The 58,295-nt window shown below is 35.0% G+C and overlaps 1 long non-coding RNA gene across 1 annotated transcript; it reads right to left on the reverse strand.

Moving 5' to 3' along the window:
• Positions 1 to 20,684: 20,684 nt before the first annotated feature.
• On the reverse strand, positions 20,685 to 26,942 carry LOC148943424 (uncharacterized). The gene is made up of 3 exons (XR_016142964.1): positions 26,835 to 26,942; positions 24,192 to 24,324; positions 20,685 to 20,784 (listed from the first exon to the last, which is right to left on the reverse strand). It is a non-coding gene; the product is annotated as an uncharacterized LOC148943424 (long non-coding RNA).
• Positions 26,943 to 58,295: the final 31,353 nt, after the last annotated feature.

Raw genomic sequence — 58,295 nt, forward strand, 5'->3', positions numbered from 1 at the left:
TATTTTGACATTTTAAGATGCGTACAAAAAGAAAAAAAATATAAATAAAGTTTAAAATTTCGAAGTTTTAAAAAAAGTTTGTTTTTATGAAAAAAATATTGAATTATTAGTTCAGATTTTACGGATATAGTTTTATTTTTCTTTCCAAAAATAGACTTAAGTTTCACACCTGAACCAGAGAATTGTATTTTCCATAATTTTCTTATTCCCATTTTCCATGGAAAATTCCCCCCTCAAGACAATTCCATTCCTGTCGACTTTTGGAGGGTGTTACCCCATTTTCCGATAATCAGTCAATTTTCTCAAGCTTATAGCTTTTGGTTGGTAATACTATAGCTAATGAATCCTAAATCTTTGGAAACAGCCTGTATTTCTGCCTGTTTAAGTTTTGATGTTGCTCCTTACTTTCAGTTGAAGAAACTTTTTTATAATTCAATTTCTGGTCGCGGGGAGCGGGCCATGGTTGAAGTTGTTTTCACGTAAAAGTACCCTCCCCCTCTTCCATGGAAAATTCCCCCCTTAAGACCATACCGTTTCTGTTGACTTTTGGAGGGTGTTTCTCCATTTTTAGATAATCAGGCAATTTTCTCAAACTCATAGCTTTTGACTGGCAACACTAAAGTTAATGAATCCTAAATCTTTTGAAACAGCCTCTATTTCTGCCCGTTTAAGTTTTGATGTTGCTCCTTACTTTCAGTTGTATAAACTTTTTTTTATAATTTAATTTATGATCTCAGGGAGCGGGGCACGGTTGAAGTTGTTTTCACGTAAAAATACCCTTCCCCTTTTCCATGGAAAATTCCCCCTTCAAGACAATTCCATTCCTGTCGACTTTTGGAGGGTGTTTCCCCATTTTCCGATAATCAGTCAATTTTCTCAAGCTTATAGCTTTTGATTGGTAACACTATAGCTAATGAATCCTAAATCTTTGGAAACAGCCTCTATTTCTGCCTGTTTAAGTTTTGATGTTGCTCCTTACTTTCAGTTGAAGAAACTTTTTTATAATTTAATTTCTGGTCGCGGGGGGCGGGCCACGGTTGAAGTTGTTTTCATGTAAAAATACCCTCCCCCTCTTCCATGGAAAATTCCCCCCTCAAGACCATTCCATTCCTGTCGACTTTTGGAGGGTGTTGCCCAATTTTTCAATAATCAGGCAATTTTCTCAAACTCATAGCTTTTGACTGGCAACATGAAAGTTAATGAATCCTAAATCTTTTGAAACAGCCTCTATTTCTGCCCGTTTAAGTTTTGATGTTGCTCCTTACTTTCAGCTGAAGAAACTTTTTTAAAATTTAATTTATGATCTCGGGGAGCGGGCCAAGGTTGAAGTTGTTTTCATGTAAAAATACCCTTCCCCTCTTCCATGGAAAATTTCCCCCTTAAGACAATTCCGTTCCTGTCGACTTTTGGAGGGTGTTTCCCTATTTTTCGATAATCAGGCAATTTTCTCAAGCTCATAGCTTTTGATGATGCTGCACCTTACTGTCAGTTAAAGAAACCTTCGGATAATTTGATTTATGGTCGCAGGGGGTTGGCTATGGTTGAAGTAGTTTTCGTATAAAGACACCTGTTCCCTCTTAAACGGAAATGTCCCCCTTAAAGACAAGCTCATTCATGTCGACGGTTTGAGGTTGCTTCAACATTATTCGATAATCAGGCAATTTTATCAAGCTCATAGCTTTTGATGATGCTGCTCCTTACTTTCAGTTGAAGAAACTTTTTTATAATTTAATTTCTGATCACGGGGAGCGGGCCACGGTTGCTCTACTCTGTCAAAACTACAAAATTCCACATTTTTGATGATAAAAGCTTGAATGATTGTCTTTACTAATAGAACATCACACTCATTTTTTAATTTAAAATTTGAGGAGCAAACCCCTAAGACAAAAGACCTAAAATTTAATTTAAAAGTTAGCTCACGTTTCCGAAAAAAAATTCGGTAAGATCTCCCCCTGAATATTTGACCTCTGGAAACCCCCCTCCTCAGGGAAAATTAACCCCCGTAAGAAATTCTTGTATTCTGTCAAAACTAAAAAATTCCACAATTTTGATGATAAAATATTGAAAGATTCTCTTTACTAATAGAACAGCATACTCATTTTTCAATTTAAAAATTTGAGGAGCAAATCTCTAAGACAAAAGACCTAAAATTTTATTCAAACGTTAGCTTACGTCTCCGGAAAAAATCGGTAAAATTTCCCCCTGAAAATTTCACCCCTGGAAACCACCCCCTCCTCATGTAAAATTAATCCCCGTGCAAAATCCTTCTACTCTGTCAAAACTGCAAAATTCCACATTTTTGATGATAAAAGCTTGAAATATTCTCTTTACTAATAGAACAGCACACTCATTTTTCAATTTAAAAATTTGAGGAGCAAATACCTAAGACAAAAGACCTTCAAATTTAATTTAAACGTTAGCTTACGTCTCCGGAAAAAATTAGTAAAATTTCCCCCTGAAAATTTCACCCCTGGAAACCACCCCCTCCTCATGTAAAATTAATCCCCGTACAAAATCCTTCCGAAGAAGTGAAGCTATCCGTTATTAAAATTCTTTTCTTGTCATCTACATCTGTCATAGTGTAAAATTTTAGTAATCTATAACGTTAAACTCTATTTTAAATTGATAACACTGCTCAAACACCACTTGTGTATTATACAGTACACATCGAAGAAGTAAAGCTATCCGTTATTAAAATTCTTTTCTTGTCATCTACATCTGTCTTAGTGTCAAATTTTAGTAAACTATAACGTTAAACTCTATTTTAAATTGACAACACTGATCAAACACCACTTGTGTATTATACACATCGAAGAAGTAAAGCTATCCGTTATTAAAATTTGTTTCTTGTCATCTACATCTGTCTTAGTGTCAAATTTTAGTAATCTATAACGTTAAACTCTATTTTAAATTGACAACACTGCTCAAACACCACTTGTGTATTATACAGTACACATCGAAGAAGTAAAGCTATCCCTTATTAAAATTCTTTTCTTGTCATCTACATCTGTCTTAGTGTCAAATTTTAGTAATCTATAACGTTAAACTCTATTTTAAATTGACAACACTGCTCAAACACCACTTTTGTATTATACAGTACACATCGAAGAAGTAAAGCTAGGTCAATTCATATTTTTTTCCGACCTTCCATCATCAGATATGCTGGTTCAATTACACATGCACTGGACCAGCCAATGATCACTTAGATTGCACCACTTGTGTATTATACAGTACACATCGAAGAAGTAAAGCTAGGTCAAGTCATATTTTTTTCCGGGCTTCCATCATCAGACATGCTGGTTCAATTAGACATGCACTGGACCGGCCAATGATCACTTAGATTGCTATGTTCCATGGCAAGGGGCTATCTTAACTGAGAAAATCCCTTAACCCCTTTTTTGCAAATATCAACTAAACAATTCTGATTGTAGTGTCCAATTTTTTAATAACAAACTACTCTCGAGTTACACTCCAATCCGCAAATCCCTTACCCTTTTCTGCAAATGTCAATCAAACAATTCTGATTGCAACATCCAATTTCTTAATAACAAACTACTCTCGAGTTAAGGCAATCTTCCAAATAACATGCGTGCCCGCTCTATACCTACAATCCTGTGCAATTCTTATCAATAACAAAAAACCAGTTTCTTGTACGCTTCATATCTATTACACTTTTGACCATATTCTTGTAGGCGTGAATGTACGGTTGAATCTAGGGTTCATATTGTATACACTTTTGACCATATTCTTGTAGGCGTGAATGTAGGGTTGAATGTAGGGTTCATATTGTATACACTTTTGACCATATTCTTGTAGGCGTGAATGTAGGGTTGAATGTAGGGTTGAAATCAGCATATACATTACTACTAACGTTTTTATTAGTAATATTTATACGTAACTTACGAATTAACTTATGTAACGAACTCCTATAGTCGTATACTTTTTATTACGTGTATTAGGGGGTTCACCCGCTGGTCAATACCTCGCTCTTTACGCTTAAGTTCGGATTTTTTTCCGATTGTGAAAGAATGACCTCTTAATCACAAAGGCCGTTAATTAGAATAAATAGCTCTTATGAAAGTACTACAAAAAACTTTAACGTAAAGAGCGAGGTATAATCATATTATACCTTGCTTATATATGTAATATTACATTACGTAATGGTTTCTGTTCGTTTTAAGTTTCGATGTTGAAAAGTTTTCAGTTGAAAACTGTTTCAGTTGAAAACTTGTTTTTTTATATTTAATTTCTGGTCGTTTTTTTAAATAATGCTGGGAAATCCAGCGTCCCCTTTATAGCAATGTCTCTTCCCCTATGAAAACTTCCACCATGGAAAGATCCTTCCGCGTAACCTCCGATCCCCCACTACCAGAAAAAATCCCCCTGAAAACGTCTGTATACTTCCCAGTAACCAATAATATATGTAAACATTGGGCATAGTTCATAATTTGCAGCCCTTGCCCTGGGGAATGCGGAAAATTAAGTTATCCTCAAATACATAGTTATTATATTTTTTTACCATGCTGAACAAAATGGTTATCTCAAAGTTTTGATCGGGTAACTTCGGGAAAAAAATGAGCGTGGGAGGGGCCTAGTGGCCCTCCATTTGTTTGGTCACTTAAAAAAGGTACTAGAACTTATAAATTTTTTTTTGAATGAGCCCTCCCGCGATATTCTAAGACCACTGGTCTAAGACCTAAGTTCGATACGATCACCCCTGGGAAAAAAAACAAACAAAACAAATCAACACGCTTCCGTGATCTTTCTTCTGGCAAAAAATACAAAATTCCGCATTTTTGCAGATAGGAGCTTGAAACCTCTATAGTAGGGTTCTCCGGTACACTGAAACTGATGGTTTGATTTTCATCAAAGTTCTATGACGTTTAGGGGGTCGTTTCTCCCTTTTTTCAAAAATAAGGCAAATTTTCTCAGGCACGTAAATTTTGATGGGTGAAACTAAACTTGATGAAACTTATATATTTGAAATCAGCATAAAAATTTGATTCTTTTGATGTATCTATTGGTATCAATATTCTGTTTTTTAGAGTTTGGGTTACTATTGAGCCGGGTCGCTCCTTACTTACAGTTCGTTACCACGAACTGTTTGATGATTTCTCTATATACATTACAAATAGTTTTTTCCCGTGTATTAAAAAGTAAAAACAAGTAAATGAAGTGAATGAGTACAAACAATCATAAGCCATCCGTCTTTGAAGATACAACTTTGAGTGGTTCCAGAACCATGTGCCTACACTTCTCAAACCCCCAAGTGGAAAGGGGTTGGGTCCGGGGCGTAACTTCTTCCAAAAATAGTTTATGGAACATTTCAATTCACAGAAAAATTAACAAAAATAGTGAATTAGCTGAAAAATAATCATATATATGGCACAAAACCATGATTGAAATAAAAATGCCTGATTAAGGAACTGAACCCTTGCCATTCTGATCGAAAGTCTAACGCGCTAGTAACTGAGCTACGGTAGCTGATGATCAAATTCAATGTATTTGCTCTTGTAGGACCAAGTTGTGTAACTTACAGCCCTTTTCCCAAAGACTATGGAGGGTAATGTTATCACCAAAAGCATAGTTATTGAACCTTATTAAGCGAATGCATTTGTAATTGGCTGTTAACAAACCACTGAGTTAATAAAAGCCTCTATTATAAAGAGTGAGAGCATTATACTATATTTGGCGAAGGTTAACTTTTGCAAAGAGGAAGAGGGAAGGGGGTACGTCAAGGAATAGTAATTTAGAATTTCGAGATTCAATTATTTTTTCTTCTATGAATTTCTTGCTCTTAAGAACATTTGATATTCTAAAAATCATTTTGCGAGCCTCAACGGAATAATCAGACATATTAAGGGGGCTTGGAGGGGGAGTATACGGGAGAGGTTATTATAATTCTCCAGTGAGGAGTTTAGGACCATAACTATTATAATGGTACCGTTTTATGCTTCCAAGCTTTACTTAAGAAGTGGCACCAAAAGTGCCGTTTTTAGTACTATATGGCACTTATAGATGGTAGAACTGATTAAAAGCACGTAGATATGATCAATAGCTTTTAAATTAGCCATTAAACATCACTCTAAAACGTTCTGGGCGCCCCTAGCCCCAGCTTTTCCACTTGAGAGATGGCACTAGTAGTACCATATGGCACTTGCAGATAGTGGATTTTATAAGTAAAACGAAGATATGAGAAACAGCTTTTATGTGAGCTATTAAACATCTGTCTGCGATGTTTTGGTAGCCTGCTAGTCCCACCCCTTTGGAAATGGCACACAAAGTGCCATTTTAGTGCCATATGGCCCTTGCAGATGGCAGAATTTATGAAAATCACGTAGATATAGAGAAATAGCTTTTGAATGAGCCATTAAGCATCTCTCTATGATGTTCTGGCAGCCCGCTAGGGCTGCTGAGTCAGTCCGCTAGATCAGTGCTATCGATGCAAAAAAGTGATTTTCTTTGTTGTTCAAGGAGGGGGACTGTAATGCCCAAGGAGGGGGACCATGCTGATTCCAATGGTACACTTTTCATTTTAATCTGACGCCATTTTTGAGGGGTTTGAGGTTTTTTTCGAAATCACCATAAATTTCTTTTCGCAATAAACTTTTGCTTTTAAGACGAACCGAAATAATAGTTACCATTCCCAAGTCAACGCCAGATGACAATTTTTTTCTCTAGACAGTTTCTTTCAAAACAAGTTTTTTAAATTTTGGGTACTATGGGCTGTGGTACACTCTTTACTAGGTTGCAGCTGCCGCTGCAACCATGATAAATCTTCCTACAGCTCCAGTGTCCAAAACTTGTTTATTCTTTTCCACATCTTATATTTTAACTGTCACGATTTAGCACATTATCAGAATGCTCTGAAAATATCTTCTTAGCATTTTCCTTGTCATTAATTGTAGCCCCGTTCCTATCTTTAACTGGGACAAGTCCAGATTGACTGTTCCTTCCCAATTTTAGATTATACAGTGCAGTATTTTACTATTATGCAGTCTCATTACATCTTCCAGAAATTCAGCAATTTTATCAATGGCATTCATTTCACACCTCCTTAATTCACATTTTAATGCTTTCTGCTTTCTTCCTTTACATTCCTTTTATTTTCATACAAATTTACTACTTAAATAATTCTTGTAAAAATCTCTCTTCTTCACTAAACATAAGCTATTCTCGCTAACGTTCCTAAATACGTTTCTAACTTTCCTCCCTAAGGCACCATCAACGACTTCATAAACTGTTTTCCTAGAATTATTCCAATCATCTTCTATATTGTCAAATTTTAGACTATCCAATTTGGTAGTTTACGGTTCCTATTCTCTCAAATTCTCATTCTAGAGTCTACCAACGTCATAGCTTCTACCCTTCCTAAATTTTAGCTATAAATTAACCCAAGGCACTACTAGATGCTGATCTTTACTTTAAACATCAATAAAAGCATTCCTTTACACCCCAATATCTTGTATAGAGTCTGCCATTCTTCGGTTGAAAAATATTTTAAAGATTAAAAAAAAAATTGCACCTGCTATAAGCATACCCAAGAATCGATTCTAGATGCGGTATATACTGTCAAAATGGCAGAAAAAAGACAAATTAAGAAAATATATTTTTGGTCTCTGACAAGTAACCGGCTGATAGTTTAGCATCAACAAAGATCTGTGTTACACCAACAGTGACGAATCAAATTTCTTTCAGGGAAATAAGGAGGGCCCAAAGATCTTTCTCTACGTAAGTACCTGGTATCTGACTAATGCTGAACCTTTCTTTTGCTTATAGGTATCCTCTAGATGTCTTTTACAGGAAGGTGATATAAAGGCTACTACTTTTCTCGGAGCTGTCTTTTAAAAGGTCAAACTGTTATATATAGCATAAATAATGCTTCAACTAGGTAGGTCTACTAAATAGTTGCTAGAAGAATTGGTGTTTTTTATGCGGGATGTTGTGGCATGTGGCCAAGATGTAGAGATGGCCAAGAGTCCAAAGATGCAGGGTGAGCTATAAGGACATCAGGATTTTCAGGCGGAAAACCATGAGTTGCTAGAAACCGCAAGTAGCCTACGAGATGGGTTACCCTAGAATTATCAGTCGGAGGAGTCCTGGAAGAGTGGAACCCACTCCTCCAGTGTTGAACCAAAAACAGGTAAAAGCCCAACTTGAACCCACTCCTGAACTGTCCCAATTTTGTTCGTAGATCTATGCTCAAAAATTAGCAAGAAGATAGATCACAACGATCTGACGTTGAAAAATCTTCAATACTTAAGCCCTAATGCTGCCTTATCAGGATATGTGGGGACCTTTGTGCTTCTGTTTCAACAGTTTCCAAATATACTGGCTCTACAGGTTTCATGTTCCACCTCAGTAGAGGTGGAATATAAAAAATGTGCAATTCAATTGAAAAGTCGTCCAAGCTCCCAGAAAAGAAACAAGGTATTGTGGTGATGGCTGGGGGGAGATATTTAGAGGGATTAATCTATTTTTTGGTAGTCCATAAATAAAAATCCTGTAAAATCTAGAAATAGTGTTTAAAGGGCTGTCTAACTGACGGCTTAATTTGTGTGCTTTGCCCCGCTCAAGCGTATTTGCCGAACGAAAATTTTCAAAGTTCAAAAACCAGAAAACCAAACTCAGAAACAAACTGCTGAATGAAAGAGAGCAGGACTTGTATACTCCAAGCAGAGCCGCTCCTAGGGTTGGTGATGCCCGGGGCAAGTTTAGTTAAAGCAACCCCCTTCCCGACTCAAATATGAGTGAAATAAGCTGAATCAAAGAGAACAATTTGAGTAAAGTGGGCAACCTCCCAGCTGCCGTTGCAGTATTTGTTGCAGCATGTGGCATCAGCAGAAGCAGTTGCCCCATTCTCTTTTAAACGACTCTGACTCCAAGCACTGAATTCATCAGCCAAGCAGCTCAAGCAGCTATTCACTTTAATATTTGTTCTAGGCCGGTCGAAAAACAAATAAAAAGTTACTCTTCTTATTTGTTTTTTTTTTCCAGATCATGCGAAATGAACTACCGCAGGAACCTGAGAATTTGTTCAAACCCTGAATTACGGTAGTTGACTTACTACTGTAAAGCCAACAATAAAAAAGTTCGGTTAAAGTTCTGAACGATAGAACGACCAAAGTTAATAATAAATTATAATAAGCGGAAAGCGCATCATTTTTCTGTAGCGTTACCCATTTGGTGAAAATTTTTAAAGCTTACGGTTGCAAATAATTGAAATGCAGACATGTTTTGAAATAAATATATGACCGACAATGACCTAGATGGTTCTGAAATCGAGCATATTGAGAATAAGGTAAAAGTCAAGAATAGCGGCTCTTTAGATGGAGACACGCTAGAGCAAAAAGGAAGAGGTTTTTTGTTCACGTTTTTGACAATTCGTCCCCAGTCCCTCTCCCTGAAAAAATACACAAAAACATATAACAATGGGAAAAAAGGAAATACGTTTCACTGATATTTATTATAAAATAGTGTTAATTAATGATAATTAGGAATCATATATGCAGCACATTATAAAGTGAGAATTTAATAAGTTGTTTTGTTTAGTATTTATATAGCCTAGTGCTATATGAGACCACTAAAGGGGGGCTAGGGATCAATTGTCAAACACACGAACATAACCATAACACGAACGAACACGAACGAACATAACATAATATAAAATCAACAATATCAATTTTTTTTTTCTAGCATGTATCCTTGTGGCCAGCCACGTCTACCAACAATATTGTTTAATCCGTATGGAAAAACTTGTGATCGCCTCTGCAAGGAAAAGGACATTGTGTTCATGGAATTTTCCTTAATGCTAGGAACAGACTCACAAGATTTTAACACGATCCTTAAAGGGCGAGCGAAAATCATTAGAGGCTGAAGGGAAGTCTGTTCAGATGTAAAGAAATGTTTTTATTGGAACATTATAGTGAATCCTTCAGCAATAAGTATGAACAATTTGAATATGTCCTTAGGCAACCCTGCTTTTGGACCAAAATAAGGAAATCCATTTAGGTTGTCATTTTTAGGTCTGTTCTAGTTGTCTGGATTTTCTCAGTAATTTCCATAATCTTAATAATCTAATATTTCCATAGTATCTCTTTATAATCTGATTGCTATTGAAAAAGCCATTAAGTTTTTTCTTTCGCAATATTAGAAATCCTATCAATCTTATAAGATCAAATCGACAAAATCGAAAATTCTCTCGCCCTTTAAGCAAAATCCTGCTCAAGAATTTCTTTTCTTAAACTGTTCTTGAAGATCATTCAAACGTATGCGCTAGTTTCTTCCACAAGATACTGAACATTTCTCGTCCAATCAAACCAATCAACTTTAGTCGTTGTTTCTTCTGTCCAACAATTTACATAGTGATGACATCCCATAACTCCTTTGCCGAAATGATGGTTACAATTTTTTTATTAATACTTGGCAATCATGGAGCTCGATAAAGGCTCCGGTAAACACGATTGAGATGAGGTGATAGGAACGTCGTCTGGCTGACGCCACAAGGACCATATGTGATTAAATAAGAAACATTGAAATCGGGCTTGTATTTGAAATTGAATACTAGACGAGTACACCTATTTAGGTAGAACAACAGAACATTAGTTCGAAACAGATATACTGTATGATTATACTGTGCAGTTTCTGTCACTATTTTTGTTCATTATGTCTTGCCCAAGTGTGGTTCAATCCTGCTTTCTAGATAATGAAAGAAAAGTTGAGATGGCTAGGGCACGTTCTACGGATGAAGAATGACATATTGCCAAATATTTTCTTTTCGGCCAACTGTCTTGGGCTAAACGGAAAGCAAGTGGTCTGCGGTTGGGGTGGGAGAATGTCATAAAGAAAGATGTAGGAGAAAACGGAAACTTCCTGGGAGGTTGTAAAGAGGGAGGCATTGAATACAGTGAGATAGAGGAGGAGCGTGCGTAGCTGTGTTGGCACTCAGCCGGCTTGGTGCGGCTGTGAGTTGTTAGTACTAGTAGTATGAGAGCATTTGTCGGGAGCATTGAAACTGAAGTGGCTGACTATCCTTGAGCTACCGAATTACCCTCCCAATCCCTCTATTCTAATATTAACCACATCATGATCTGAGAGCGATATTATCTTATTGCTCTAAAACCCATTACAAAAAAAAACGCGTTCAAATTTTTTAGCATTCCGTGATCCATTAAATGAAATTATATAAAATTAATTTTTTGTTTTGATGTAAATGATGCTGAAAACGAATTAACATACTAGGATAATTTTCACCTCAGGAAGACTGCTCCAGTGTCTATCATGCTAAAATTGAATTTTCCGCTGCTAGACAACAGAAGGCCAAACTGAGGCCCCATACAGACCGTTAGAAAGAATGGAAAAAATCATGCTGATTGGTTGAAGATCTTCAAAATTTTTGTTCACGAAATAAGATGATTTTGATCACAGGTCGCGATTTCTGGATTAAGATTCATGATCAAGTGTACTTTTCTTTCTAGAATATCAAAGACTTTAACACATAAATAGCTATACTCGACTGTTAGAAAATCGAACCATAAGAGCGACAGCTCCTAGAAAACATGCTGATGAGGGTTGCCACCCTATGAAAAAAGTCACTAGATTTTATTGATTTTGTGGTTGATTTAGTGATTTTCTTCAATATCTAGTGATTTATGCGCTGATTTAAAGATTTCTTACTTCAGGCAATATAAAAAAGTCGCTAGAAATAGTGATGAATCATTAAGGGGGGAGGGGGGGGCAACCCTGCTGTTCACACTACCGTGGGAAACTCATTGTAGATTAAAATTATCATAGGCCGACACAGCAGTACGAAGTAATGCTAATTTCTTGACTACATTTATCTTAAGGCCTTCCACCTCTCGAGGGAGAGGGTCTTCCGTCAGATAAGTTAGAATGACAATCCCCAGTATTCCTGCAGAACTTGCTTCAGAAATGTTTTGATCCGGGAGACATATCGGTCTTTTACGAGAATATGCTTTTCTATCATTCTAAAGCACTAATCCCCGTAACAGTTGAGGTAACGAGAGTCCCTACTTTAACCTTATTGGTACTGGTGACGGTACTTGTAAACAGTGTCGGATCCTGGGGGCGAGCCCCCCCCCCCGTAATATAATCTAAAGTAGTGTAATTTACTTAATTAACGCAAGTTTTCGTTGATTAAACTTGCTCCTAACGCAAGTTTATTGGATCAACCTATCCCCCCCCCCCTTAAAAAATCCTGGATATGCCACTGCTTGTAAGACAAGCCCACTACCGCTCAAGTTGTTCATTCATTGACGCATTATAGAACCGTTTTTTTTCGTTAGTTTCTTTCAGCTTAGCGTGAGACAAGACGAAGAGAAGTGACAGAATAGATGGAAAATATATAATTTGGGCTATATATTTGCACATTAGTGGGTGGGGGTAAAGTATTTGGACAGTGTGAAGTTATATATATATATATATATATATATATATATATATATATATATATATATATATATATATATATATATATATATATATATATATATATATATATATATATATATATATATATATATATATATATATATATATATATATATATATATATATATATATATATATATATATATATATATATATATATATATATGGTTATCTGATTATGTAGAAGGAATGTATGATTAAGGGTATAGTATGAAGTCTGAGGAACAGAAGCTCTTTTTAAACTGAGGAATTGACTGTTTAATTCGGAGAATTATGCTTAATTTTAAAAAGCAAACGCACTAAATGAGCTCTATTTCTCAACGAATTGCTGTACAAAAGTAAAACTTTGATTCAAAGAATCAGTTTTGAGGGACAGTAGCCCTTCTCACACTTAATGTAACCCTACGAAATGTCCTAGGTATACTCTGAAAAGTCAACAGAGGTTAAACATAAAAAAAAATATTTCTGAAATAAAAGTAAAGAGTGACATTAAAACTGAAAACAAATAGGAATTATGCCACACATAAGCTTGTATGCCCCTTCCTCAGCCCCTCGCTCTTTACAAAGTTTGACTTTTGGTCCCAATTTTTGAAAACGACTGCTCAAACACGAGGGTCATTGAATTGGAATAAGAAGTATTTTGAAGCACTATTAATCCTTAGCGAATAGCTCACGAATAAAAGGGTATATATTCATTTTAAGTTTTATTGCAGTTCGTAACTTACATTTGAGAAAACTTGTTTCTTCTTTGATATTATGAAAAGCTTGTTTTTACTACTAATATATATTTTCTATATAAGGACTGATAGCTATGTCAGAAAAAAAGACAAACCCTAATTGGCTTTAATATCCCCTTCGGGCAAGGACAAACAATATGTCATTTAGACTTTCATCAGTCCTATCTGATCCCAGTCGAGGGTAGGTGGGCCGACTATCTGACACTATCTCTGCAATTACAACTTCGCGGCAGACCTTTGTCACAGCTACAAAACATGATATGTTTGAAAATTTAACGATCTAGCTACATGTTACGCTTTGGTTTATTATTTTCCTTAGCCTCGGGCTCTCATAGCTCGTTAACTATTTACACTGATGACAATATACTGAACCTTCTTTTTTTGCTTCGACGAGGATTTTATTTAGTGATAAAAGGTGGTTAGTGAAGGTGATTTCTACCCTTGTCGCCGGTGCTATTTCGAACAATGCCCCAGCCACATTATTGTCGTATTTGTGGAAAAAATTATTTTCCTTACCCTAGAGTTCTAATAGCTCAATAACTATCTACGTGAAGAACTTAAAAAAAAAATTCCCTGTTATCACTCACAGCACCAGTTAGAGCAATAAATTAAGTCCTTGCACATGAGTTGTGCCCCCAAAACCTCCCACGAGAATGACCGAAACCTAACAAAGTATGTAGTTACACTGATGACACAAGACTCAACCCTTTTTGATCATGGTTCTGATGATAATTTTGCTTAGCAATAAAAGATGGTTACCGAGGGTGATTACCAAGCTTGTTGCTTGAGTTACTCAGAGTAATGCCCAAGACATACTTATGGGCAGGGGCGTAGCTTCAGAATTTTCATTGGGTGGGAGAGGGGCCCACATCCGAAGAGTCAAGGAGCATGGGCTATATATAATTTGGTGATTTGGGCTGTATTCAGTTTTAAAGCCTAATTTTTAAGATTGACAGATTAAATGGCTAAGACATACATTTTTTTTAATTTAGAAGGTAAAAGATTAATGATTGGAAGGTTAATTAGATATTGAATTAGCATTTTCTCTATGATTTTGATTAACTTGAGAAAAGATAAGAAGACAGAGAATTAGCTGATAACACTTGGTGACAAATTGGTTTTGAGATAAGATTTTCAGGCCAAGTTTTTTGCCATTTTAATCTGCCGGTATTGCCGCACAGTTATGACGCTGAATTAAGGAAGGATGTATATTATTTATAAATCTTCTTCTTTTAATCAGCAGGTGTAACCCGGGGTTGCCACCCGATGAGGAAAAAAATCACTAGATTTTAGTGATTTTCTGGTTGATTTAGTTATTTTCTTCAATAATCTAGTGATTTATGTACTACTTAGTGACTTTTTACTTACGCAATATAAAAAATCACTAGAAATAGTGATAATTCACTAAGAATGACAACCCTGGTGTAACCATAATGCGGCTTGGGTGCCAATGTTTAGTGCCCAAAAGTTTAAAATCAACTTGGGAGTTAAAAGTTTCAAGAAGTTTCAATTAGTAACTTTAGTTACTAATTGAGTAAACTTTTACGAACCCTTCTATTTCAGTCAGTAATAGTAAATGTAAAAACCATCTTTTCCGGGGGGGGGGTTGAATAATAAACAAACGATTCATCTGAAAATTTGAATCAAAATAGCGAGATATTCGGGGAACTGTAAATTTTAGTGGGCCAAAGCCCACTGTATTTCTTATCCTACCACGGCATTTTTTTCAGAAGAAACTTTTTTTCAGCAGAGGTGGATTTATTTTGAAACAGTGACAATTTGAACAAAATCTTTCAATTCTAACACTCTGTCTTTTTTTTTCTTAAATGCACAAAAAAAAAGGCTGTTTTCGGCTATTTTGTTTTACAAAATAATTATTGTTGTCCTAATAGCCCTCAGATTCTGAGATTCTCAACCAGTTTAAAACTATTGTATCAAATACCAACGTGTAAAACCTCCATATAAGTCCGTAGAGTGGGACATTCACTCCAAAGCAGATTAAAGATTTCACAGACAGTAATTTGAAAGCTTCATTTGAATTAGTTCAATTAAACAAATATGAGAGGAATAGGTAAAAACTTAAGAAACTGTAAATAAAATACGCTAAAGAACTTGAATTTTTTGCTTCAAATACGAAGAGCGTTATCAATAAACAAACCACCAAAATTTATTCATAGAAGGAAACAACATAAAAAAGATGGAAAATTCTACATTTATTTCTAAAGATACTATTACACAATTAAATAAAATTCATTTAGGCAATTGATCTTGGTTACAATTGTCCACAACTGTGGAGAGGAAATCTAGTCGAGAATCAACCAATTCTTAACAACTTGATTTTTCTAAATGTTATTGCAGTGGCAGTAACTGCAACCGGTGCAGTCACTGCTAATTTGCAAAAAAAGATGTTCCCATAAGCTGATGTCGGCAAAACTGAAACATAACTTCAAACTTTACTTCAAGAGCAGTAGAATCCTGGTTTGGGAAAAACGAAGTTACTAGTTCAATATCTATAACTGAAATCCTTTTCTTGAAAGGAGGCCGAGGTAAGGAGCAAAATGACTGAAAGTGGATAAGGAAAGCTCTGAGGTTATCTCCTATAAATGTATTCAACTTATCAATCAGGATTCTTAAGTGCCATCTATAGAACTGATACACTGACATCTTGGCTTGACATTCTGCCAAAGCAAAAATGATTGAAGACGCCGATAAATGATGCCTGATGAAATCTACCTCCGGATCGACTTCCATCTTTTGGCAAACTGTGAATTAAATTGTTCATTTGATATTTTTTTCAAAAAGTTTCTTTGTAGCTTTAACCATCGCAAGTGTGTCGATGATATTTACCTCCTTTTCTTCAAGTTTCCCTGCTGCAATCGTGGCCTTGTATATGAAATTTTTCATGAACATGAGGCAGGCAACAGAATCAAAGTTTCGAAGACTAAATCTGTTTTTAATCGAATAGAGTTTCGTTTGGAGCAGCAAGACGTTTTGTAAAAGAAAACAAGAACACGTATATTTAATTAAGGACATTGAAAAGCCCAACTATCAAAAGAGATGAACTACAACTATACTCTATGACGGTGTTCAGTTTGAGCGCCTGGCAGCAGGGGCGGCGTTGGGGGGGGGGGGGCAAGAGGGGCAGTTGCCCCCTAATAATTTGGAAAAAAAATATTATACAGCCCACACCCCTTGACTATCCGGATATGAACCCCTCTTGCCCCTCCCCCCCATAAAAATGCTGGAGATTCGCCCCTACCTGGCAGGGAACACAAGGCACACAGCTATCCAGAAGTTCAGATACTATCTGCCGGGCTCCATTAGGGTGATCAGACATTGCACTTGCATGGTGTAGAGGAGTTTATCTAGAGGAGTTCCTCTCTTTGAAAACGTTCCTGTTATACTTACTGTCATACTCTGATCAGTTTTACGATTAGTCTCGCTATGAGTGTCCTTTTTGAACTGATAGAGCGGGTTATGATCGCAAGCTTATCAGAATGTGGGGTGTTGTATCCGCCATCACGGAATAAAATTTTACACCCATGACTCCGTCGACGACCTTCTTCCTGATTTGTGCTCAAAGCAAGTCAATGAACTTGTTCTTGAAAATGTTGTATAAACAGGTAACTTTGTATGGCCTGTATCGGGAATTAAGCTTCAAGAGTAGACACATATCTTGCTAGAAATTTAACGATTTGAACAGTTAACGTTTTGTTTGTCAGTCCTTCAAAACTCTTTTCTTGTATCTTTCACATGCAAATCGAACAGGAAATTTTCAATTGATATCATTTTGACCCTCTTTGGCCCAAAAATATTATATTTCTATATGTGGGCTTGAAACCCCCGGGTTCTCTTGACATGTTAAACCTGATCGTGCAATATTCATCAAGATCACTCCGGTTTTTAGCAGTACGCTTTTTTGAAATTTCGGCAAATTCTATCAGGCTCGTAGTTTTTAATAGATAGCTTTAAATTTAACAAGTTTTACATAACAGTAGCCGTAAAAAGTTTATTCTTTTGGTGTTTGCATTTTCTTTTTTTTTAGTTTCCGTTGCTATTAGCAGGAGTCACTCGCGCGACGACCAGTTCATGATGAACCGTTTTTGTAATTGATTTATTGTTTCTCACTCGTGACAACTGATATAAAATTTGAGTGAATAAACTTTTTTTATAATAAGTAAAGAACCATTCGACAAAAAAAAACCAAGAAACTTAATGCTTGGTCTTGTATTGGACACCCTAAATATATAATAAAAAACAAAGAAAAACAACAAAAACCAATCAATTATTTCGCCCGTATACAACAAGCCGTCTTCAGCGTAGAAAAACAAACAAACTAGAAACTAAAAAAATATAACAAAAAATATAAGTAAAACTAAAATAGACTAACATATACAATTATTTTTACAATTGGCAGCCACCTTCATGAAACCACAAAAGTGACTGGATTAAAATTTTAAAATAACAAACGAACTAGAAATATATTGTTGCGACATAATTTTATGCAAAGCCTTTGATACTGCAAGTCTTTTAGGTTTGTTACTTGAACTAAGCCTTTAGACATTTGCGTGAGGATCTCTTAATGACAATAATAACTGAAACCAACAAAATAATTATTAGAGCAGAGCTTGATTAGAACAGAGCTATATTTTATTGAATTGAATTTATTTATGACCCATTTTAATCACAACAACAAACAGAGTATGAGAGAAGAAGAAAAGAGAAAGACAGAAAATGACAAATAAAACAAAATCAAAATTCATAAAGTAAGCACAAAAGCACAATAGTTAAGCAAATAAGAGTTAAGCAATTGCCAATGTGTTTATTTTTGAATATGGGTTCATTTTTAAAACAATATCATAAATAGGACTAACTGCCACTACCTGTTGGGGCAAGGCGACAAATAAAAAAAGATCGAGCGGAAACTAGACCTGAAAAGGAAATTCCCACCTAAAAATGTATATTACATAGTTCAGACACATAACTTAGTAGCAATGAGTAGGTAAACCTTACCTTTGCCTAACTAGAGTTCATCTCGTCCTCATAGCTAAATAATAAGAAAAATCAAAGAATAAAAAAGCCCTTAAAAGGGGATGACCATTATTTTGCACCCAGGACGCATTGCGCCATCTATCTTGTAATAGAGGGCACGATTTCAGATGACCGCAGAACTCTTTTAGATCACCACCACGCACTATGGATTTCAACAAAAACTCTAGGCTGAGAAAGGGAACAAAAAGACACACAGCAAGGATTTCAACAGAGTATTTAATGTCTAGTGAGATTTTTATTTTTTATTCGAGAAATTTTCATTGTTTTTACAATTTCAGCTAATGATATTATTCTCCTAATTGATACTTGTATTTTAAAATGTGCACTTTCTTCGAACCAATACAATTTATACATGAGTTACTTTTTTCTTACAGATATAACTTGCAATTTTTCAGGAAGAAATATTTACTGGTTAGACTTCAATTTTCACCATTTTTTTAAAACTAGGATAAGAGTTTCTCAGCTACTTGTATCTGTTATCATGATAACTGGAGCCTTACTAACCTGTGACATGAGAATTACACGTAAATTCAAGAGAAAGTATGCCAGAAATAGAATAGGGCTACCTGACAGATTATCTCATAAGAAAAGTGAATTATCTGCTAACATACTCATTTAATCTCTTTCCGTTTTTTCTTTCTTCCCAACAGAAATAAAATATTAAACCAGCAAGAAATTGAAAATAGATTCTCCTGGTACCCCCCCCCCCCACTTCCCGGGAAAATGTCTGTCAATACTTTTTAATATAGTGTATGGTATGCTTTCCAAACGAAACTCTTCAGAAGAAAAGAGTTCATTACTGAAGGAAAAAATGACCATACAAAAATGAATGAATCATAGGCAGCGCAATAGCGCTGCCTAAATAAACAACGATGATGGCACAATGTATTATTATTTATTATTATAATTATTTTTTTTTTTGGTTTTAGACCAAGGCACTTCGTATCGAAGGAGTTGTTGTAGAAACTTCAAAAAGGGCTCATCGGATTGGAAATTGGAATGGCTTGTACCACTGGGGGCATATACGGTTTTTATGGAAAGCTTTGTCGTAGAAACTTCAAAAAGGGCTCATTCGATTGGAAACTCAAAGGGCTAGTCCGCTCTTTAATAGTCGAAAATTATTGGATGGCAACTAACCCCCCTCTCACGCCTTCCTTTTCCCCAAACACATCTGATCAAAATTTTGAGATAGCAATTTTATTCAACGTAGTTGAAAGTTCTCGAAATTAGGTCTTTGAGGATAACAACCCCCCTATTCTACTCAAAATGGGCTAAATATCATATAACAAGGACTTTGGGGCTGAAACAATCCCCAGAGATTAAGGGCAAGGGTTGTAGGCTATGCCCAGGGGCATTTAAGATTTTCATGAAAGGGATGGTTGTTTAACTTTAGAAGAGGCTCAGTCTTTCTCCCTGAAAAAGACTATATGAATATAAAACGAACATAAATTAATTTAAGAAACTTTTTCAACAACAAGAGTTTCTAAAAAATAGTGAGGAAATCCATTGAACCATAATAGATAAAAATAGAACCAAATAATGTACCGAGGATACAACAACAATAAACTAATGACCATAAATAAGTAAAAAACAAAACAAATAGAAATTAAAATAAATAAGAGTCAATTTCAAAACGAACAGAAATTAGATAATTTCGGAGACCACACTGCCTTTCCATGACGATAAATTAAAAGTTCAAGTTCAAATCCTTTTTAATAGACAGTGTATAGAAATTCACAAAAATACCAGATATTTCGGTCACATATACAGTGACCGAAATATCTAGTATTTTTGTCAATTTCTATACACTGTCTATTAAAAAGGATTTTATCCCTATTTTGAAATTTTATTTTATCGGAACAGAAATTAATGAGTAGGGTTCTAAACCCCAAGCTTTCTGAAAGCCAAAATATAATTTGTACTTTACTGAAAAAAATGCAAATGAACTTACTGAAAAAAAGGCCTAATTTATTATAAGTTGCTTCATTTAGGAAAAAAAAAATTCCAATTTCAAAATTAAAAGAAAGATACACGATTATGGCTTTTTAAGTGAATCCCCATCCCTCTAAAAGGACATAATAGAAAGAAAACTCTGGTTCTAAATTTTCATAAAATTCATGAAATACTTTCTCCAATTCTTGTAAAATTACACCTTGAAAATTTAGCACATCACGTCCGTCTTTTTAAAAACACTTCGAACCTTAAAATTTTGTTTCGATAGGTAACTTAAAACTCTGAGAAAGTAGGTGCAGACAGAAAGTAGTAGAATAGAAAGTGATAGAAAGTAGGTGCAGGAGTAACGGCGTTTATTTTCTGTTCCTCTTTCTAGTTACTCTTATTACAAAAAAAACTACATTCTGATATATAATGTCAAACCATTCACGCAATAAGCATATAATTACAAAACTCTAAATTGTAAAGCACAAAACACAAAATTTTTAGTTACTATTTTCAAGGTCATACGTTCATAACGACATAATGAAACAAATTGACGTTCTTTTTCTTGGGACTAGAACGAGAACGGCAAAGTGAGCTGAATAAAGAACTGAAAAAGGAAAAAAAAGTTAAGAATACGCAGAAAGGTACTTCCAGAATTATATACATTTATTTTTTCGAATTAACAGTAAAGACCGACACCCAATAAATATTAAATATGGTGAACCATTTTATTTGATAGCTGCAAATATCTCTTAAGCAATTATTAAAAAAAATATAGCAACGCATAAACTGTTTATATTGTTTGCATTTTGTATCAAAGAGTTCACCTGTAGCCCAGTTGTATCGGGAAACTTAGCAAATAAGCTACCTTATTGATGAGGAGTCTCTGGTAATCCACTTTGGTTAGTCCCTGCCGAAGCAGGAGCGACGTCAATATGAAAAGATGTGGAGTTCAGTTATATTTGATCAAGTTCTTTTGTGCTTCTCTGCTCGGAAATAAATTCCTGGAGAAGTGAGCAGATGGACTGAGGGCCGACTTTCTGTCTACAAGTCTCATTTTTTTCATAAATTGCAGGGTAAAAAACAGCTTTTATGAAAAGCATCATATCAAAATTAGGGCTGGCCGAAGAATGTCTCCTGAGCTCAACAGCTAATAGTTCCTTCTGGTAATTGATTGACTCAGCCATATTACTAGTTTTTGGGAGTCTGGCAAAACCACTGTCATCTCTTGATCATCAGCAAAAATTCGCTTGCCGAAACACAATTATACCCACTAGCTGTTACAGTTGCCTGTTTGAAGGGGCGAAGAACCCCAATGTCAGCTTTCACGATGGACTTGTCATTGCTGTGAAGTTCAAGCTTTCTGATTTTAGGGTTATGAAGCTTTCAGTAGAAGAAGTTGTGCAGTGACTCTTTTAGTGCCCAATACATTTCTATCATAAGACTGATGTTCCATCGAACACTCATGTTCTTTGTGATAAATGGACAAAGACTATATGTCTTGCAGATAAATTGAAAAAGATCATATGATTTGGAAGATATTTTCATGATTTTAACCCGCATTCGTATTAATACCAGTACTGCATATTACATCCGTACTTCACAAGAGACGCCTCTTTGTCTAGGTGCGGAGTTCTCATGTAGATGTCAAGCTCTCAGTCATTTTATTTCGAACTACTATTATCATCTTTGCTGTAGTCAGTGAACCCAAAGAAATTCGATTAGATTGCTTTAGTTACTTTACAGGTAAGACTGCAATATTGGATTAATTTTCACAGTAGCAGTTATTTTATGTAGATCGGGTAAAGACAGCGCTACTCGCTATATTGCAAGTACCGCAAATTCAGTATCATAAGTCGTTAAACTGCGCTACAATGTTATTCACAATCAAAACACGGAAGATGAAGAAAAACCAGTTTGATAAAAACAGAAACGGCAAACGGAAAAAACAAAAAACAAAAACAAAACGGTACTGAAAAAACGGCTACCCGCTTTGTGTCTTCTCAGTTTTCTATGAAAAAAAAGAAAAAAAAAAAAAAAAAAAGACAGAACCCAAATCGGTAGGAAAAAACAAAAACTAAAACTATGCAGACCCCTACTTTATCCTATTGTATTATAGTATTACTCCAAATACCAGAATCATACTCTGGAAATCCCTTCGTCAAAATAATTGTAGATAGAATACGTCAGAATCGTACACCATCCAATATTACTAAAAAAAATTTTGGCAATTATTCAAATTTTGGCAATATCCCAAGCTATATACAACAATTAGGGTTGCAGTTTATAAAAGGAACTTTCAAATTTCCTTTTTGGGAATCAACAAGATTTATTCGTCTCTTTCTCTTTTAAACACCAACAGAAAGACCGACAATATATCTGAAGTATTTATCGATAGCAAACTAAAAATGTTTAGCATGAAGAGATAGTAAATTCATTCGGACAGGCGTGTCCCCTTAAGACATGAATATTATCATATTCAGAACCTCAGTTTAACTATAACGTCATTTGCAGCTTTACGAACCAAACACTGCATAGAATTTTTTTTTCTCGTTATAATAATAAATTTTATAGTTAGCAATTTATCAGCATTGTTTTCAGTTTAACTGTTACCCACAACACCCACTGCCTTGATATAGATTTGGAGTATTTGTTGTAATTTCTTTTCGTTTTGAGTTTCATTTATAGACTAATATTTATGATAGCTATACGCCTGGGAAATTATTTGACTGTATTTTGTACTATTTTTTGACTGTAATTATATATTTTTTTACTGTAATTATTTAACTGTATTTTTTGTACTATTCTAACCTTATTTCGCACATTTATCTTTCTATTCTTCCAAAAAAATGTAAGCTATGAAAAAACACCCTGGGCCTAGGATATTCTACTTTTAAGATCTTCACTACAACGACTGTCTTTACTAATAATACTACCTATTTAAGTGGAACTGTCCACTATATCGATCTTCTTGTTACCCCACATTACTTCTTAATCCACACATATTCTGAGTCTTACCGACTTAGCCTTCTTGATATTAATTTTCAAAAAACCTATTATTGCACCTTGAACTCGCAAAATCACCAAAAGTTTATTTATTTTATTTACATTTTCATCTAGAATGCTTAAATCATTAACATAATCTAAGTCTAGAAGTTTTACTTCCCTGTTTGATTCCGGCTTCTCCCTTTGCGTTTGCTGTAGTCCTTATGATGAAGTCCGTCAAAATGATTCATGTAATAGAGACAGAACGCTACCCTGCTTAACCAATGATTAAGTACGAAACCAGTTAATAGCCTCATTTCCAACCTCGTTTCAACTGGACTTGAAAATACTATACTTTAATCGCATGGGCCTAGGATATTCTACTTTTAAGATCTTCACTACACCGACAGTCCTTACTAATAATACCTAGGTAAGTGAAACTATCCACTTGATCGATCTTCTTGTTACCCAACATTACCCCTTGAGCCGCACATATTCCGAGTCTTGGCGACTTAGCCTTCTTGACATTAATTTCTCAACCTATTTTTGCACCCTGAACTCGCATAACCACCAACAGCTCATTTACTTTGGTTACATTTTCATCTCAAATGCTTACTCGTTACTATAATCTAAGTCTAGGAGAGGTTCACTTCCTGGAAAGCAGATAAACTTCCAAAATTTCAGCTTTAAATTAACCCGATATATTACTAAATGGTGATCTTTACTTTCAAAATTAATAACGGCATTGCTATATACCCTAGTATCTTGTATATATCCTGCCAGTCATCTGTTCACAATAACATAATCAATAAGTTTAGCTGTCAAACAACCATGTAAATACCATATTAACTTCTGGGTCATTTTATGGCCAAATATTGTACTGGTTTCAATTAGATTGTTCTACGTACAAACTTGCAACAGTCTGTAATCATTACTGTTTTCTTTTCCTACACCAAATTTACCTAGGCCAAGATACCATCTATCCTTATTTCTCCCAGCCTGAGCATTAAAGTCGTTTAATAAACATACCATATTTCAACCTTGGACCCTGTCTATTTGTTCCAGTGCTTTGGCGTAAGGAAAAGCAATAGTCCGTGAACCAGTACAGGACAGAGAAAACATATTTTTCAAGCCTACACTGGACGCTTCAGCCGGAATAGAACTGGAAAGGAAGAATACATTAATCAGAGCCGAGTGCAAATGCTAAGTCGTTTACTAGATAAATAAAACTCCTCAGGGTCACCTTGCAACAGTTTTAGCACTCTTTTGGTCGGGTAATTTCGTGAAAGTTCCACCCTGATACAAATATGAGGCAACACAAGCTGGATTTCCCTGTCGGAGATAGGAATATAAACTAAACTTACGACAGAGCAGAGATCCCAGACAATACCCAACATAAAAAAATCTCTAGTCTTTTATATCAGGCCCATCCTCGTCAAACTCGGAAAAAAGTTCCCCGTACCCATGCGTGGATTGGGCGAAAAAATTCTCCCTTTTTATTCCTCTTCTAAAAATGTTCTAAAATGTTTTCTATAGCCTTTAATTTAACTCATTGACCATTTATAAAATAATCTTAGCTGTCTATTTGCATTTTTTATCTTACTGACCAAAAGAATAGCCTATTCTTGAAATCATATTTTCATATCTCTTTTTAAACATGTTTAAACATGTGTGATACATAACAAGTTATACTTAAAACATTTGATGGTATAACGGACACACACTAGGTCTTGTCCGTGGATACTGACCACAATTCAGACAGGTTTGATTCCTGATGAGTTCAGACCTGAACAACGATTCAGGTTCGTGGACTCCTGGTGACACCAATTGTTTAGAGTGATCTTTGTTCATTTTAAGTTCCCCCCTCCCCAATATTCTCTGAAAGACCTACCTGAATGCCCTTCGTCTTTTTGGAACTTAGTCTTCGACCTGAGGGCAGTGGGGGGAGGGGGATGGAACTTCCCAAAGACATGGTTATTAGGCCTTTCAACTATGCTGAACAATATTGCTATCTCAAAATTTTGATTAGATGTGTTTGGGAAATTTATGGGCGTGGAAGGAGGGCTGGTTGCCCTTCAATCACTTTTTACTCTTAGTAAGGACACTCGAACATTGCTCTTTACTTAAGCGACACTATTGCGCTATTATAATTCAATAATTCATCAGTTCACTTAAGCTTACCGTATATTAGGGGTTGAAAAATTCCCCATCCTTTAGTATTTTTCTATAAATATTCAACCGTTCCTTTAATAGTTTGTAATTTGGCTAATTGACAACATTCATAAACCAATATGAGATATTTTCAAGAAAACTATCTAGTGACAAAATATTGTCATTTATACCTAATCCAGGAATACTAACTATTATTTTTATTAGTCTTAATAATAAAATATTACTTTTCATACTAATCGAAAATAACCTGATTTTAACTCTGATGTCATTTGCAGCTTTATGAACTAAACACTGCATAGAGAGCTTTTTCTCCTCATAATAATCACACAATTTGTAGTTTCATCAGCATTGTTTTCAGTTCAACTGCTACTCAGCACACCCACTCATTCCTCGATATAGCTTTGGAGTATTTGGTGTAATTTATTTTCGTTTTGGATTTTATTTATTTATAGACTATGATTTAGGAAAATCTTTCTGAAAAGAATTTTTTTTCATTTGTCCATTTATAGATCTTCCGTCAATATCAATACTACTACTGCTACTAACAACTCAACGTAGCACCAAGCTGCCTGAGGCTAAAACAGTTACACAAGCTCCTCCTCCATCCTAATCTTTTCAAAGCCTCCCTCTTTACACCCTCTCAGAAAGTTCTCATTTTCCCTAAATATTTCTTCACGACGTCCTCCCACCCTAACAGCGAACGACCTCCTTTCTGTTTAGCCCTAGACGTCTGACCGAAAAGGACAATCTTCCGCAGAACGTGCCCTAGACATCTCAATCTTTTTCTCATTGTGTCCCTAGAAAACGGGATTTAACCACACTTTTCGTACAGCCTAGTGTTTGAAATAGAGCAAATTGGCCGGGTAATCCAAACAATCTAAAGGCAATGTCTCTAGAAAACATTTAACAAATCTTCGTCCGTTTTTCGGAGTGCCCATTCTTCAGAACCACATTTGACTATTGTCATGTCTGTAGCTTCCAATATTCTAATCCTAGATCACGGTTTGCAGACTTATCTTCCTACTCTTCCAAACTTTTTTCAACTGTGAAAAAAAAATACCCTTACCCTCTATTATATATATTCTATTTATAACATAGGTTATTCTATCTATTTATAACTTCACTTCTCTCCCCGTCTTTACATATAATACTACCAAGGTAGGCATTATTTGACGATCCGACTCAAAAGCAGATGAATGTCAACGCTGACGCGAAGTCTACAAGAATACAAGAAAAAATGAAATAGGGTATGCATAAGTGTTGCCACCACAATCAATTCCTAAAGTGCTAAAATTGCCCAAATGCGTGCTACACAAAGCTTTTCAGTAATACTGTCGCCGCCACACGCGCAAGATCCATTTAAGTGTACTGGGATTAGTTTTAAGCCAATTTCAAATTTAGAACCAATCTCTCGAAACGAACACGGCAAAAAGGCGGTTCCTGGTTATTTAAATTGTTATAATCGCCAACTCTGTGAAATTTGGAAAAAGGGATACATACCGTTCCAACACGAACAGAAACAGGTAGTGCTTTCAGTTCTTCAGCAAAGGTAACAAACATTCTAGACTGGATGTCCGCTGCCATAGAGTAGAAAAAGGTAATAGCTGAAAAAATACATGCATCAGTACGGTATAGATGCATTTGCCTAATCCGACACTAGTCCCAAGAGAGGGCGTCACTGAAGTAGCATAGTCTGTCAGCCAGAGAGCTACACGCCTTGACATAGATGTCTTGCCCGGCCCCTACAAGCTGAGTTTCCCATTTTTGTAAGTAATATTGCAACTTTTATTATAATTGCTATTATTATATAATTGCTATTGTTATTATTATTATATAACTATTATTATATAGTATTATTATTATAATTGCAACTATTATCTATTATTATAATATTATTTTGAAGTAACAATCATTATTTAGAACTTCTGCAAAAATAATGTCAGCCATTTAAAAACAAAAATTAGAAGACTCTTCTCTTTTTAGAGAGAGGGGGAATTAAACTATATCTACAAAATAAATCATTTATAGTACTCATAACATTGTCCATTAGTATCTTTTTGGAGTGTGCAGAAATTGCAAGATTTTGGTCCAATAGTGATTCATGTAGACAATTTAGATTTTAAATAAAAGAAAAGTGAAAACCAAAGCTTGTTTTTCTGATTGCATTACACACTGTGAAACATATATTTAGTTTTCATCTTAGTTAAATAAGCTCTTTTTAGTGTCAGTCGTTCAAATTCCAAACTTATTCTCTGTTTGAATTGTTTCCAGTCAGTACATCATTTATGGTAATTATAACTATTGTGTCGATTGATGACGTCTGCGAATCGTGGATATTATCTTGCAAGAGCGGCACTTTCTTTTTTCTCAGTATACTGCCAATTTCAGCTTATTCTGAGAGATTGGTATCTGTCTAAGGTCTGCGAATTTACAGAAAGTGTTGACCTAAGGCTGGATTGATGAATGACACTATATCTCAGAAAGCAGTTGATAATTCTTGCCTGGATAATCTGAATTTGTTTGTAAATATGTTTTGGGTATGTTTATGCACTGGAATATTGCTCAAATGTATTTGTTAAGATTTTTTTTGCATTTGATAGCCACTACGTTTTTCTCATTTCAATAGTAATTCATGTTTTTTGGAATTGTTTTTATGGAAATACATAGTTATTTTATATGAAAAAAGTTTAGTTTTATTCAATAAATCAGTAGACATAGCCATGTCTTGATTTTCAGGGCACTGAGAATCAGTCTCCTGAGAGTCCTCTTCATTGTAAGGCCTTCTCCATTGAGGAATGGCAACTCTTTAGTTTAATATAGCCAATAAACAGGCAAAGGTTTGCGTTATACTGACCCCAACCAGTTTTGTGCAGAAATGAGTCGTTTGTTGTGATGTCCTTATGGACGCAAAAAGTTGTGTTCCTAAAGAACAGTATTTTTGATGTTTTACCTCGATTGCTTTTTGAGCTGAAATGAGTCATTTGTTATGATTAGACAAAAAGTTGAGTTTCTAAGGGAAAATATTTTTGATGTTTAAACTTGAGTGCTTCTTGTGCTGAAAAGAGTCGTTTGTTGTGATATCCTTATGGACACAAAAATTTTAGTTTCTAATGAAAAATAATTTTGTTGTTTTAAATTGAGTGCTTTGACGCGTAATCTAAAAAAAATTGGCTTGGTAAATTTGGCATCTGATTGTCTCAAAGAGAACTTACTGGATAATCTATGAGTTATAATGATTAACTTATAGAAAGCATAAAATGAAAAACAAAATAGTTAAAAAGAGAAAAACGAGGACTATACAAGCCAGTGAAAAATGTGGCCTAAAATGAAAATATTTCGGTCAAGACCTCCGCTTGACCGTCCTCAGTGCGCGATAATAAAATAAAAATTACTAATAAAAATCCAAGGATAATATAAAAAAAAATATCAAACCTTAAAACAAAGCACAATTAAAATTTGACGACCCTTTCCATGTAACGGTGAAAGAGTAACTGAATAAAAAAATACAGTACTGAATGGGAATTCAATTTTTTAATTTATACAGAGCATTTTTAAAAGCTAAACGCTTTCCAGGTAAAACATTGTCACAGATTAGGTTGGGTTGCAAAATGAGAGGACGAAAAATTGTGGATAACCATTTTCCCAGTCTGGAAGCCGGCGAACTATAAGAGGCCACAATTGGGTGCAGAGGAACTCCATCTTTGTGAATTTTTGGGAGACCATAGAATTTAGGAACGGAGCACCCTTTAGGATAAAACATTTTGTACATTTGTGGAGTAACGAGTCTTTCATTTTGTAAAATTCCCAGCTCTTTTCGTACTTCACGGGTGAACTTGTTGGCGGGGTCTGAATCTATGGGTTTTTAAGTGTGAATGTCGGACAAAATATCCGTAACTTTTTTGCTATATGAGATTTTATCATATGATAATTTGATATTATATGAGATTTGTTATATGAGATGTTATATGATATAACAATTTTTATTCCCTTTCTCAGCCCTGGGGATAATGATGTCTGATGTCTGGGAAAAATTTAACAAAACCAAAATTCTACAAAATAAATCATTTATACTACTCCTAACATTGTCCATTAGTATCTTTTTGGAGTTTTTTATTTAATTTCTGTTCGTTTTGGGTTTCATTTATTCTTTAATAGTAATTTCTGGTCGTTTTGAGTTTGAATTTTAAAAGATATTTGTATATGCTGAGCTTAAGTTTAAAATGGGCTTTACTTTTCTTTGAAAAACTTATTTTTCGGAAAGTTTTTTTTTTAAAATTAATAATGTTAACAGGAGCAACATCAAAACTTAAAAGGAACAGAAATTATTACGTATATAATGGGATTGCCCCTTCCTCAAAGATTCCTGATCAATGCTGGATAGTCCCTGCTGATTAAAATTAAGACAAAGACAATATAAAGTAAAGTTGAGGCAGTATCTAGAAGCTCTATCAGGGCCAGATTTAAAGCTTTGACGCTTTTAGCCCCAAGTAAATTTTGCCGCTCCGTTTTTTGTGAGATTTTCGGGGAAATCTCCAAAAATTTGGGGATAGTGAAAGCATTAAACAGGACACAACGGATGAACGAAAAGCAAAGTAAGAGAGAAGTGATATCGAACACTTAGCTGCCATTCTTGGGAGAGATCTGACAGTTTATAAGTGGCCACAGAATTCCTTTGTTGTTTTAAAATCACTTTTCTGTTAATAGGCAGCGTAGCAGCGGAGTGCGACTGGCACATTAAATATACATCGCATTAGTCTAGTTTTTGCTGAGAAAAAAAATCACTCAGGTGATAATTTATTGTGCCCCTGACACTGTACGCCCCTAGGCCCGGGTTTAGTGGACCTATTGCTAAATCCTGGCCTGAGCACTATCCGGTCATCTATAAAAAAGCCAGTAGCTTAATAACACATTATTTGAATGAACAACATATCTTTTGTTTTATCAGTCTTAGCGAAAAATCTTTTAGTAATGACACCAATGCTCTTTACATTCCTATTTTTAGTTTAATTGCCTATCGTTTTATTTGGTTTCTGATCTATTTCTATTGGTTATATATAAAAATAACATACATTTGTTTATTTTTCTCTCTTGAAGTTAAGAAACTACACTCTCTTTTTTCAGAATAATTTGAAGAGATCCTTCAAATTATTGAAGGATTGAGTGAACTATTGTTCACTTACACCCTTCCAGGAGGTTCCCATTTTCTACACATCTTTCCTTACGACATGCTCCCACCCCAACTGATGACGACCTGCTTTTTGTTTAGCCCTAGACAGTTGGCAGAAAAGGCGAATCTTTGGCATTCTGTAACCTTCATCTGCAATCCAACTGACAATTCAGAGGTATCCCCCAAAAAAATCCTTTTGGCACCCCCTCCTCCCTTCAGAAAAATTTTTGGATACGGCCCTGTTCCAGTGCCCCGCTAGTTGAAAAAAAAGAGGACATTGATGGTGCTTTCAACACAAAAAAGTGATTTTCCTTGTTGTGCAAGCCAAGGGATTTTCTTTGTTGTTCGAGCCAAGGGACTGTAACTTTCTTGTATATGTTTTTTGGCACAGGTGATTCCAATTGTGTACATTTTGTTTTGATCGAACGCTATTTGTACGGGTTTCAGGCTATATTTTTGGTTACTATGGGCCGTGCTCATCTTAGCTGCACACATGATTCGGATTTGCTTTCAACAAAATTGGATTTTAAGATGTTAGGGAAACACCTATTCAATGTGGTTTGATTTTAGAATTCACACAATTATAAGTCTTAATTTTTGATTTTTTTTTTTTTTTACAAGAAAATCAATTCAAACCTTGGCAAAGCGTCATAATGAGGGAAAACAAATTTGATTGTTTTTTCTATTATTTCTGCGAAAATACCAAAAAAAGCATTTTTCAAATTTCCCAAAAAAGTGTTCAGAATCTAAGGGGGGTGGTAAATTCTAGAGGGAAAAACCTCCCATAATCCATGCCTCTGCCATTGATGGTTCCAGACAATCTATTAGAAATTTTCTATGGGGAGGGGGGTTATTTCAAGAGAAATCAAATGCGTCAAAACAAGAAATTTGGAAATCCTTAAAAGTAATAAAAAAAATCAGAGGCTATTACCAAGTTTTCACACGAGACTGAGTGGAGAAAATAGTTTTGAAGGGGATTTATTAAATAGGCCCAGATCAAAGATACTATTTAGATTTTACTAAACAATAACTATTGTGGTGTGTTCGGGTCATTCAAATATCAGCTAAACGTAAAAAAAAGTTTACAGACCCTGAAAACACTGAAAACAAAGGTTTTCAGTGAAACCAAACACTTGTTTTATTTTATACACTGATTTTAATACAGACCTTGATTAGAATACTACCAATAACAATGAACTTATCAAAGTCATTTTGCGGTATAATTAGAAAAAAGTGCGGTATTTATCTCGAAATTGCGATATTATACTGCAAAATGCGGTACAAATGGCAACACAGACTGATACTGAAATAGCATTATACGGGAATCTTTGAGGAGGGGACAACTTCCTCGGATACGTAATAATTTCTGTTTGCTTTAAGTTTTAATGTTGCTCCTTAAACATTATATGTAATAGTATTTTCTTCAGTGCATATGACCCACAAACTGCCAAAAAAAATACTGTATCCGAAGTTCGTAAACCACCATTTGGAAAAATCAATAACCATATCACCTTCCTATAGCGCAATGGATGTGACCGCGTATGACTATCAAAGGTATCCCGGTTCAAACCTGCATATGGGAAGGAATTCAATCACAGTTTTTATGTCTAATAATTTTTTCTTCTGTCCAACTTTTTTCTTCCGTTTTGGAGAAAAAATAAATGCATAAATAAATAAATACATACATAATTATTGCTCACTTGTAAAGATAGTATAAAAGGCCTAAAAAACTCCCCATCCCTACTCTTTTTCTATAAGTATTGAACCATTCCTGTAATAGTTTGTAATTTGGCTAATTGACGCATTCATAAGCGAATATGAGATATTTTTCAGAAGACTGTCTGGTGAAAAAATATTGCCATTTATAGCTAATTCGGGAATACTAACTATTATTTTCATTAGTCTTAATAGTAAAATTTTATTTATCATACTGCTCGAAAATAACCTCAGTTTAACTTTGACGTCATTTGCAGCTTTATGAACGGAACACTGCACATAAAGTGTTTTTCCTCATTATAATCATTAACTTAAAGCTAGCAATTTATCAGGTTTAACTGCTGCCCAGCTTATCCACTCGTACTTCGATATAGCTTTGAAATATTTGTTTATACACTATTCTAATCTTGTTTCGTGACTCATCTTCTAAATTTTTTTCAACTGTGAAAAACACCCTGGGGTTTGGCTATTCTACTTTTAGGATCTTCACTGTACCGACAGTCCTTATCCTTACTAATAAACCTAGGTAAGTGAAACTATCCACTATATTGATCTTCTTGTTACCCAACATTACCTCTTGAGCCAAACATATTCCGAGTCTTAGCGACTTAAGCTTTGACGCTTCTACGCCCAAACGAATTTTGCCGCTCCGTTTTTTGCGAGATTTTTGGAGAAATCTCTAAAAATTCGGGGATAGTGGGAGCTCTAAACAAAACGTAACTGATGAGCCAAAAGTAATGAAAGAGAGAGGTGATACCAAACTCTCAGTTGTCATTCTTGGGAGACATCTGAGAGTTTATAAGTGGTCACGAAATTCCTGTGTTGTTTTAAAATCACTTTTCCATGAATAGGCAGCGTGGTAGCGACGTGATCCTGACTAGACCCCGGCGCCGCGCCGATGAGGGAAGACCGGCTTCGGTGGGGCCAAAAATAGTGCGCCACGCCACGCTGCCGGTAAGATGTCGGTGACGCGCCACCGGTAAGATGTCGGCGACGCGCCGCCGGTAAGATGTCGGTGGCGCGCCGCCGGCGCGATCAATGTTGACCGCAAACATTAATGTTTTCATCAACCGTTCTCAAATCAACGCTTAAATTTACAACAGATTCGAGCCTATTCATGTGTTCAAAAATTCACAAGTCGCTGGCTGGAAACTGGTCTTCTTCGTTATTCATCAAGAGGACAAATTCCTAAAGCATGGTGGACAAATGAGTGCCTAAATAAATGGACGATAAAAAAGGCAGCTAGGACAGAATTCATAAAAAAAACCATCACTTACTACATTTTAAAAAAAATCAAAAGCCAAATCTAATCTGAAAAGGACTATAATAAAAACTAAGTATAATTACTGGAATAATTTTGCAAATAATCTCTCCAGAGAAACACATGAGCCAATTATACATAAAGTCATAAGCCACATATGTGGGAAAAAGACTTCCCCCAACCCACTCCTGTATGAGTTTATACATAATAATAACCATTATGACAATGATAATGAAAAGGTTAACCTCTTTGCAACTCTTTTTATTAATAAGCTACCATCAAATAATCAACATAATCTATCCGTAATTCTTAATTAACCCAATCTACCAACCACACCCAGGATAAAAGTTCGTCACAAACCCATATGCGATCCAGGAACTTAACAATGCAACTCATCATTTTAGAACCAAAACTAGCAGCAGGAATGACAATATTCATCCTACATGGATAAAGAATCTCGCAGATTCATTCAAACAAGAACTGCTAAATTGTTATAATCACGCTTGGACATCTTCTAGGTTCCCCAATATATGGAAATGTTCGTCCCTCCTACCAATCCTAAAGAAAAATAAACCAAAAGATAGCCCTGAGTCTTATAGGCCCATAATGATTACACCTGTGATGGGGAAAATAATGGAGAAAATGGTTAATCAGAGACTCTTCTGGTTTGTTGAAAAAATAATATGAACCCAAACGCTCAAACTGGATTCAGGAAATACCACTCCTCAACAGATGCTTTCATTTTGCTAACAAATGCAATAAATGAATGTTTCTCAAAAAAATATCCTAGTGGCAGCTTTCCTAAATTTTGAAGGGGCATATGACAATGTGAACCGCCAAATCCTTTTAAATAAACTTGCGAACCTTGGAGTACCCCCTAAGCTAGTATCTTTTATTAAATCCTTCATAGAAGTGAGAAGTTTCATTATTTGTGTTGGTTCAGCCTCTTCACCCCAAAAGACAATATCCAAAGGCCTACCTCAGGGAGCAGTCCTCAGTTGCCTCCAATTTGCCCTATATCTCTGGGACATGAACCCACCCCACACGAATCTACAATATGCTGATGATTTGGTGCTATAGTCATCTGGCAAAACCTTTCAGATAGCACAGTCAAATCTGCAAAAGTCACTTTTCAAGTTTGAAAACTTCTCTCAACATTCAGATTTACCCATTGCACCCACCAAGTCCAAAAAAATTCAATTTCACCGGAAGCGGAACCATGTTAATGCAAAACTAACTCTAAATAAAACAACTATTCCAGAAGATAATCATATTAATTACCTAGGTCTCTTGCTTGACCAAAAACTTAATTTCCACCTCCACATTTCAAACACAATAAAAAAATGCTATAGAAAAACAAATATACTTAAAAGACTTCTTTCCACACCCTGGGGTTGTAAGGAGAAAACCCTACTCCAGTTCTATAAATGACATATAAGACACCATATTGACTATGGGCTCATCGTCTATTGTGCGTGTGCAAAGACCCAGATGCAAAAAATTAAAACAACACAAAATGATGTAATACGGCTCATATTTGGTCTTAGGAAACCCACAAGCTACAAGTTTCTGCTTATGGAGAGTGGATTAACAACAATAAGGGAGAAACGTAGCTTTCTCTTGACAAAACATCTTACAAAAATTGAATTAAATAGCTCACACACATTACATAATTGGTTAAGAAATCCAGCCATGTATAGAGGTATTGCAGATGAGTAAGCCAATATTCAAAAGGAGTTCCCTGTACCAGCAAAGTCTATTGCACCTACTTTCCCCCAATCCCCTCCATGGAATTGGTCATTTCCCATAATAAATACTGAATTTTCAAAATGGAATAAAGATTTAACCCCCATTGCTTTTGTCCAGAAAAAATTTGCAGAACTTAATACAATTACCTATAAAAATCACTTGCAAATATTTGTTGATGGGTCAAAAATGAATGAGAAGGTTGCAAGTGGTGCCTTCTTTCCTCACCTGAAAATTGCAATGGGTGAGAGATTGTATAATAATGTATCTATAATGTCTGCAGAGTTAAATGCCATAATCATGGCATTAGAACACCTTAAGCAAAACCAACCTTTGATTGCAAATTCGAATAATATTATCATCTATTCAGACTCTCTATCAAACCTTGAGTTGCTTGCCTCAGCTCCTCAATATAAGTTGGACATTGACACTTATCATTGTCTCAGTATTATTGATAATCTTGCTTCAAGTGGCATAAAAACTTATTTTCAGTACATTCCTAGCCACTCTGGCATAAGTGGTGGTCATCAGGTTGATGAAATAGCAAAATATGCTATAAATATTGACCAGCCAAGTGGGAGGCCAATCCCAATTAGAGATATTTACCGATGGAGGCTACAGATATTAATTTTAACAAGATTAATCCTACCCTTTCCCCCTTTCCCAATAAGTATCTTTCTAAAATTTATCATAGAATTCGTTCTGGAACAAATGGACTAAATTTCCTTGCATTCTCATATGAGCTTTCTAATTCAAGTGGTTCAATTCCCCTGTCCCCTCTTTGCAGGCATTGTAATATGAATAATGAAACAATTGACCATTGCCTATTTGAATGTAATATGCTGATGTCTGCACAACATACCTTGCTTTGTAAACTGTTAAAATACTTCAAACACCACAAAATCTCACTATCAGCCAAGAGCCTAGCCAACTATTCCTGCACACAGAGCAGAGAAATCGATATCTATCATCTTATATTTGAACTCCTTGAGTCAAAAGATTTACTGAAAGATATCTGAGAATATCTAATAAATAAGAGACAACCAAGATAGTAGCTCCGTAGCCCACAGAGTGAAGCAAAACGAAGAGGGCTAAATAGGACCAACTGAACAGCCCGCCTGCTGTGAAATAGAAGAAGGAAGAAGAGAAGTATAAATCTGGTAGAAACGAAATGGCTGTGACGTTTCAGAACCCTTGCATAATACAAATAGTTGAAGTATCTATTAACTATGTATTCTTAACGTAAATAATTATCAAAATTAGTAGTTTTTTTCATCGAGCATTACTGCATAGAAGACTTCAAATACCGTATCACAAAATTCGTCAGTTATCTGGGTAAAAACTTTGAATATAACTTGGACTTAGAAGCTTAATTTTTTCATAATGCCCTTTGCCTATATCTGTTTTGTCACATTTAAAACAGTTGAAATGGGCGACTTTGATATTTATTGTTTTTTTGCTCTTTTGGATTCCTAAAAAGCCTTCTTGTATTAAAAACTGGTTTTTAATAACAATTTAAAAAAAATGTATTTGAAAGTTTTTTTGGCTTCTTTATAGAATATATGTCATGTAGGCTAAGGCTGAACTGCTGCTTTTTTATTGGTTTTGGCTGCTCTTTTGGATATTATTCATTTTTTCTTTTGGGGATTCATTCCAAATTATAAACCGATAAATACCTAATATCAGTCAAATTATAAACTGCATCTAAAACGAGTAAATTTATCAAATTGAAAAATACATGATGAACACTTCACATGAGAAAATTTCAATTACAATGAAACAAAAAACACTTAATGTTTTGTTCGGTATGAAGAAAAATGAAGTGCCAACTATTTTCTTAGGTAAAAAAAATGAAAAGCTCATCTATTTAAAATGTGATGAAATTAAACAACATACGGACTGAAGTAGCTCCAGGAAGATGTTGGGATTTTCATACTAGTTCGTCGCTTTTCATCCAAGCAAAATATTAGGACACTTATAGTCACTTTCTGAGTTTAAACTTTGATTTCCAAATGCTCACAGAAGTTACTAAATTTAAGAAAGTCGCAACAATAAGTCACATGTGGTCAAAATGCTCAAAGACTCCTCTTTGATCCCCACCCAGGCTCAAAGCTTCTGCTATGGTCATTTCTATGGAAATCTCCCAAGAGTTTCTTTTTTAAAATAGCTGTCGAGCGTAGTTAGGGGTATTTAGCCTTTTTTGCTTTTCTTCAAAGCTTTGAAAAAAGTGTTATAATATTCCAAATGTTACATTTGTTATATTGGTGCATATTTTTGGTAATCATTTGTGGGGTAATCGAATTTTTTAAACCACTGTAGATACTTAAGAACATTGCAACATCTAGTACCCTGAGGTCATAAGACTGTCAAATATTCCTCCTTGAACCTCCCAAATTGAAAGCTTTTATTATGACCTGGCCTTTTAATGTAATTAATGTAAACTTAGCATTGGACTGATCGTCTCTTACTAGATTGCTAGCTACTGCTGCAACCCAGATTCACATATATAGTTATTTATGAGAGGCAACCTGGCCGAGTGGTCCAAGGGACTGGTGTTAGCCACCAGTCTCTTCGGAGGCGTCGGTTCAAATCTTACCGCTGGTATACGATTATGTTTGAAAGACTGCAGTGTGAAAAGACATCGAAAATGCAGTTTTTGGTGGAAAAATTTATTCTCTTTTAGAAATAATTTATTTTAGTTACAAAAAGTTTTTAACCTAATTAATTTCCTTTAAAATGAGCTATTGAACAACCCTCTACGATGTTCCAGTGCTAAGCTATCTCTGGAAACAAAGAAAACAGAAAAGAGAAAAAAATATCCCGTTTAGGCAGAATGTTGTAGTAGCTGCCACTTTTCTTGATTTTCAAGCCAATATATTTCCTTTGCTGTTCAAGCCAAGGGACAGAAAGTTTCCTATACAAGGGTTTCGGACAAGGCGGTTCTAATTGGGTACTTTTTGTTTTGATCTGACTCCTTTTTTAGGAACAATGTGTTTTTATATTTTTTAATATTGGACGTGATCGTCTCTCACTAGGTTGCTAGCTACCGCTGCAACCCGGATTGCTAGCTACCGCTGCATCCCGGACTTGGCCACTGGACAAAGGGCGCCATTGTCACTCGAGCGCAACGTTAGGTGGGGATGTCGATATTGCTTTCGTCACACCAATTCGTTTTAGTGTGAATCTGCCTGGTACTTATGAATGAATGTTTTCAAAGTAAACCCGTTTCATCTATAAGAAAAAAAAATGAGTTGGACGCATATGTCCCTTTCCCTTTGGGCGACAAAACCATGCAAGTGCCGTATCAAGTATAACTCAAGAAAATCTTGTTAATTTTTGTCAACTTTTCACTTTTTGGCATCCCTGCTTTCAATAAAAAAAAAATCAAGTTACTATCCCTTAAATATAATAACTCCCTATGCCCCCTCCTCTGGATACCATCTTGATAGGATACCGTCTCAGCTTTCATTAGAAAAATAATTTACTTAATAATTAACTTGGTCACTGTATGGTTCAAACAAACACGCAAAATAACGTTAAACAGCTTAGTGTTGCTTGAATAAAAAAATGGAGGGTATGAGTAAAGGGGTACAAAGACAACAACAAAAATTTCGAAATTATTCAGATATACCTCAAATTACTGAAAAACTTAGTCATAGATTCGCTGTGGCATTCAATAAGATCCAAAGAATCTAATTAAAAGGGAGCACGCACAAAAGCCAAATTAGGCCAGTAGCCTATAAGAAATAGCAAAATACCCAAGATAATGAACAACTCCTAATGGGGGGCCCTGGTTCTATCAAAATATTTCAATGGTTTCCCAGGGAATTTGATATCATTTTCTTCTGTCTCCACTTTAAATCGATATCTATCATCTTATATTTGAACTCCTTGAGTCAAAAGATCTACTGAAAGATATCTGAGAATATCTAATAAATAAGAGACAACCAAGACAGTAGCTCTGTAGCCCACAGAGTGAAGCAAAAAGAAGAGGGCTAACATAGTACCAACTGAATAGCCCGCCTGCTGTGAATTAGAAGAAGGAAGAAGAGAAGTATAAATCTGGTAGAAAGGAATTGGCTGTGACGTTTCAGAACATTTGCATAATACGAGTAGTTGAAGTATCATAGCTATGTACTCTTAAAATAAATAATTATCAAAATTAATAGTTTTTTTCATCGAGCATTACTGCATAGAAAACTTTAAAAACCGTATCACAAAATTCGTCAGTTATCTGGGTAAAAACTTTGAATATAACTTTGAACTTATAAGCTTAATTTTTTCATAATGCACTTTGCTTATATCTGTTTTGTCACCTTTAAAACATATTATATGTGTGGCTTTTATATTGATTGTTTTTTTTTTGCTCTTTTGGATTACTAAAAATCCTTATTTTATTAAAACATTGTTTCTAAGAAAAATTAAAAAAAATACATTTTAAAGTTTTTTTTTTTTTTGCTGCTTTATACAATATATGTCATGTAGGCTAAGACTGAACTGCTGCTTTTTTATTGGTTTTAGCTGCTCTTTTGGATATTATTCATTTTTTCTTTTTGGGATTCATTCCAAATTATAAACCAATAAATACCTAATATCAGTCAAGTTATAAACTGTATCTAAAAGGAGTATGTTTTTCAAATTGAGAAATTCATGATCAACACTTCACACGAGAAAACTTCAATTACAATGAAACAAAAAACACTTAATGTTTTGTTCGGTATGAAGAAAAATGAAGTGCCAGCTATTTTCTTAGGTAAAAAATTAAAAGCTCATCCGTTTTTAATGTAATTAAATGAAAATAATATGCAGACTGAAGTAGCTCCAGGAAGATGTTGGGATTTTCATCCTAGTTCGTCACTTTTAATCCAAGCAAAATGTTAAGACACTTAGTATCAGTTATTGAGTTTAAGCTTCGATTTCCAAATGGTCACAAAAATTACCAAATTTAAGAAAGTCACAACAATAAGTCACATGTGGTCAAAATACTCAAAGACTCCTCTTTGATCCCCACCCAGGCTCAAAGCTTCTGCTATGGTCATTCCCATGGAAATCTCCAAAGAGTTTCTTTTTAGAAGACCTTTCAAGCGTCGTTAGGGGTATTTAGCCTTTTTTGCTTTTCTTCAAAGCTTTGAAAAAAGTATTATAATATTCCAAATGTTACATTTGTTATAATTGTGCATATTTTTGTAATCATTTGGGGGGTGATCGAATTTTTTAAACCACTGTAGATACTTAAGAACGTTGCAACATCTAGTACCCTGAGATCATAAGACTGTCAAAGACTCCTCCTTGAACCTCCTAAATTGAAAGCTTTTATTATGACCTGGCCTGTTAATGTAACTTGGGCACTGGACAAAGGGCGCCATTGTCACTCGAGCGCAACGTTAGGTGGGGATGTCGTTATTGCTTTCGTCACACCAATTCGTTTTAGTGTGAATCTGCCTGGTACTTATGAATGAATGTTTTCAAAAACCCGTTTCATCAATAAGAAAAAAATAGGTTGGAACCATATGTCCCTTTTCCATTGGACGATAAAAACATTCAAGCGATGTATCAAGTACAACTCACTACAATCTTGTTAATTTTTGTCAACTTTTCAAATTTTTGGCATCCCTGCTTCCAATAAAAAAAAAATCAAGGTAATATCAATTAAATGTAATAAATACCTCTGCCCCCCCCCTCTAGATACCATTTTGATACGATACCGTCTCTGCTTTAAATAAAAGTAATTAACTTATTGGCACCCCTGCTTTAAAAAATCGAGGTATTATCATTTAAATGTGATAGCTCAGTAACCCCCCGCCGGGATACCACCTTGATAGGATGCTGTTTCTGCTTGAAATAAAAAAAATAACTTTTTGGGATCCCTGCTTTCAATAAAAATCGAGATATTATCATTTTAATGTAATACCTCCCTACCCCCCCTCTGGATACCACCTTGATAGGATACCGCCTCAGCTTCCATTAGAAAAATAATTTACTTAATAATTAACTTGGTCACTGTATGGTTCAAACAAACACGCAAAATAAGGTTAAACAGCTTAGTGTTCCTTGAAAAAAATTGAGGGTATGAGTAAAGGAGTACAAAGACAACAACAAAAATGTCGAAATTATTCAGATATATCTCAAATTACTGAAAAACCGAGTCATAGATTCGCTGTGGCATTCAATAAGATCCAAAGAATCTAATTAAAAGGGAGCACACATTAAAACCAAATTAGGCCAGTAGCCTATGAGAAATCAAAAAATACCCAAGACAATGAACCACTACTAGTGGGGGGCCCCGGGTCTATCAAAATATTTCAATGGTTTCTCAGGGAATTTTATATCATTTTATTCCATTTCCACCTTAAATGAAAAAAATAATTATCTCTTTGGCACCCCTGCATTCAATAAAAAAATGAGGCATTATCATTTAAAAATGATAGCCCCCTATCCCCCCCCTATAGGCAATAATTTACAATTTATTTATGAAGTATATTTTTCGGGTAACTTCTGGTTCAATATTGAATTCCCCACCCGTGTACAGCGCTTATTCTATAGCCAAATTTTGTCTCAATAGAAGTTTTTTTTTTGGGGGGGGGGGGAATATTTCAGAAAGAAGATTGTATTTTCTATCAGGGTTCAACAATTGAGTATTAAACATTAAGAAAATCTTATCTAAAAACAGCAAAAAAAATAATCTGCAAATTTATAATTCAGCTGTAGAAACAATCTGTCGGCTGTCAATTTCAAAATCCAACTTAAGGCTGAAGCTGCATAGTAGTGAATGCGTTCTGTAATTCTTTTCAACTTGAAAATAAAATTCTTGACTACGAATGATGTAAGAAATAGCGATTAGGAAACTGCATTCGAAATGACTTAAACTCATTTCATAAAGACGATTTTTTTGTCAACATATGAAGAACTGTGTATATTACAATATTTGCAGCTGCATATTGCATCTGTCTGGTTTTTATGCAAAGTAACAAAAGAGACGAAAATTAATGAACAAGAGAGTAGTGAAGAATATTTGTAATATTTGGCAAAAGTAATATTTGGCAGGGAAAGTCACTGGTGATAAATTGCTAGGGGTGGCACCATGATTGCGTGATTTTTGGGGATTCGGGGATCCAAATTTTTTTCGGAGTGGCGCATAGATTTTCGGGGAAATAATCGAAAATTCGGGAATAGTGCAAGCCCTGCTTGATTTCTAATCAGGCAAATGGAAATACTAAACCACACGAGAAGAAAAAGCTCCGACTTTGCGGTTGACGCAATAAAGAATTGCTGCAAAATTAATTTTAAGTCGACCGACCGCCGCCCCCTTGGCGGGGGGGGGGGTGCCTGCGGCCCGCCGGTGACGGTACCACACTTCGGCGGCGTTCGACCGGAACTCTCGTCGGCGGCGTTCGGTCGATCCGTCGGCGCGGCGCCGGGGTCTAATCCTGACACATTGATAATACAGCTATACACTGATGACTATACATTGAATATGTCTTTAGTTTTCGTCCTAGTTAGTTTTACGTCAAAGGGTGACAAATCAGCAATTTCAGTTGCCTCATGAATGGCCTGGATTCATTTTTCCTTCCTGTTTATCCGTCAAATACTCTATAATGACGCTTTTTATTAAGCCTTTGAAGGCTTTCAAAGGCTTTTTATTAGTTGGCATAGTAAAGAACGAACAGCGGGGAATCAGGGAGTGGAGTCGCTCAAATGTAACATCATACCCCGAAAAGCAACTTTTCAAAAGATACTTCTGTCGTATTATCTTGTCAAAATGTACGCGTGTTGCTTCATCATGCACATGACGATACAGTTTTTGTTCAAATTTCCATTTCATTTTAATAACTTGACTACTGTAGGCAACAGTTAGGTTTTACTCAGAAAAATATTGGCGACATTATAATTAATCAAACCTACTCGCAATAATTAACTAAACTGACTGGTAAAAAGGTAAAGGTAAAGGATGCGGCACTAGACCCTTAAGGTCCAAACCGGCGGTGCTGATCTCCGTTTCGTGGCCCTTCAGCCAGATGTTCAGCCTTTCGAAGATGTAGTTTTTTGTCAATTTTTTTTTAATATTTTTATCTAATCAAACAGTTCGCGGTAACGAACTGTAAATAAGGAGCGACCCGGCTCAATGGTAACTGAAACTCTAGAAAACAGAATTTTGATACCAATAGATAAATCAAAAGAATCAGATTTTAATTCTGATTTAAAATATATAAGTTTCATTAAGTTTAATCTTACCCATCAAAAGTTACGTGCCTGAGAAAATTTGGCTGATTTTCGAAAGATCACGGATGCGTGTTTATTTGTTTTTTTTTTTTTCCCCAGGGGTGATCGTATCGACCCCGTGGTCCTACAATATCGTAAGAGGGCTCATTGGAACGGAAATTAAAAGTTCTAGTGCCCTTTTTAAGTGACCAAAAAAAATGGAGGGCAACTAGGCCCCCTCCCACGCTCATTTTTTTCCCAAAGTCACCCGATCAAAATTTTGAGATAGCCATTTTGTTCAGCATGGTCGAAAATATGATAAAAATGTCTTTTAGGATGACTTGATCCCCCAAAGTCCCCAGGGGGAGGGCTGAATGTTATTAACTTTACTCATTGTTATAATTTTGTTTGTTTTATTGTTATTTTGACTGAGTGTGTCAGAGGTGAGTGGGGGGGGGTGGGGGGGGCCGGAGCGGGGCGGCGGCTAGCGGGACGCCTCGGCTCCGGCCGGCAGTGGGCATGGGGGCCGGGACATTGCTATGAAGGGGGCGCCGGATTTCCCAGCATTATTAAAGAAAAAGATCAGGAATTAAATAAAAAAAAACAAGTTTTTCAACTGATCAACTGATTGTGATTAAGAGAGTCATTTTTAAAGAACTGGAAAAAAATTCGAACTATAGTTTAAAGAGCAGGGTATTGACTAGGGGGCGAACCCCTAATATACGTGTTAAAAATTTATGAATATAGAAGTTCGTTACGTAAGTTAATTCTATGTTACGTATATTTATTACTAATAAAACGTACTAATTACTAATAAAACTAATAAAACTAATAAAAACGTTCGTAAATAAAATTAAACAAGTTTCGAGAAAGCCATTTAACCAAATATAATATGCAAATTTTGTTTTAATTATTCATGTACGGTGAGCCAAAATCAAAACCTGTATTAATTCAAAAACGTTCAAAAATTATATAAAAAAACAAGTTATTTTAACTGAAAGTAAGGATCGACGTTAAAACTTAAAACGAACAGAAATTATTTCGTATATGAAGGGGGCTGTCCCTTCTTCAACGCCTCGTTCTTTACGCTAAAATTTGACTTTCTCACAACTCTATTTTTTTAAACAATAAAAAAACTAAAGGAGCGACCCGGCTCAATGGTAACCGAAACTCTATAAAACGGGTTTTTGATACCAATAGATATATCAAAAGAATCAGATTTCAATGCTGATTTCAAATATATAAGTTTCATCAAGTTTAGTCTTACCTATCAAAAGCTACGGGCCTGAGAAATTTGGCTGATTTTCGAAAAAAGGGGGAAAGACCCGCGAAAAGCTATAGAACCTTAATGAAAATCACACCATCATATTCAGCATATCAGAGAACCCTACTGTAGATGTTTCAAGCCCTTATCTATAAAAATGTGGAATTTTCAATTTTTTGCCAGAAGAAAGATCACGGATGCATGTTTTTTTTTTTTTTTTTTTATTTTGTTTTCTTTTTACCAGGGGTGATTGCACTAACCCAGTTGCCCTAGAGTATAGCGCAAAGACTCATTCAAACATAAATCCAAAATTCTAGTGCCCTTTTTAAGTCACAAAAAAAATGGAGGGCAACTAGGCCCCCTTCTACCCTACTTTTTTCCCAAAATCACCCAATGGAAATTTTGAGATAGCCATTTTGTTCAGCATGGTCGAAAACATGATAAATATGTCTTTTAGGATGACTTGATCCCCCAAAGTCCACAGGGGGATGGCTGAAAGTTATGAACTTTACTCAATGTTAACATATAGTATTGGTTATTGGGAAGTATACAGACTTTTTCAGAGGAGATTTTTTCTGGTAGGTGGGGGAAGGAGAGGGGCGGGGGCGATATGGAAGGATCGTTCCATGAAGGAAGTTGTCACGGGGGAAGGGAAATTGCCATGAAGGGGGCGCCGGACTTGCCAGCATTATTTATTGGTTATTGGGAAGTATACAACCATTTTCAGGAAGGATTTTTTCTGGAGGGGGGGGGGGGGCTAGAGGCGGGGATTACTCTGGAGAATATTTCCGTGGAGGATGTTTATTTGGGGTAAGGGACAGTTCTCTGAAGGGGGCGCCGGATTTCCAAGCATTATTTAAGAAACGATCAGAAGTTAAATAAAAAAAAACAAGTTTTTTCAACTGAAATGTAAGAATGAATATTATGTATTAAAACGCAGAGAAATTATAACGTAGGTGAGGGGGTTCTCCCGCAAGTAAATACCTTAATCTTGAAGCGACAGATTTTTTTTTAGTGATTTCAAAAGAGCTAGCTCTTTGAATTAAAAGGCTATTGTTTTTCAATAGATTGTTTATCAAAATTTTTTTTTAACTTTTTAAATAAAGAGCGTGTTCTTGACTAATGGCAGAACCCCCTCGTATAAGTAATAAAAAAAAACAATAAAAAAACAAGCGATACGGCTCAATAGTAATCGAAACTTTTAAAAACGAAATTTTGATGTCAATAAATGTATCAAAAGAATTTGTTTATAATGCTGATCCTAAATATATAAATTTTATTAAGTTTAGTATTACTCATCAAAGGATACGAGCCTGAGAAAATTTACCTGATTTTTTAAAGAGGGGGAAACATCCCCTACAAGTGAAATAATTTTAATGAAAATCACACCGTCAGATTGAGCGTATCAGAAAACCCAATTACATAGGTTTCAAGCTCATATCTGCAAAAATCTGCAACTTTGTATTTTTTGCCAGAAGAAAAATATACGAATATAGAAGTTAGTTACGTAAGTTAATTTGTAAAGACATCCATTTAGCAAAAGAAAAAAAAAATTTTTATGCAAATAAAAGCTGCATTAACTAAAAAACGATCAGAAATTAAATAAAAAAAACAAGTTTTTTAAACTGAAAGTAAGGAGCGACATTAAAACTTAAAACGAACAGAAATTATTCCCTATATGAAAGGGCTGTCCCCTCCTCAACGCCTCGCTCTTTACGCTAAAGTTTGACTCTGTCTCACAACTTTATTTTTTAAAACAATAAAAAACTTTAGCGTAAAGAGCGAGGCGTTGAGGAGGGGACAGCCCCTTTCATATACGGAATAATTTCTGTTCGTTTTAAGTTTTAATGTCGCTCCTTACTTTCAGTTTAAAAAACTTGTTTTTTTTATTTTAATTACAAAAGGCACTAGATGTAACAACTTCCTTTATATCAGCTATTAAACAGCGCACTATCACGTTTCAGCGTAAGGCTGTTTCCAGGCGGTTGGGAGGGACAGATAGGTAAGTTATTGTTCGTTTTTTTAACACTCTTGTTTAACTTCGTATGTTTTAGAGATTAATATTTTTAAGAATTTTTGGGAAAAGAAAAGTAAAGAGCCATATTAAAAGTTATCGAATTGGTTCTATTTCTGGCATTGGATTCGCCTCTCTGGGACGGATTAAGCCATTGATTTCTTTTTAAACGTCTTTTCTTAACCTGTTTGTTTAGGGGTATGCTTAGCTGTGTATGTTTGCTAAATTCTTAAAAGAAAATCAAAACTCATGCACAGATATGACATCATCTGCAAGTACTTATGGGTATCAGTTATTTGGTAGAGAGGTAGACCTAATTCACTCTTTAAGCATTTAGAGATAAAAAGTGATATTTTTTTTTTTTTTTAATATTTGCTTTTGTATGCGTCTTAATGGAAAGAAAAGCTTAGCTCAAAGTAAATCATTTAAATTAGGAGCCAATGTTATTACTCTGGGTGTGAGAAGTTAAGGAAAAACACGATAACTTTTTACTTTCCAGTTCAGCAAACAGTAGCTACAGTGGGTCCAAAATTTTCACTACATTAAAAGACGAGTTGATAACGATTATTGAGAAAGAAGGGGTATTATCAAGGCATACATAACTGAATTTACCATATTTGTTCTTTTGTCCTTACATTGCCTGAATAGAGCAAACTTCGGTGTGGTCTGCAATAAGTCTTTTTATACGTTGAAAAATTTCTTCTAGATTGTTTCTTTATGTTTGAAATATTGTAATATAAGAAGCAGTGAAAATTGTTTTGCGTCGATTAATGTATTTTTTTGTGAAACGAAGCTTATTGTGAACCAAATAAGGCTGTAAGACTGAACATAAAGCTGATGTTTACTTTTTGTAAAGTAATTTATTTTGATATTATCATTGTAGTTGAAGATGCCGTAAACTTTTGAATACTCGTGGGAATCTTAGTGTTACAGAAGTAAAGCTAAATTAAGCTTTACTGAAAACTCGTCGTGTTCCTCTATACGCCCCAGGCTAAGCATATTCAGCTTTTGAATGTTTGGACAATGGCACGTCATTTGAAATATATAATGTACTCGACAAAGTGGAGCGATTTGCTGTTATGATGTTTTTAGAAGGTGGGTGAAATTTAGTTATTTGGTGATTATCATCCCTATCTCCAGTTAGTTTTTTTTAGCTCTCTTTTCTCCCCTCTTCATATTCTTCTTCCTCTTTTGTAGACGTGTTAATTTTTTGTTATACTTAGTTTATTTTTTGTAATAAATAGAGTCATAGACCGTTAAAAATAAAAATAGAAATGTAAAGGGAATTGGCGTCATTATTAAAAAGATTTTCGGCTAAGACTGATAGAGTAAAAGAAATGTTATCCGTTCCAACAATCTTTTAGTAAACGACTGATTTTCTTATAAAAGGCCAGATGGCACTTCTAGGTACTGGTTTATCATTACTTTATATCAGTTTTGTCTTTATTTTAACCATAAGAGACTATGCAGCCTTAATCGAGAACCTTTAAGGTGGGGGCTACCCCCTCATATAACTATTACTATTAAAAATTACTACTATTAGAAATTACTATTAAAGAATGAATGAAACCCAAAACGAACAGAAATTAAATAAAAAATCATAGCGAAAACATACAACAAGTAATAATATAAATAAATAAATAGATCTTAAAGCGAATAATGCTTAGATTGAATATAAAACTCAAGCTTAAAATGAAAAAAATATTTTGCTATTGAAGTATAAATGAAACTTAAAACGAACAGAAATTAAATAAATAATCAATGCTAACAAACATACAGTAGATATTAATGTAAACTAATAAATAAATCTTAAAACGAGTGAAACTTAACGAGTGCCTTATTGGCGCTTAAATGAAAACGAATTATATTACAAATATATTATAGGAATATATTAGAATTATATATATAGAATTATATATAGAATATATAGAATTATATTGAATATGCAAATCAAGCTTGAAACAAACAAAAATCACTACTAACAAGAGTTTTGGTATGATCTCCTTCTCTCAATGTAAAAGTCTGAAACTTACTGCGTCATTGGCGCTTTACTGAAAACTATATGCGTCTTTAACAGCCCTGGAAAGTATAAACAACATCAAATTGAATATTTGATGTATAATGATATTAATTGTTTCCATCAGTTCAAGAATTTATTTCACTGTAATTGTATTTTTATTTTCAATGCTGTAAGAACTGGAAAAGAAAATATTTGTTTCTTTCAATGAGGTTTGATTTTAGAATTCACAAAATTATAAGTCTTAATTGTAAACAATTATAAACAATAACTATTGTGGTGTGTTCGGGTCATTCAAATATCAGTTAAACGTAAAAAAAAGTTCACATACCCTGAAAACAATGAAAACAAAGGTTTTCAGTGAAACCAAACACTTGTTTTATTTTATACACTGATTTTAATACAGACCTTGATTAGAATACTACCAATAAAAATGAACCTATCAAAGTCATTTCGCGGTATAATTTGAAAAAAGTGCGGCATTTATCTCGAAATTGCGGTATTATACTGCAAAATGCGGTACAAGTGGCAACACACACTGATACTGAAATAGTATTATACGGGAATCTTTGAGGAGGGGACAACTCCCTCATATACGTAATAATTTCTGTTCGCTTTAAGTTTTAATGTTGAGCCTTAAACATTATTTGTAGTAGTATTTTCTTCAGTGCATATGACCCATTAACTGAAAAAAATACTGTAACAGAAGTTCGTGAACCACCACTTGGAAAAATCAATAACCTTATCACCTTCCTATAGCGCAATGGTTGTGACCGGGTATCACTATCAAAGGTATCCCGGTTCAAACCTTCATATGGGAAGGAATTCAACAAGATTTAGAAAAGTATCACTAATTTTTTCTTCTGTCTAACTTTTTTCTTCTGTTTTGGAGAAAAAATAAATGCATAAATAAATAAATACATACATAATTATTGCTCACTTGTAAAGATAGTATAAAAGGCCTAAAAAACTCCCCATCCCTACTCTTTTTCTATAAGTATTGAACCATTCCTGTAATAGTTTGTAATTTGGCTAATTGACGCATTCATAAGCAAATATAAGACATTTTTCAGAAGACTGTCTACTGAAAAAATATTGCCATTTATAGCTAATTCGGGAATACTAACTATTATTTTCATTAGTCTTAATAGTAAAATTATATTTATCATACTGCTCGAAAAAAACATTAGTTTAACTCTGACGTCATTTGCAGCTTTCTGAACGAAGCACTGCATATAAAGTGTTTTTTCTCATTATAATCATTAACTTAAAGCTAGCAATTTATCAGGTTTAACTGCTGCCCAGCTTATCCACTCGTACTTCGATATAACTTTGAAATATTTGTTTATACACTATTCTAATCTTGTTTCTTAGACTCATCTTCCTATTCTTCTAAAAAATTTTCAACTGTGAAAAACACCCTGGGGTTTGGCTATTCTACTTTTAGGATCTTCACTGTACCAACAGTCCTTATCCTTACTAATAATACCTAGGTAAGTGAAACTATCCACTATATTGATCTTCTTGTTACCCAACATTACCTCTTGAGCCAAACATATTCCGAGTCTTAGAGACTTAAGCTTTGACGCTTCTAGGCCCAAACGAATTTTGCCGCTCCGTTTTTTGCGAGATTTTTGGAGAAATCTCTAAAAATTCGGGGATAGTGGAAGCTCTAAACAGAACGTAACTGTTGAGCCAAAAGAAATGAAAGAGAGAGGTGATACCGAACTCTCAGTTGTCATTCTTGGGAGACATGTGATAGTTTATAAGTGGTCACGAAATTCCTGTGTTGTTTTAAAATCACTTTTCCGTGAATAGGCAGCGTGGTAGCGACGTGATCCTGACTAGACCCCGGCACCGCGCCGACGAGGGAAGACCGGCGGTGGCTGGGCCAAAAATAGTGAGCCACGCCACGCTGCCGGTAAGATGTCAGTGACGCGCCGCCGGTAAGATGTCGGGGACGCGCCACCTGTAAGTTGTTGGCGGCGCGCCGCCGGCGCGCGCAATGTTGACCACAAATATTAATTTTTTCATCAACCGTTCTCAAATCACCGCTTAAATTTACAACAGATTCAAGCCTATTCATGTGTTCAAAAATTCACAAGTCGCTGGCTGGAAACTGGTCTTCTTCGTTATTCATCAAGAGGACAAATTCCTAAAGCATGGTGGACAAATGAGTGCCTAAATAAATGGAGGATAGAAAAGGCAGCTAGGACAGAATTCATAAAAAAAACCATAACTTACTACTTATTTAAAAAAATTACAAGCAGAATCTATTGTAAAAAGGACTATAATAGATGCTAAATATAAATACTGGAATAATTTTGCAAATAATCTCTCCAGAGAAACGCATGAGCCAATTATACATAAAGTCATAAGCCACACCTGTGGGAAAAAGACTTCCCCCAACCCACTCCTGTATGAGCTTATACATAATAATACCCATTATGACAATGATAATGAAAAGGCTAACTCTTTTTGGTATCCCTGCTTTCAATAAAAAAATGAGGTATTATCATTTAAAAATGATAGCCCCCTATCCCCCCCACTATAGGCAATAATTTACGCATGTAAATGCGTTTCTAATAAGAAACGCATGAGCCAATTATACATAAAGTCATAAGCCACACCTGTGGGAAAAAGACTTCCCCCAACCCACTCCTGTATGAGCTTATACATAATAATACCCATTATGACAATGATAATGAAAAGGCTAACTCTTTTTGGTATCCCTGCTTTCAATAAAAAAATGAGGTATTATCATTTAAAATTGATAGCCCCCTATCCCCCCCACTATAGGCAATAATTTACAATTTATTTATGGAGCATATTTTTCGGGTAACTTCTGGTTCAATCTTGAATTCCCCAACCTTGTACATAGCTTAGTCTATAGCTAAATTTTGTCTCAATAGAAGTTTTTTTTTGCGGGGGGGAAGTTTCAGAAAGAAGATTGTATTTTCTATCAGGGTTCAACAGTTGAGTATTAAACATTAAGAAAATCTTATCTTAAAACAGCAAAAAAAAATCTGCAAATTTACAATTCAGTTGTAGAAACAATCTGGCGGCTGTCAATTTCAAAATCCAACTTAAGGCTGAAGCTGTATAGTAGTGAATCCGTTCTATAATTCTGTTCAACTTGAAAATAAAATTCTTGACTACGAATGATGTAAGAAATAGAGATTAGGAAACTGCATTCGAAATGACTTAAACTCATTTCATAAAGACGATTTTTTTTGTCAACATATGAAGAACTGTGTATATTACAATATTTGCAATTGCATATTGCATCTGTCTGGTTTTTATGCAAAGTAACAAAAGAGACGAAAATTAATGAACAAGAGAGTAGTGAGGAATAATGGTGTGCAAAGTAATATTTGGCAGGGAAAGTCACTGATGATAAAGCGCTATGGGTGGCACCATGATTGCGTGATTTTTGGGGATTTGGGGAACCGAATTTTTTTTCGGGGTGGCGCATAGATTTTTGGGTAAATACTCGAAAATTCGGGGATAGTGCAAGCCCTGCTTGATTTCTAAGCAGGCAAATCGAAATACTGAACCACATGAGAAGGAAAAGCTCTGACTTTGCGGTTGACGCAATAAAGAATTGCCGCAAAATTAATTTGAAGTCAACCAAACGCCACCGCCTCTGCAGGCGGCTGCATGCTTTTGGCACGCCGGTAGCGGTACGACACTTCGGCGGCGTTCGATCGGAACTCTCGTCGGCGGCGTTCGGTCGATCCGTCGGCGCGGCGCCGGGGTCTAATCCTGACACATTGATAATACATCTATACACTGATGACTACATTGAATATATATTTAGTTTTCATCCTAATTAGTTTTACGTCAAAGTGTGACAAATTAGCAATTTCAGTTGCCTCATGAATGACTTGGATTCATTTGCTCCTTCCTGTTTATCCGTCAAAGGCTCTATAATGACGCTTCCTTCATTCCATTGTAAGTTTAATTCGTCTTTCAACTGCAGATCTGTATTGTCGATGTCTTTGTAGTAGTCTTTGTGTAATCTATGTATGTCTATGTCTGTACAATGAAGTGGGGTGTAGGGTGTGTATGGGGTGCTGTTTTGAGAGTGTAGCTCCTTTTTATAGTAATATATATTAGACAATGGAAAAAGCTTTTGGCTTTTTATTAGTTGGCATAGTAAAGAACGAGCAGCGGGGAATCAGGGATTGGAGTCGCTCAAATGTAACATCATAACCCGAGAAGCAACTTTTAAAAATATACTTCTGTCGTATTATCTTGTCAAAAGGTATGCGTGTTCCTTCATCATGCACATGACGATTCAGTTTTTGTCCGAATTTGCATTTCATTTTAATAATTTGACTACTGTAGGCAACAGTTAGGTTTTTACTCAGAAAAATATTGGTGACATTATAACTAACCTAACCAACTGGCAATAACTAACTAAACTAACTGACATTATTATAACGCATAAGTAACGTATGATGTCATTCACCATATTGCTTTCGAAGATGTAGTTTTTTGTAAATTTCTTTGTAATATTTTTATCTAATAATTACAAAAGGCACTAGATGTATAACAACTTCCTTTAAATCAGCTATTAAACAGCGCCCTATCACGTTTCAGTGTAAGGCCGTTTCATGGCGGTTGGGGGGGGGGGAGGAACAGATAGGTAAGTTATTGTTCGTTTTTGTAACACTCTTGTTTAACTTCGTATGTTTTAGAGATTAATATTTTTAAGAATTTTTGGGAAAAGAAAAGTAAAGAGCCATATTAAAAGTTATCGAATTCTGGCATTGGATTCGCCTCTCTGGGACGGATTAAGCCATTGATTTCTTTTTAAACGTCTTTTCTTAACCTGTTTGTTTAGGGGTATGCTTAGCTGTGTATGTTTGCTAAATTCTTAAAAGAAAATCAAATTTCATGCACAGATATGACATCATCTGTAAGTACTTATGGGTATCAGATATTTGGTAGAGAGGTAGAGCTAATTCACTCTTTAAGCATTTAGAGATAAAAAGTGATATTTGATTTTTTTTTTTTTTAATATTTGCTTTTGTATGCGTCTTAATGGAAAGAAAAGCTTAGCTTAAAGTAAATCATTTAAATTAGGAGCCAATGCTATTACTCTGGGTATGAGAAGTTAAAGAAAAAGACAATAACTTTTTACTTTCCAGTTCAGCAAGCAGTAGCTTCAGTTGGTTCAAAATTTTCAATACATTAAAAGACGAGTTGACAACGATTAGTAAGAAAAAAGGGATATTATCAAGGCATACATAACTGAACTTACCATATTTGTTCTTTTGTCCTTGCATTGCCTGAATAGAGCAAATTTCGGTGTGGTGTGCAATAAGTCTTTTTATACGTTGAAAAATTTCTTCTAGATTGCTTCGTTATGTTTGAAATATTGTAATATAATTAGCAGTGAAAATTGTTCTGCGTCGTTTAATGTATTTTTTTTTGTGAAACGAAGCTTATTGTGAACCAAATAAGGCTGTAAGACTGAACACAAAGCTGATATTTACTTTTTGTAAAGTAATTTATTTTGATATTATCATTGTAGTTGAAGATGACGCAAACTTTTGAATACTCGTGGAAATCTTACTGTTACAGAAGTAGAGCTAAACTAAGCTTTACTGAAAACTCGCCTAGTTGGTCTGTACGCACCAGGCTAAGCATATTCAGCTTTTGAATGTTTGGACAATGGCACAACATTTGAAATATAAATATACAATGTACTCGACAAAGCGGAGCGATTTGCTGTTTTGATGTTTTTAGAAGGTGGGTGAAAACTAGTTATTTGGTGATTGTCATCCCTATCTCCAGTTAGTTTTTTTAGCTCTCTTTTCTCCCCTCTTCATATTCTTCTTCCTCTTTTGTAGACGTGTTAATTTTTTGTTATACTTAGTTTATTTTTTTTAATAAATAGAGTCATAGACCGTTAAAAATAAAAATAGAAATGTAAAGGGAATTAGCGTCATTATTAAAAAGATTTTCGGGTAAGACTGACAGAGTAAAAGAAATATTATCCGTTCCAACAATCTTTTAGTAAACGACTGATTTTCTTATAAAAGGCCAGATGGCACTTCTAGGTACTGGTTTATCATTACTTTATATCAGTTTTGTCTTTATTTTAACCATAAGAGACTATGCAGCCTTAATCGAGAACCTTTAACGTGGGGGCTACCCCCTCATATAACTATTACTCTTAAAAATTACTACTATTAGAAATTACTATTAAAGAATGAATGAAACCCAAAACGAACAGAAATTAAATAAAAAATCATAGCGAAAACATACAACAAGTAATAATATAAATAAATAAATAGATCTTAAAGCGAATAATGCGTAGATTGAATATAAATCAAGCTTAAAACGAAAAAAATATTTTGCTATTGAAGTATAAATGAAACTTAAAACGAGCAGAAATTAAATAAACAATCAATGCTAACAAATATACAGTAGATATTAATGTAAACTAATAAATAAATCTTAAAACGAGTGAAACTTAACGAGTGCCTTATTGGCGCTTAAATGAAAACGAATTATATTACAAATATATTATAGGAATATATTAGAATTATATATATAGAATTATATATAGAATATATAGAATTATATTGAATATGCAAATCAAGCTTGAAACAAACAAAAATCACTACTAACAAGAGTTTTGGTATGATCTCCTTCTCTCAATGTAAAAGTCTGAAACTTACTGCGTCATTGGCGCTTTACTGAAAACTATATGCGTCTTTAACAGCCCTGGAAAGTATAAACAACATCAAATTGAATATTTGATGTATAATGATATTAATTGTTTCCATCAGTTCAAGAATTTATTTCACTGTAATTGTATTTTTATTTTCAATGCTGTAAGAACTGGAAAAGAAAATATTTGTTTCTTTCAATGAGGTTTGATTTTAGAATTCACGCAATTATAAGTCTTAATTGTAAACAATTATAAACAATAACTATTGTGGTGTGTTCGGGTCATTCAAATATCAGCTAAACGTAAAAAAAAGTTCACATACCCTGAAAACAATGAAAACAAAGGTTTTCAGTGAAACCAAACACTTGTTTTATTTTATACACTGTTTTTAATACAGACCTTGATTAGAATACTACCAATAACAATGAACTTATTAAAGTCATTGCGCGGTATAATTTGAAAAAAGTGCGGCATTTATCTCGAAATTGCGATATTATACTGCAAAATGCGGTACAAATGGCAACACAGACTGATACTGAAATAGCATTATACGGGAATCTTTGAGGAGGGGACAACTCCCTCATATACGTAATAATTTCTGTTCGCTTTAAGTTTTAATGTTGTTCCTTAAACATTATTATTTGAAAAAAACTACGTTTTCTAAAGAGTTAAAGAGGCTGAGTTACAAGGTCGAACCTTAAAACGTACAGTGATTAGGAGGCACAGTGGGGAGGCTGCCGCCCCCCAAACCCCCCGATTTCGCAGCCTTTAAATAAAAAAAAAGTTTTTTAAACTGAAAGTAAGGAGCGACATTAAATCTTAAAACGAGCAGAAATTATTCCGTATATGAAAGAGGCTGTGCCCTCCTCAACGCCTCGCTCTTTACGCTAAAGTTTTTATTGTTTAAAAAAAGAGTTGTGAGAAAGTCAAACTTTAGCGTAAAGAGCGAGGCGTTGAGGAGGGCACAGCCTCTTTCATATACGGAATAATTTCACTGAAATAATTTCACTGAAAACACTGAAAACAAAGGTTTTCAGTGAAACCAAACACTTGTTTTATTTTATACACTGGTTTTAATACAGACCTTGATTAGAATACTACCAATAACAATGAACTTATCAAAGTCATTTCGCGGTATAATTTGAAAAAGTTCGGTATCTATCTCGAAATTGCGGTATTATACTGCAAAATGCGGTACAAGTGGTAACACAGACTGATACTGAAATAGTATTATACGGGAATCTTTGAGGAGGGGACAACTCCCTCATATACGTAATAATTTCTGTTCGCTTTAAGTTTTAATGTTGAGCCTTAAACATTATTAGTATTAGTATTTTCTTCAGTGCATATGACCCATTAACTGCCAAAAAAAATACTCTATCAGAAGTTCGTGAACCACCACTTGGAAAAATCAATAACCTTATCACCTTCCTATAGCGCAATGGTTGTGACCGGGTATCACTATCAAAGGTATCCTGGTTCAAACCTTCATATGGGAAGGAATTCAATAAGTTTCTTATGTATAACTAATTTTTTCTTCTGTCTAACTTTTTTCTTCTGTTTTGGAGAAAAAATAAATGCATAAATAAATAAATACATACATAATTATTGCTCACTTGTAAAGATAGTATAAAAGGCCTAAAAAACTCCCCATCCCTACTCTTTTTCTATAAGTATTGAACCATTCCTGTAATAGTTTGTAATTTGGCTAATTGACGCATTCATAAGCAAATATAAGATATTTTTCAGAAGACTGTCTACTGAAAAAATATTGCCATTTATAGCTAATTCGGGAATACTAACTATTATTTTCATTAGTCTTAATAGTAAAATTATATTTATCATACTGCTCGAAAAAAACATTAGTTTAACTCTGACGTCATTTGCAGCTTTATGAACGAAGCACTGCATATAAAGTGTTTTTTCTCATTATAATCATTAACTTAAAGCTAGCAATTTATCAGGTTTAACTGCTGCCCAGCTTATCCACTCGTACTTCGATATAACTTTGAAATATTTGTTTATACACTATTCTAATCTTGTTTCTTAGACTCATCTTCCTATTCTTCTAAAAAATTTTCAACTGTGAAAAACACCCTGGGGTTTGGCTATTCTACTTTTAGGATCTTCACTGTATCAACAGTCCTTATCCTTACTAATAAACCTAGGTAAGTGAAACTATCCACTTTATCGATCTTCTTGTTACCCAACATTACCTCTTGAGCCAAACATATTCCGAGTCTTAGCGACTTATGCTTTGACGCTTCTACGCCCAAACGAATTTTGCCGCTCCGTTTTTTGCGAGATTTTCGGAGAAATCTCTAAAAATTCGGGGATAGTGGAAGCTCTTAACAGAACGTAACTGTTGAGCCAAAAGAAATGAAAGAGAGAGGTGATACCAAACTCTCAGTTGTCATTCTTGGGAGACATGTGATAGTTTATAAGTGGTCACGAAATTCCTGTGTTGTTTTAAAATCACTTTTGCATGAATAGGCAGCGTGGTAGCGATGTGATCCTGACTAGACCCCGGCACCGCGCCGACGAGGGAAGACCGGCGGTGGCTGGGCCAAAAATAGTGGGCCACGCCGCGCTGCCGATAAGATGTCAGCGACGCGCCGCCGGTAAGATGTCGGTGACGCGCCGCCGGTAAGATGTCGGCGGCGCGCCGCCCGCGTGAGCAATGTTGACCGCAAACATTAATGTTTTCATCAACCGTTCTCAAATCAAAGCTTAAATTTACAACAGATTCGAGCCTATTCATGTGTTCAAAAATTCACAAGTCGCTGGCTGGAAACTGGTCTTCTTCGTTATTCATCAAGAGGACAAATTCCTAAAGCATGGTGGACAAATGAGTGCCTAAATAAATGGAGGATAGAAAAAGGCAGCTAG

Source organism: Artemia sp. Qi Xiang Cuo, chromosome 15 (genome assembly GCF_049724085.1).
Source record: "Artemia sp. Qi Xiang Cuo chromosome 15, ASM4972408v1, whole genome shotgun sequence".
In the NCBI taxonomy this organism is placed as follows: Eukaryota; Metazoa; Arthropoda; class Branchiopoda; order Anostraca; family Artemiidae; genus Artemia; species Artemia sp. Qi Xiang Cuo.